The sequence below is a fragment of the Peromyscus eremicus genome, chromosome X (assembly GCF_949786415.1).
Source record: "Peromyscus eremicus chromosome X, PerEre_H2_v1, whole genome shotgun sequence".
Lineage (NCBI taxonomy): Eukaryota > Metazoa > Chordata > Mammalia > Rodentia > Cricetidae > Peromyscus > Peromyscus eremicus.
The window spans coordinates 1,280,203-1,352,291 of record NC_081439.1 but is presented as its reverse complement, the minus strand read 5'-3'; positions in this window follow the sequence as shown (position 1 = coordinate 1,352,291).

Below are 72,089 nucleotides of genomic sequence, written 5' to 3'. Positions count from 1 at the left end.
CCCCTAATCTATCTACTCCTCTGTTTCTGTTCAGAAAGGTGCAGGCCTCCCATGGGTATCAACAAAGCATGGCATATCAAGTTGAGGTAGGACTAAGTTCCTCCCTTTATATTAAGACTGGGCAAGGCAAGCCAGTATGAGGAGTAGGTTCCCAAAAGCCAGTCAAAGTGTTAGGGACAGTCCCTGCTTCCACTGCTAGGAGTCCCACAGGGAGACCAAGCTACACAACTACAACTATCACTCATATGCAGAGGGCCTAGGTTGGTCCCATGCAGGTCCCATGCATGATGCCTTCTAACATTGTCTTTTTTTTTAATTCACCCAGAATAATTTCCTTGAGATTCAGCTAAGCTGTTGCATTTATCAATAATTTTTGTCCAGTTTATTGCTGATTGTATCCTGAGCAGGGGTGCACCACTTCTCATTTCTCACTGAACACTTAGGTAATTCCAGTTGGAGCTATTAGGACTAAAGCTACTAAGGTGGTATAGTGATGGAAGGGTGCAATGTAATGCTAAGTCGTGTGACTAGTACATGCTTGGTTTTGTAAGCTGGTTAATTTGTGTGGAGGATGGGGTCGGAGGACAAGTTGTAGCAGTTGTCTCCCACCCTGGGGGCTGGCAGTCCCACTCGGCGGTTGTCTCAGCAGAAAGCACTTTTATCCACTGAAGCTGCCTCACCGTCCCACATGTTTATTTAGTTTTACAAGGAACTAACACATTGTCTCCCAGCCTGTAGCTTGTCGGTTCACTCTTTCCAGAGAATCTCTCTCTGGGCAAACACTTTACAGTGTTTGTTTTGTTTTGTGCTTGTTTTATAGTACTCAGAACAGAATTCAGGAGAAGATATCTACCACAGAGCTACAGATCAAGCCCACATTTTGTTTGGAAGCCCAGTTTATCACATTTTCCTGAATATTTTCTCCTAGGTTTCCATCCCCTTTGAGTATAAAACAGTTAATTATTGATCTTTTGGAGGAATTTGATACATTAATACCATATTACGAACTAGCCATTGTTCAAGTGCTGCTGAGCTTTATGCACAGGTTCAAAAGAAAGGCTCTTGCTGAGTGTGATGGCACATACCTTTAATCTCAGCACTGGGGAGGCAGAGGCAGGTGGATCTCTGTGAGTTTGAAGCCAGCCTGATCCCTATGAGTTTGAGGCCAACCTGGTCTACATAGTGAGTGAGTTCCAGGATAGCCAGAGCTACATAGTGAAACCCTGTCTTAAAAAAAACTAAAGAGACGGGCGGTGGTGGTGCATGCCTTTAATCCCAGCACTCGGGAGGCAGAGGCAGGCAGATCTCTGTGAGTTCAAGGCCAGCCTGAGCTACCAAGGGAGTTCCAGGAAGGGCGCAAAGTGACACAGAGAAACCCTATCTCAAAAAACCAAAAAAAAAAAAAAAAAACTAAAGAGAATAGAGAGTATCAAAGGGAAGAAATTGCAGAAGTGGGTGGGGTCCTTGGGAAAGTGTGCACATTTCCAGATGTTTACAACAGCAGCTGTCCATGCTGCTAACTTTTTCATTCACAATGTTTATTTAAGATTAGTGGTATCTGTTTTTGCCTTGTTTTTAGCCTTGAAGGATTTTGACTAGGTACATGAAACACATTCCTGGACTTCTGCCCTTTTAACTTGTTCTTGGTCAACATCTTGGATACTGTACAAAGCTGTTCAGGCTCCAGGTGACACCATCTGTATAACTTCCCTTCCCTTTGGGGTGTGTGTGTGCATGTGCCTGTGTGCGTGCGTACGTGTGTGTGTGTGTGTGTGTGTGTGTGTGTGTGCGCGCGCGTGCATGTGTGTGTGTGTGTGTGTGTGTGTGTGTGTGTGTGTGTGTGTGTTGAGGCAGGGTCTAGCTCTGTAGTCCAGGCTGGCTTGGATCTCTTGCTAATCCTACTACATGAGCGCTTCAGGCATGCACTACCATATTTGGCTTTCTTGAAAAGTTTTGAAGTGACTGGGGATGGTAGTACATGCCTGTAATTTCAGCACTCAGGAGGCAAGAGGTGGGGTGAATTTCTGCGAGTCCAAGGTCAGACTTGTCTACATTGGAATTTCCAAATTAGCCAGAGCTACATAGTGAGACCCTGACGCAAAAAGTAAACTAAAATAAAGTGTGTGAAGTGTTAGGACTGGAGGTGTAGTTCAGTGCTTATCTGCCGTAGACAAAGTTCTGGGTGTGATCCCTAGTAGTCTCCCCTTTTTTGGCAGGACAGTTTCCCTATACAGCCCGGACTAGTGTCTAACTCTTAATCCTTTCCCATTTGCGTCCCAAGAGCTGTCAGTGATTAGAGGCTTCTAATCTTCCTCAGGGCAATTGTATACGGAATTGTATTTGAAATTTTGATTGTTTTTATGTAGAAACCCTGTTGATTTTTGTGTGTAATAAAACTTTATTAAAAAAAAAAAGACTACCCCATATTTGGTCCAATTCAGCTTGCTGGATGCTACATTAAAAAAAGCATAAGAACTCAAAGCGGACATATTTGAGGACACCACCTCCTCTTTTTTTTTTTCCTTCTTCCCTCTTCCCCCACCCCCACATCTTCTTCCTTTCCACCAACAAGGTCTTGCTATGTAGGCCAGGCTTCCCTCTAACTTGAGATCCTTCTGCCCCAACCTCCTAAATGCTGTGTGTTTACAGCTATGCCCCACTATGCTAGGTCTTCAAGATTCCTTCTTAAATGCAGATATCCATGATTAGTAAATGACCAAAAATGACAGTTAATCATCTTTGCCTTTTAAAATATTTCAAATTTTTTCAAATGCATGACTGTCACATGGTTACTTTTAGGTCAGAGGTATGCAATGGGCTAATTCTTGTTTTCTTGGATAATCTGTAGCAATTGGGATTTTTTTTGAGATAGTCTCATGTAGGACAGGATGGTTTCAAACTTATTGTGTAGCTAAGAAACTTCTGTTTCTCCTGATGTCAGCTCTCTTGAGTGCTGGGATTACAGGCATGTGTTACCATGCCTGGTGGTATGCAGTGTTGGGCATCAAACCCAGGGCTTCGTGCATGCTAGGTAAGTGCTCTACTGGTTGATGTACAGGGGGTGAGGGAAAAGGAAAAAGTGGGTGGGGGGTGGTGCCTGTCTGGAAGAAACGTGGTAGAAGACACAACTGAATTTTCGACATGAGTTCTTGCTGTGTTGTCTACACTAGTCTTAAACTTCTTGGCTCAATGGTCTTTCAGCCTTAGCCTTCTGAACAGCTGGGCCTATAAGTGTGTGCCACCATGCTAGGATAGAATCTGAGTCCCTTTTAGGTAGCTCCTAATCAAATGAAAATAATCAGATACATTTTCTCCTTAGACAGAAGATTATTCATGGCTAGAAATGTCTGTGGCAAAGCCCCTTTGCCACGTGTTGGTTCTGACCTTCACATGCTTTACTAGGCCAAACCTCATCTGGTCCCCTAGGTAAATGACAAGGTTTTCCTGGTGTTTTTGGCTTCATGTTTGGAGGTTGCTTGCTTCTTCAGCATCTAGGCTTGGCTACATTAGGCAGAAGGAAACACAGGGAGCAAGTTAGCCCATTGGCTTTTCCCCTGCCACACAGGGGTTTCAGCCGAACTGAGTGGGAGAAACAGGCAGGGATATGGCTACTCCATCTTCTCCAGGAACCTCATGGTGAGGTGCTAGAGTTTGTCAGTGCTGGCTTGCTTGACGTGGTTCTTTGCATCAACTGATCTGATCATGTGATTTTTCTTTCTTAACCTGCTGCTGAAACAGATTTTACAAAACTGATGCTGATGTCTCTGTAGATTTATTTGCTGAAAACATTTCAACAAAAAACAAACAAACACACGAATCCTCTTTTCTCTCTCCTTTTCTTTTAATTGAGACTGAGTCTCATGTAGTCTAGGTTGACCCTGAACTTCTACTCCTCAAGTGCTGGAATTTTAATGTACAATGTATGGGGGGGTTAGTTGCTGGGTTTTTGCATTTTAGGTCTTTGTTTTAATATAAGTTTTCATATAGCCCAGGTTGGCCTTGAACTCACTATGTAGCACAGCAATACCTGGAACTTCAGATCTTCCTGCCTTCCCCTACCAATTGCTGTGCTTACACAATGCTCCATTGCACTTGACAACAATTTCAAATTTTCTTTCTTTTCTTTTTTTTCTTTACCTTGCCTTTCTTCCCCACCCCTTTTCATTCTAAAGACAGAGTCTTACTATGTAGCTCTGGCTGTCTTGGAGCTAGCTATGTAGTATAGACCAGGCTGGCCTCGAACTCAGAGATCTGCCTGCCTCTGCTTCCCAAGTGCTAGGATTAAAGGTGTGTGCCACCACTGCCTGGCTTATTTATTTATGTGTGGAGGTCAGAGGACAACTTACAGGAGTTGGTTCTCTCTTTTTACCATGTGGGTCCCAGGATTAAGGTCAAACCCTTGAAGACCCTGCAGAGGACCCAGGCGCAGTTCTGGTACAACTCAGCAGCAGCTGTAATTTCAGGTTCAGGGAATCCAAAGCCCCCTTGTTGCTTCTAAGGACAGTGCATTCACATGGTGCACTTACATACATGTAGGCAAACACTCTTATACACAAAATAAAAAAATAAATCAATCTTAAAACCCCCAAATTAAGTAGGCAGTGTGGCTCACCCTTATAATAGCAGCACTCAGGAGGCTGACAGAGGTCAGCATAGGCTACATAATGACTTCCAGGCCAGCCTGAGCTACAGAGTGAGAATTTGTCTGAAAAACTTCCTGTTTCCTCGGTGAGACTTGATTTCCAATCTGAGAAAATGAGGACTTTTCTGGGACTGAGGGGCTCTTTCTCCTTCTTTCCTTTATATGGACTTGTGTTGATGATTACAGTGCCTTTGATTGTAATGCACTAACCATAGGTTCTATCTCAGGTTTAAGGCCAAATTGTTTGCCTATACCACACACACACACACACACACACACACACACACACACACACACATGCACACACACAGAGGACTCTGATCTGTGCATGCAGGCAAAATACACGTACACATAAAATAAAATAAATAAATCTTTTTTTAAAATAAATCTTTAAAAAAATCCAAGCCAGGCGGTGGTGGCGCACGCCTTTAATCCCAGCACTTGGGAGGCAGAGGCAGGCGGATCTCTGTGAGTTCAAGGCCAGCCTGGGCTACCAAGTGAGTTCCAGGAAAGGCGCAAAGCTACACAGAGAAACCCTGTCTCGAAAAACCAAAAAAAAAAAAAAAATCCAAAACTCACCAGGTGGTAGTGGCATAAGCCTTTAATCCCAGCACTCAGGATGCTGAGTCAGGAGGATCTTTGTGAGTTTGAGGCCAGCCTGGTCTACAGAACGAGCTCCAGGATAGCCAAGGCATGCTGCCATGCTCCCTACCATGATGATAATGGACTAAACCTCTCAAACTGTAAGCCACCCCAATTAAATGTTTTCCTTTATAAGAGTTACCATGAGGGCTAGAGAGATGGCTCAGGGGTTAAGAGCACTGACTACTCTTCCAGAGGTCCTGAGTTCAATTCCCAGCAACCACATGGTGGCTCACAACCATCTATAATGAGATCCAGTTCCCTCTTCTGGTGTTCAGGCAGAACACTGTATACATGATAAATAGATAGATAGATAGATAGATAGATAGATAGATAGATAGATAGATAGATCTTTAAAAAAAGAGTTGCTGTTGTCATGGCGTCTCTTCACAGCAATGGAACACTAGCTAAGACAGAGTGCTGGAGATTGAACTCAGGTCATCAGCCTTGACAGTAAGCACTTCCATCTGCTGAGCCATCTCAGCTCTCAAAGAACTTCTTGGGCCGGGCGGTGGTGGCGCACGCCCTTAGTCCCAGCACTCGGGAGGCAGATCTCTGTGAGTTCGAGGCCATCCTGGTCTCCAAAGCGAGTTCCAGGACAGGCTTCAAAGCTACACAGAGAAACCCTGTCTCAAAAAACCAAAAAAAAAAAAAAAAAAAAAGAACTTCTTAGACCAAAGTGGCTTTTAGCACATGGACACTCAGGAAACTGAGGTAAGAGGAACATGAGTTTGAGACTAGCCTGGGCTACATAGCAAGAGCCTGTGTCAAAACACAAGATGAACAATTTTATACTTCAAAACTTGGCCACAGCGCCAAAGAGACACAGACACAATTTTATTAACAAAGCAGAAAGTGTCCTCAAAGTATCTTCCACAGCATATTCCACAGGTTGGTGGATGAGCACATTCTGTTCTAGCCACTCCCTAGATCCTGAGGGCTATCACTTTGGAAGACTGATGCATGTTTCTTGGTTCCTGTTATCCCTAAAAATGCTGGTTTTGATATTACATTAGCAAAAGTATCCACTTTGAATCGAGCTGGTTTTGGCAAAATGCATATAGACAAATCCTAGTGTAGAAAGCTCCATATGTACTGTTAGACAAGGTATATTTCCAAACAAATAACTAAAAGACTGGATTTCTGTGATATCTTCAAAGAAGTAGTTCCAATAGCTTAACTTCATTTTTAAAATGATAGATCAGTTTTTAGTGTAAGCCTGTAATCTGAGCATTTGGGAGATAGAGGGAAGAAAAATCAGGAGTTCAAGGTCATCTTCAGATACATACCGAGTTTGAGGCCACCACTGGACTATGTGAGACCCTATTTCAAAATTTAAATTTTAAAAAAAGAGGCAACAACATAGTGGGGTGTAGTGGCCCACCTTTAATCCCAGCTCTCGGGAGGCAGGTGAATCTCTGAGTTTGAGGCCAGCCTGGTCTATATAGCAAGTTCCAGGACATCCAAGGCTACACAGAGAAAAGAGGCAACAATATGGCCAGTGTCATTATACAGTGTTATAGGATTTGCAACTGAGGTTTGATAGTTTCTAGATTGGATAAACCCTCTGAGGGACCCTACATTAATATTATTTTATTGGGCTGGCAAGATGGCTCAGTAGGTAGAGGCACTTACTGATGAGGTCGACAACCTGAGTTCAGCTCCACATGGTGGGAGGCAAGAACTGACTTCTGTAAGGTACTCTCTAACCTCTGCACATGTGGCACTCCCACTCACACAAAATAAATAAACCACAATTAAATATAGTTTATTTAATCACTTAGTTTATCAACATTGCTGTTTTTCAAACTATCCCAAAACCAAAAACTAAGCTTTATCAGATTTTGATTCATGATTGTTTTTATTTATTTACTTATTTCTGTGGTACTGCAGATTGAACCCAGGGCCTTGTATGTGCTAGGGAATTGCTCTACCCACTGAACTACATTCTTAGCCTCTTTAGTATTTTTAAAATTTGAGACAGGGCCTTACTAAGTTGTCTGGGCTAGCCAGAACTCCCTATGTAGAACAGGATGGCCTTGAACTTGTGATTCTTCTGCCTCAGTCTACTAGGTAGCTAGGATTATAGGCCTGAACCATGGGGACTAACTTCTTATTTTTGTTTGAGAAATTGCCTGTGCTGGCCTCAAATGTCTAGGCACAAGGGATCCTCTTGTGTTAGCCTACCAGGTTTAAACCTTGTCTTATCTCATCATCTCATCTTCTCTGGTCTGTCTTATCCCCTCTCCTTCCCTCCCCTCCCTCTTCCCTTTTTCTTTCTTTAAAGTGGAACAAGGCCTCAAGTATTCCATGCTGGCCTCAGACTCACTGCATTGCCCATTTTGATTTCAATTTCTGATACAATCTTCCTGCCCCCACCTCTTAAATGCTGGGATTATACGCATGTACCATCACAACCAATCTGTGAGGTGTTGGGGACTTCCAGCATGCAAGACAAGCACTCTACCAACCGAGCTACACCCTTAGCCCAGCTTCCTATCTTTTAAAGCTGTTTGTTCAGTTCATGCTGGTGTGGGGGGGATGCCAGGGTTGTTCCAGTCCTCACGGTTGCACAGCATGTGGATTTTCTCTCCATCATTCAGATTAGTAATTCCTCCCGCCCTATCTTCAAGATCAACTCATTTTATGTCCTATTTATTTTGTCACTGAGCGGCTCACTTGAGATGTTGTTTTGTTTGTTTTTAAGTTTTGTTTTGAAACAAGATCCTACACTGTAGCCCAGGCTGCCCTGGAACTCAGACAGTACTCCTGCCTCAGCCTCTCAAGTGCTGGGGCTGTTTTAAGTTTCACTTACTTTTTTAAAAATTGAGTCATTTCCTTTTGCTTCTGTTTTGTATCTCCTGGTGAGGGTTTCCATTTCTTCATTTATTTGTCATTCTTTATTGAATCGCTTTTGCTATTATACTTTAGAAACTTCCTCACATAGCTCTAGCATCTGATAGGTCTTGGCTTTTTCTTTTTCTTTTTTTTTAAGATTTATTTATTTATTATGTATATAGAAGAGGGTGCCAGATCTCATTGCAGATGGTTGTGAACCACCATGTGGGTGCTGGGAATTGAACTTGGAACCTCTGGAAGGGTATTCAGTGCTCTTAACCTCTGAGCCATCTCTCCATCCCCAACTTTTTCTTTTAATTGCTTAGTGAATCCTGATTTTCTTTCACAGCAATAGAACACTGAACAAGACAGAAACCAATGGCACTTTACCTCGATAATCTCTCTCTCTCTCCAAGACTCAGGTCCACTTCTCTTCAACAATCTCTTTTCTTGTGCTGGGGAATAGAACCCAGGACCTTGAATCCATTAAGCAACTACTACTCTATCAGTGACAACATCCATATTCTATGCACTGACAAGCACCATATACAAACCCCCCAGCAATTTCTTTCTGCCTCCAGACTGCTGCAATAATTAACACTAATGTTTGTGGTTCAGAAGGCCCATGAAAGGTAGGCCTGGTGCCACATGCCTGGAAACACATCACTACAGAGACAAATCAGGAGCATTGCAAGTTCCAGGCTAGCCTTCAACACATGAGAAGAGTCTGTTTCAACAAGCAAACAAAACAAAAACAGAAAAAAGAGAAAATGAAACACTTACAAAGCCTATGTAGATGGTTGGCTTAAAAAAAATTAGTTTGTGTGTGCCCACATTCGAGTGTGTGTGATCCAGGTGTGACAGTGCAGGGGCCCATGTGCCACAGTGCATGTTTGGAAGTCAGAGGATAACTTTCAGGAGTTGGTTCTCCCCTTCCATGGTAGGTTCTGAAAACTGAATTTAGGTTGATGGACATGTGAAGTGAGCTTTTACCTAAGTCATCTTGCCTGCTAGATTTTTTTTAAAAAAATAGAGAGCAGCTCTCATTATATTGCCTAGGCTGTCCTTGAACTTGTAAGCTCAACAAATCCTCCTGCTTCGGCCTCTGGAGTAGCTGGGCCTACAGATGTGCATTCCATTGTGTCCTGATTGCATTAAAACAACAACAAAACAAAACCCCCAAAACACTTCCGAGTTCATGGATATGGCTCAGTGGAGCACTTGGCAAGCTTGATTGAGTGAGGCCCCCGATTCTTTCACTTCCAGTGTTGGATTAATTTTGCTGATATCACATGGCTAGGTTGAGGAATTGGGTGTGCTTACCCCACAACTACCATTTAAGTTGTACTGTTTCTTCCTTAGGAACATTCCTGCAGTTATATGTGCTGAAAATATCCATCCTTACAGTAATTTCAGCAACATCAGTTCAAATCACTTGGATGTGTATCTATCAGATCAATAGGACAGGCTTTGAACGGATAGCAATTGCAGTGAGGCACTGTTGCTAAGGCACTATGGGTCTGATGTAAAGTCAGTCTGGCTATCAGGAGCAAGTCAGGCGCCTCCTGTGGCAGGCGCCATTTTACCACAAAACCAATGGGCCAACTCTTGGCAGTAGTTACAGTTCTGGTGCACTGTAGTGGCTTCTAAACAACATAGGACCCTCTGCTTTGTCAGAGAGCAGATGTGTGTTTTACCTTACTTCCAGAGGAGCTAAGTGGTATAAATCCACTTACATAGATAACAAGAAACTTCCCTTGGCAAGCAGGAGTCTGGACTCTCGGGGTGAACTAGCTACCCCTGCTGGTAGAGTCGCGGTAACACCAGAGCCAGCTCTGCTGAGGCTGAAGCTCGAATTTTTATTTCTGTTTTGCTTTTCCTGTCGTTCCTGGTGTTGGGGATAGAACTCAGGGCCTCCACTATCCCAGACAGTAATTAGGCCACTGGTTCATACCTGTAACCCCCAGACTTTGTAAAACAAATTTTGAGACAGGATGTGTCACTGTGTAGCCCTTAAACTTGTGATCCTATTCTCCAGCAAGCAGGCTTCACCACATACTAGACTTCCTAATTTTTTTCCTAAAGATTAATTTCTTTTTATTGTATATGTATTAGTGTTTTACCTGAATGCAATGTCTGTGCACCGTGTGTGTGTTGCATCTTCTGTAACTGGGTTGTACACCCCCATTCATGTGCGCTGGGAACCAAACCTAGGTCTTCTGCAAGAGCAACAAATGCCCTTAACCGCTAAGCCATCTCTACAGCCTCTAGACTCTCCAATTTCTGACGATTCAAATCATCATTCAAGGAATTATAAAAAGAATCCCAACTGTTTGGGAGACTGATGTAGCACTGCTAGTTCAGGGTTTTCCTAGGCTACAGAGTGAGTTCAAGGTCAGCCTGGGCAACTTAGTGAGAACCTGTCTCAGAATAAAAAGTAGAAAGAGGGCTGACATATCCTAGTGTCAAAGCACTTGCTTAGCCACGTGTGAGTTCTAGCTTCAAGCCCCCTCAAAATCACACTTCTTTATTGACGTTGTCAAGATCCCTAGTTAGAAAATATTCTTTAGCCGGGCGGTGGTGGCACATGCCTCATCCCAGCACTCGGGAGGCAGAGGAAGGCGGATCTCTGAGTTGGAATCCACCCTTTTCTACAGAGTGAATTCCAGAACAGCCAGGGCTACACAGAGAAACCCTGTCTCGAAAATAAAAAATAAAACAACAAAACCAAGGCCAGCTTGGGCTACCGAGTGAGTTCCAGGAAAGGCACAAAGCTACACAGAGAAACCCTGTCTCAAAAAAACCAAAAAAAAAGAAAAAAAAAAAGAAAAAAAAGAAAATATTCTTGGTATGCATAAATTATGAACATGAGTCTTTAGGTTATAAGTGGTTATTAATACAACTTTCTAAATATTTAAAAAATTACAGGGGGCATTTGTTTAGGGGTCAGATGCTCAGATGGGTTTCACTGAACTGACAACTTGCAGCTGGGATCATGGAGTACAAAATTATAAGGCCAAGGTACTAGGTGGATAGATAGATAAATCATCCTGTAGTCCTATTCTCTCTCTCTCTCTCTCTCTCTCTCTCTCTCTCTCTCTCTCTCTCTCTCTCTCTCTCTCTCATGTGCGTCTACATTTTGGAGATAAGGTCGTGATACGTTTGCTCAGGCTGGCCTTGAATTCTCAGGCTCAGCAATCCTACCTCAGCTTCCTGAATAGAATACAGGAGACTACAGAAATGTGTGACCTGATTTTCCATTTTTGACTAGAGATTGTTAAGTGAGTTTATGTTTGCATGTGTCTGTGTTCACCTTAGAACTAGTTATACAGATGGACACTTATGATTTGTACACTTTTCTGATAAGAGCTTCAACAAAAGCTTAAAAATCAACTTAAAGATAGGACATTAGGGAACTAGCGAGATGGCTCAGTGGATAAAGGCGCTTGCCTCCAAGCCTGATGATGTGAGTTTGGTCTCTGAATCTCATAAGCTGTTTTCTGACCTCCACATGCATGCCATGGTATGCATGCCATCCTTCACATACACAAAATAAATAAAACTTTATAGTGAGAGAAGAGAGTGGGACAATTAAAACTAACAATTACAAAAAAAAAAAAAGCCATGAAGAAATCTGATACTAGCCAGGCAGTGGTGGCTCATGCCTTTAATCCCAGCACTCGGGAGGCAGAGGCAGGCAGATCTCTGTGAGTTCAAGGCCAGCTTGGTCTACAGAGCAAGTTCCAGGACAGGCTCCAAAACTACACAGAGAAACTCTGTCTTGAAAAACAAAACAAACAAAAAAGAGTTTGAACCCAGATATCCTGGGAGGGTAGATAAAGCTGCTCCCAGAAACCATAGATTATTAAACAAATGTCCCAGTGCCAGGGGTAGGCTATCTCCCTATGAGTTGCTGGTCAGGAAGGTCCCTGAGGCCCCAACAACATAGGCAATTGCCACTGCTGTTTGTTTTTCAGTAGAACTAGATGATCAGACTAAATTTTGAAGATGTTACTTGCCTTAGTCATAGGATAGAAATCAAGATGGAACTGGCCTGGAAGTTTCCTCCATGCTGTCTAGCCCTCACAGTCCTAGAAGGTGCTATATAGGCTGCTAGGGGTGAATATGATTGAAATACATTATGGACATGAATGAAAATGTTATAATAAAACCCATTATTATGTGTAATTAATGCATATTAATAAAACTTTTTTTTTTTTTGGTTTTTCGAGACAGGGTTTCACTGTAGCTTTGGAGCCTGTCCTGGACTAGCTCTGTAGACCAGGCTAGCCTTGAACTCACAGAGATCCGCCTGGCTCTACCTCCTAAGTGCTGGGATTAAAGGTGTGCGCCACCACTGCCCAGCAATAAAACATTTTTAAAAGACTGAAATAGCTGGGAGTAGTGGTACATGCACTTAATCTTAGCATTTAGAAGGCAGGGGCAGGCAGATCTCCGAGTTTGAGGCCAGCCTGGTCTACAGAGAGAGTTCTAAGACAGCCAGGGCTACAAGATTTCTCTGTGAGGAGTGCGTACATCAGTCCCACACAGGCTCCCTGGTTGGTTGTCGGTTCAGTCTCTGTGAGCGCCTGTGAGTCCAGGTTAGTTGATTCTGTGGGTTTTCTTGTGATGTCCTGGACCTCTCTGGCTCCTACAATCTTTCTTCCCTCTCCTTAACAGGATTCCCAGAGCTCGGCCTATAACGAGAACTATGGGGGTCCAGCCCCTCAATAGTCCCCTCCCAAGGTCCAGGAACAATCTACAACCAGCTGATAATTAATCTTTGGTGATAGGAAATGAATCTATGTACACGAAACTCCTTAGTCCATACACTTTATTCTTCTGCGTCAGTTCTCTCTCTACACAGCTTCTGTTCTGCTCTCACGCCTAGCTCCTTTCTTGCCTGATTTCTCTCTACATTTATCTGCTGACCCCTTGAAGTTCTAACTTAATTCTCTCGTATTAGTTCTGCCCCATCTAGGTTCTCATCTAATTCCTTCCCATCTTAGCTTCTCTCCCATCTCCTTCTTTCTCATCTTGTTCTTCCCCATCTGGCTCTTCCTCATCTTTCATCTTGTTCCTCTAGTATTCTCTTTTAACCCTTCAATCTAGTTCTTCTCATTTAGTCCTTTCCTCTCCAGTTCTTACCCATCTAATTCTTCCATTCTCTTTTTTCCTCTCTTTCTCCTCCTCTCAGTCTCCTTATTCTCTCCGTTCTCTCCAAGTCTCTCAGAAATCCAGTTACAAACCCAAGCAATAGCAATCCTCTGGCCAAGCAAAGTCACCAGACTTGAATTCTTATGGGGTCATAAAGGCAGGTAAGTATTTTTCTCAGGCAGTGACCACCAGGCTTTCTTTTACAACCCAAAATGGGAGTGATAAAAAAGGAAGTCAACTGAGTGCTAATGACCAGTTAGTATATCAAAAGTGGGATCTATGTGCTCAGTCTACATTCCTAGAAGTGGTTAGGTAAGAAGTTAGGGGTCTATTAGTAAGGTTGTATAAGAAAGGAGGGTCTTGGGGCTGGAGAGAGGTTAAAAGAACCGGCTGCTCTTCCAGAGGTAATGAGTTCAATTCCCATCAACCACATGGTGGCTTATAACCATCTATAGTGAGATCTGGTGCCCTCTTCTGGTGTTCAGGTATGCAAGCAAGCAGAACACTATATACATAATAAATAAATAAGTTGTTTTTTTTTTTTTAAAAAAGAAAGGAGGGTCTTACCCTAAATTGCACAAGAAATAAAGCTATCTGCTTGACCTAGGAGACAGGTGTTTCATTTGGCCTTGGATGCTTGATGGACGTTTTAGATAAATACACTGTTAGGAGTTCTTGGAAGCACACAAGAAAATCATTTTAGGAACCAGCTAATACATATTTTATATTATATAGTATATATACGAAAGCTAAAATATCACCAAGACTTCTTAAGCCATGGCTTGACCTTTGGAGAAGTCATTGACTTTCCAAGTAGTAGCTTTTGTGATAGTAGCTGAATTCCATTACGTTCTCCTTCATCTAGCAGCAGACCTAATGTTTGGCTGTGGGTCTCGGCATCTGTTTCTGTCAGTTGCTAGATGAAGGCTTTCTGATGACAATTGGGATAGTCACTAATCTGATCACAGGAGGTGGCCAGTTCAAGCTATGTATCCACTTTTGCTAGGAGTCTTAGCTGGGGTCATCCTTGTAGATTCCTGGGAGTTTCCCTTGTGTCAGGTTTTCTGAGGAGGTAAATGACTTGGGAAAATGTGAATTATTGCAGATAATTTACCAGAACATTCCTGTGGCACTATAATTAGCCCCTCTAGTCCGTCCTAACCCACGTTCCTTTGCTGTAAGACTTTGTTGCAACCACCAGTTTTTCTCACTCCACACATTATTGGTCTCACCCTCTCATGCATGCTGTTGCCATGTCAACGAAGGGTCTCTTCATGTTGTTATTCATTGCCTTACTCTTTGAAGCTCACAATAAGTATTTACCTATGGGAAGTGAATGAGTCTCCTGTCAAGTAGTTCCAGGAAATAATTTTACTTTCAGAAGCTCAGAATGGGTATTAGCATAGTAAAGGCTTTACATGTGTTTAGTAAAAATTTCTCTAACTTCTTTTACCATGGAGTACTGTCTTTCCTCCAGCCTCACTGTCAACATTCACTAATGTCTCGGTGTGAGGCAGGAGAGGAATGTTGGAACATTAGGTATGTATGAGAAGAGACAGAGAAGTTCCTCACCCTGGGATATTTGTTATCTGTGGAGCAGGAATTCCAGCACAAATTGACTGCTTCAGGCCTTTCTCCCTTCCCAGCCACAAGCTTGCAATTTTCTAGGAATTTCGCCCAAAGCTCCACTAACAAGGAAAGGACATGTACAACCTAGTGCTTTTTACTTTATCAGATCATAATTCTACCTGGAGCATCTCTGGAGCCACCTCACACGTACCTCTCTTATCAAACAAGGTGGGGTGTTGGGAGATGGCTCAGTGGATAAAAGTGTTCGCTGTTCAAGCCTAATGACCCAGTTCTCATGCCTGGAATCTCAGAAATTCATGTAAAAATCTAGATAAGACAGAGCACATCTGCAGTTCCAACACCCCTACGGCAAAATGGAAGGTGGAAACAAGAGTATGACCTGGAAGCTCCTGGGCAGGCCATCTAGCATGAAATATGCACACAGTCTAGCAGCAGAAACAAAGCCAGACCTTTAAGGAGTTCAGGATAAAGGTTTTGCATATATTTAGCCAAAATTCATAAGTCACACTGACATCAGATTGGCTGACCTCAAGGTACACAGTGATTATGCTATTCTCACTAGTCCAAAGTAAGGATTACTTTTGTATTTCTTCCCCCCCACCCCCACCCCCGAGACAGGGTTTCTCTGTGTTGTTTTGGTGCCTGTCCTGGATCTTGCTCCGTAGACCAAGCTGGACTTGAACTCAGAGATATGCCTGGCTCTGCCTCTGAGTGCTGGGATTAAAGGCGTGCACCACCACCGCCCGGCCACTTTTGTATTTCTTTAATGAAAAGTTTGAATTCCTTAACAGAGCAATCAGAATGCTTATCAATTGCCCCTGTCCCAGCTCAGATGCCTCCCTTCTCATCCTCCATTTTTTCCACCTAGAATTTCTCTTCTCTTTTGTGTGTGTATGCATATGTGATATGTCTTAATGTGTGTGAAGGGGACATATGTGCATGTGTGGAGGCCAGAGGAAAAAAGTACATCACATGTACTTCTATATCAACTTCTGCCTTTTTTTTTTTTTCCGAGACAGGGTTTCCCTGTGTAGCCCTGGCTGTCCTGAAACTCGCTCTGTAGGCCAGGCTGGCCTTGAACTCAGAGATCTTCCTGGCTCTGCCTCCTCAGTGTTGGGATTAAAGGCCTGCACCACCACTGTCCGGCTCAACTTCTGCCTTATTAAGACAGGGTCTCTCACTCAACCTGGAGCTAGGCTAGTGGCCAGCAAGCCCCACTGATTCTATCTCTGGTGCTCATAACATTGGGGTTGCAGATACATGTTTACATAGATGCCGTGGATTTGAACTCAAGTCCTGGTGCTGGTGCAACAAGAGCCGTCTCCACATTTCCATTCTTTTTTTGTTTACTTGTTTTCTTCTTTGTTTCTTGAGACATGGCCATGCTATTATAGCTTGGGCTGGACTTGAACTCAAAATCCTTCTGCCTTTGCCTCCTAGTACTTGTATTACACACAGGTACCACCATTCTGGGCTCTGCCTAGAATTTTATAACTATCCTTATAGATTAGTAGAGTCAGACTTCAATTTGAATCCCTGCTTAGTATCTGTTCTAGTTTCATTTCTGTTGCTATCATAAAATACCCTGACCAAAGGAAATTTATGGAAGGAAGGAATTGGTTTAGCTTATAATTCCAGGCTACAGTCCATCATTTTGGGGACATCAAGGCAGAAACTCAAGCAGCTAGTCACATCACATTCAGTCAAGAACAGACAGAATAAGGGTGTGGATCCTGGTTGCTTGCTTGTCCCGGTTCCCCTCTTGCCTGAACTTCATGCATGCTAAGCTCTATCACAGAGGCAACACCTCCGCCATGAGTCTTATTTGAATGTTTTATTTTAGTAGTCAGTTACCCAGTTTAGATATAGCATGCAGGTTTTGACCTAGTTTTTGTGCTGTGTTCCATTTTAAATTTCAGAGTCTTTGTGGTATTATTTTTATCTGCTTGGTCTATCTGGTGATTTCTGGGCTCCCACTTGATGCCTACATGAGTGGGAGCGATTTCTATAGCCCAGACAGGTCTCTGGGTATTTCATGGTGAAAGAATATGATAAGATTCTTTCTTCCCAGGGCCTTCAGTCTGCCCAGATGTCTCAACAGAAAAGGAAGTCCCAGGGCCCATGAGATTGTTCAGCAATAAAGATGCTTGCTGTAGAAACCTGAGTTCAAGCCAGGTGGTGGTGGTGGCGGCGGCGGCGGCGGCGGCGGCGGCGGCGGCGGCGGCGGCGGCGGCGGCGGCGGCACACGCCTTTAATCCCAGCACATGGGAGGCAGAGGCAGGTGGATCTTTGTGAGTTCAAGGCCAGCCTGGTCTACAGAGTGAGATCCAGGAAAGGTGCAAAGCTACACAGAGAAACCCTGTCTCAAAAAAACAAAACAAAACCATAAAAAAAGAAACCTGAGTTCAATCCCCAGATCCCATAATAAAGGTGGGCAGAGAAAATGAACTCCATAAACCCTAAAGCTGTCCTTTGAAAACACACACACAGAGTTGTGTGTTATTGTTGTTGTTGTTTTGGGTTTTTGAGATAGGGTCTCTTTATATATTTCTGGCTGTCCTGAAACTCACTATGTAGACCAGGCTGGCCTCAAACTCACAGAGCTCTGCCTATCTCAGTGACAAAAATTTTGTACAAAGAAAAGAGACTCCTAGCCTTCATGTTCAGGAGGCTTTCTGGGTCAGGATGCTTTACTGTCAGTGAGTCCCCCTTGGTTTTGTCTGCCTGTCCATCCATGTACCTCTAGACAAGAGAAGGTTTTCCTGAGCTAGGATTCCTGCTGTGACTGGGTCATTTGTCTCTTTCTTACTCTAACCCTATGCTTCCGAAGGGAAAAGAAAGTCTCAGAAACCTCAGTTCTTCAAGGCAATAGAGATTTCCCAGGCATGGTTTCTTTCCGGAGCAGTGGCCCTTCTGTAGTTTCTACTTTCTTGGAGTCTTTGCTGAGTGAGGGTAATCTTGGGCCCAGTGAAAAGGCAGAACACCTCTCCTTATTATTGGGTTTGGATGTGGGGCTTGCCTCCTTCAGTAGTCATAGGGACTTCCGTTGACCTTGGGGAGGAGCTTGTCTATTTGAGTAGCCCTTTGTTAGTGGGATAGAATCTGAACTTGAATTACTTTTGGTTGAAGCTACCAGTTTGAACACTGAATATTTTTCAGGCTCTGAATAGCTGTGGGGCTCTCAGCAGGGGTTGGGGAAACCAGCTCTACCTCGGTGTAGTGCCAATATGTGGCTGTCAAGCCTTGGAGCAGTCATAGCATTCACCAGCCCCAAGTCCTTGTGTGTGTGTGTGTGTGTGTGTGTGTGTGTGTGTGTGCGCACACGTAGGCCAAACGTCTATGTAAAGTATCTTTCTTTTTTAGTCATGCTTAACTTTATTTGTTGACATACGGTCTCTCACTGAAACTGGACTTCACAATTTGGCTTGGCTAGCTGACCAGCAAGCTCTGGAGATCCTCCTCTTTTTGCCCATGCTGGAACACAAGTTTTACAGATGCATATGACTGTGCCTGGCTTTTGTGAAGCTGCTAGAGAGCCAGACTCAGGCCCTCATTGCTTGCATAGCAAGCACTTTACCCACTGAACCATGTCCCTACCTCCTCCAGATTGTTTATCTGTGCTTCTGACTGGCCAGTTCCTACTCAGGGCTCCCACAATCTCCTCTTTGGGTTCTAATACGCAGCCATTCCAGGTCAGTATGACATATACACTTTCTCAAAAACAAGACAAAATATATAACCTCCCTCAAAACAAAAGAAAAAGAAACAGAAACCATCTTGGGGACAAGAATGAACAGCTTCTTAATGATTAACCTGTTACTCACCAAGAATCTCTGCTCTCTTGTCAACAGTGTGTGGAATGTGCTTGTTCCTCATCCCTTGTCTTTTCACAAAAGAAAAAACCCCACAAAGTAGAGGGTTGACTACATAATGTCTCCGGAGACAAACTGGCCATTGATCTATATCATACATGGTAAAAATCTCCTTAACTACGAGATAAAGATATTTTTCGTGGTCAGTGATTGAACCCAGGCCTTATACATGTGACACAAATGTTCTATCACTGAGCTAGTCCCAGGTTTTCCTTACAAACTTTTTTTTTTTCTTGAGACAGAGTCTCTCTATGTAACCCTGTCTGTCTTGGAATTTTGTATGTAGACCAGGTTGGCCTCAAACTCACAGAGATCCGCCTGCCTCTGCCTCCCAAGTGCTGGGATTCAAGGCATATGCAACCACCCCTCAGCCATTAGAATGGCTTTTTTTTGTTTTGTTTTTTTCGAGACAGGGTTTCTCTGTGTAGCTTTGCGCCTTTCCTGGAACTCGCTTTGGAGACCAGGCTGGCCTTGAACTCAGAGATCTGCCTGCCTCTGCCTCCCAAGTGCTGGGATTAAAGGCGTGTGCCACCACCACCCGGCTAGAATGGCTTTTAAAAGAAAAATTGAGACAGGTTTTTGCTAACTTAGGCTATCCTCGAACTCACCCTGTAGCCTATGAGCTGCAGAATAAGACAAGGCCAAGCCTTGTTCTTGTTTGTACAAGCTGATAAACTGTTATAAAACCCAACCCAGCTTTCATGATGAAGCTTCAAATATTAAAAAATAACAAAATAAGGTCAGGTGTGGTGGCACATGCCTTTGATCCTGACACTCAGGAGGCAGAGGCAGGAGGATCTCTGTGAGTTCAAGTTCAGCCTGATCTACAAAGCAAGTTCCAGGACAGCTAGGACTGTTACACAGAGAAACCTTGTCTCAAAAAACCAAAAACCAACCAAGCAAACAACAACAACAACAAAACAAAAAACAAAAAACAAAAAAACCAAAAAAAAACAAAATGTCTTAACCTACAGATAGGCATGAGCTTAATCATGAGACCTTGAGCAATCTCATAAAGGAGTTAGATATGAGGGCACCAAGAGAGCTGAAGCTGCATTTTGGAAGCTGTATCTCCTGAAGGTCAGAATGCCCTTTTATGGCTTACTGTTCTTTTTTTTTTTTTTTTTTTTTTGATTTTTCGAGACAGGGTTTCTCTGTGTAGCTTTGTGCCTTTCCTGGAACTCACTTGGTAGCCCAGGCTGGCCTTGAACTCACAGAGATCCACCTGCCTCTGCCTCCCGAGCGCTGGGATTAAAGGCGTGCGCCACCACCGCCCGGCCGGCTTACTGTTCTTGAGGCTGCAGATTGCTGGCTCCTGCTGTAACTGTCATGGCAGATATGAAGGTATTCTGTAGAGATGTTTGCGGCTCTCCCCTTTGTCTATCAGACTATTGAAACAACAGATCCCAAGGAATGAAAATTTCCCCAAGAATCTCATGCTGGAAGGGAAAGACTGAAACCCTAGTGCCAGCCTGGGGAGGTCCGTGTCTACTAGGAAGAGGCTTTATATAGTTCTGACAATATATATATTTCCTGGCTTTCTGTCACCTGTCCTATAAAATTATAAGGCTGCTGTAGAACAAGCGGAGAAAAACTAAGAGTCTTTTTCTCCCATGTTTGGCCAAGTTGTAAATAAATCCATTTTTTTTTTATCAGTTTGCTTCCTAATTTCTCCCCAACACACTGTAATAATCTTTTTTTAAAACTTAGTATTAGCTTACAAAATAAAAGATTTACTTATGGCATTTTCATACATAGTTTTAGTTGATTCTCCCCTTCCCTCCACTTCTCTCCTTCGTTGATTCCCCTGCCCCACTATACCCTTCCATTCCCAGTGGTTTTTTTTTTTTTTTTTGGTTTTTTGAGACAGGGTTTCTCTGTGTAGCTTTGTGCCTTTCCTGGATCTCGATCTGTAGACCAGGCTGGCCTCAAACTCACGAGATCCGCCTGGCTCTGCCTCCCAAGTGCTGGGATTAAAGGCATGCGCCACCACTGCCGGGCTATTCCCAGTGTTTAAGAAGCGGTACATCTGTGCATCTAAGTGCCCACCCCAATAACACCACTCTATCAAAAACCATGGTGCCAGGGCATTTCCCCACACATATTTACTAATGAAGGGTCAGTATCCTCAAAAGCCCTTGGTTTCTGGCTGGTGAGATGATGGCTTAGTGGGTAAAGGAATTTGCTATCAATTCTGACAACCTTTGTTTGGTTCCTAGGACCCATATGGAGGAGAGAAAGAACAGTGTTCTCTGGCTTCCACAGATGGACCTTGGTGAGGGAGCACAGTAACATGCACACACACACACACACACACACACACACACACACACACACACACACTCAGTGAATGCTAAAAAAAATGCCTTGGTTTTATTGTAATATTATTGACATTGTAACTTTAACCCCCTCTTGTGGCCTTTTCTAGAAGATCATAGGAAGTAATACCCTTAAAAGGCAATCCAGTCAGCTGTGATTTGGGAGGAGGAAAGGGTCACCTTACCTTCATGAATATGCCACACACATCATAAATATTCATTAGGACACTCTTCTACTCCACAATGAACTGTTCTAGTACCCACTTTGGGACACCCAATTCCCACCTCTGGAGTTCAGACTTTGCTTTTCTAAGTAAAGTTGGGCTTAAACTATCTGTGTCTTTTGATTAAATTCTTTCCTTTGAGAAGACAAGAACTTGGAAATCCCTTAACACAAGCGGGTCTTGAACCGATAATCCTCCTGCTTTAGCCTCATGGGCTTCTAGAACTACAATCCTGTGCTACCAGGCCGTGCTGAGGCTTCTGAGAATTTCTTTTTCCTTTCTTTTGAATTTTTGAGACAGGATCTTTCTATATAGCCCTATCCGGCCTGGTATTTGCTATGTAGCCCAGGTGTTATCAAAAGGGTTCCAGGATAGCCCAGGGTACAATGTCCAGGTTTATTGTATCATAAGAATTGGACAAGATATGGTATAGCAATAGTGAAAGTGTAGGTTAAAAAACATGAAAAAAAACATGAAAAAAACCCCATAGATTTACTATAAGCAAGAGTAAGATGCTGGGCATGGTCACTCACATGAGGCTGAGGCTGGTGTATCACCAGGTGGTCCAAGACTAGCCTAGATTCCTGAGTTTCAGGATTGCCTGGGCTACTTGGAGAGAGAGAGAGAGAGAGAGAGAGAGAGAGAGAGAGAGAGAGAGAGAGAGACTGTTTCAAAACAAAGCAAAATTAAACAACAACAAACAAAAAAACTCATGTAGACTATAATATATGGGAGGAGGCTTTCCGCAAGCACATGGCTTGAGAGCCTTGAGTTCCTTCCCAGCGGAACCTCACGGGTAGAAATAGTGTGGATCCTTAACCTGACTAACAGATGCATGGTTACATAATTTATGGGTGATATATCCTATATTCTAAGCATATGTATGCCCAGTCATGCATATGTGTGAAACGTTTAGCGGGGGTTTTCCTGACAGGTCATTTCAGGAACAGACTGGCCTTCACGGTACTCATGCTAACTTCTGGCTTAAGCTACACTCATCTCTCTCTTTCTTTACCAGGAACTATCTGACCTCAAATTACCCACAGGAAGGAGGTACTGGGTGTGGCCCTAGAATGGAGAAGTGCTTCAGGTTGCTGGGCTGTGCCCAAGCTTGCCTATCCTACAGGCAAGCCTTGATCTAGAGGCAGTCCTTTTGCCTCAACCTCCTGAGTGCTGGATAGGATTACAGGTATGTGCTACCATACACAGCTAGGCTTTCTTTCTTTTCTTTTTTTTGGTTTTTCAAGACAGGGTTTCTTTGTGTAAGTTTTGGTGCCTTTTCTGGATCTCGCTCTGTAGACCAGGCTGGCCTTGTACTCACAGAGATCTGCCTGGCTCTGCCTCCTAAGTGCTGGGATTAAAGGCGTGTGCCACCACCTCCCGGCTAGGTTTTCTTAAAAATATCAACTTCTTCAGAGTTTGAGACCATCTTGGACTACACAGTTAGCTTCAGGCTAGCCTAGGCTACATAGCCAGAACCTGTCTAAAAAAATAATGCTGGTATAGTGGTGTATACCTGTAATTCCACACTTGGAAGGCCAAAGCAGGAGATTGCCACAAATTCAATATCAGTTTCTACATAGTGAGTTCCAGGCTAGCTAAATCTACACAGTGGTGTTGCTGGAGAATTTCTCTCCAGCTCCCGCCAAGTCCCGCCAGTCCCAGAGCCCACTTATAAAATAAACATACAGACTCTTACATTATTTAAACTGCTTGGCCATTAGCTCAGGCCTGTTATTGTCTAGCTCTTACTCTTATATTTAGCCCATTTCTATTAATCTTTACTTTGCCACATGGCTTGTGGCTTACCGGTACTTTACATCTTCCTTGTCCTGATGGCGGCTGGCAGTGTCTCTCTCTCTCACTTTCCACTTCCCAGAATTCTTTTCCTTGTCCCGCCTATACTTCCTGCCTAGCCAATGGCCAATCAGTGATTTATTTACTGACCAATCAGCAACACATTTGACATACAGACCATCCCACAGCACTTCCCCTTTTCTTTTCTTAAAAAGGAAGGTTTTAACTTTAACATAGTAAAATTACATATAACAAAACAATTATCAAGCAAGAATTACAGATACAATATTAAAGAAGAGATCCTATCTATCTTATATTTGTGAGTTTAAGGTTTTATATCTAACTTATCTTTTATTATAACTAAGGAAAATTGTAAGTATCTAGTCTTTAACCACATCAAAGACCTCAGAAGGATATACTACTACCTGAGAAATGGAGAAGGATATAAGCAACTTTTAGGAGTCTTGTAGGGTAGACAGAGACAGCTGGCAGCCTGGACAGTCATTTAAAGTTCTCTTGTAAAGTTGGGGCATCTGTCTTTAGCCCACAGGCCTAGAGTCTCTTATTCACTTTTCTCTGTGTCCTGTAGAGTGTCTGGCAGTTTTCTCTGCAAAGCAGGAACCTGAAGGACCATTTTGTCAAGCAAAGTTCAGTGGTCACCTTTGTATGGGTCCTGCATGTCCAGTTGATCAGGCAGTCCAGGCAAGAACAGTTTCTTGCCCAAATGGCTATTTTTGTCAAGGTGAAGATAAACTCCGTATGGAGTGTCTTTGATGCCCATCCTCCTCTCTGAAGTAAATCGGTGCTGTCAGGAGCAGACATGTCTCACTGTCCAGAAAGTCTAAATTTTTAAAACATTTTAAATGCCATATTCTGTAGGTCTTTGAAGTGTTTGAAGACTACCTGTCTATCTGAAATATAACTATGTATACCTAGAAGACTTAACTAACATGGCTACAAATATGATTATAATAGATGACTAATTATTAATCTATTTTTTAATTATCCATTATAATTTTAAATGAGTTACATAAACATAATACCTCAAATAAGAATAGAAATATATATACAGTATAACAAAATTAAGTTTAAACTTGTATCAATAAACTAAAATCTATAGCGATGTAAAACATTTTAAACAAGTTGTTACTCTTTAAAAGTAGGTTCATTAATCTACCCTTTCATCCTATCATATCTAAACTATCTCCTTTTTTTCTTTAGAAAGAGATTGTATTTATAATCAACCTGCTTTAAATAAAAATATTGGTTTTTCTCTGTCTCACACCAGAGGGCTCTTCTGATTTGGGACACAAGAATCTCTTAACCATTTTTTTTTGAGCAATATGTCTGGGTTTAGAGGGGGAGTGAGCCAATTCCATCTCTAAAGCCAGCTTGGTATATTTGGGAATTTGGGCGTAGCTTCTCTTACTACTTCCTGCTGGAGGGGGGCGCTGTATCTTATGGGGACACAAAGAAAATTTTAGGATCATGGAGTAGTCCATGAGGCTGTATCGTCTGAGCCAGTTGCCTTGAAACCATTCTGGATGTTGAGTCATCTGGGCCATGGTGTCATTGGAGACCTTTCAGGGGGTCTTGGCTGGTCAAACCTGATGTATCTTAATCTGGAACAAATCCATAGTCTCTGGCTTTCTGTGGAAACAAAAGCAGAGACTCTTTTCCAAAGCAACATATCCTTATATCCAAATTTTGAAGTCAAGGTACCTTTAAAATATACATTTTGGCATAACTCAACAGCTTTTACAATCAAATGTTTTTCTGCAGTTACGAATATCAAAGAGAACATAATCCAGATTCTCTGTGTGGTAGTCATCTTTACGTGGCTTATTTTTTTATATTAGCTTGAGCCTATTGCTTTTAAACTGCAGCCTTCTAAGCCTGAAATGGCGCAGTGGCTGCTGGCTCCGCCCACTTCAGCTTCCCAACATGGCGGCAGTCCGCTTTCCGCCAGCTCTGGGAGCCATAACTCTCAGAAATAGTGGGTCTACACTTTTACCAAAGTAGCGTGTAGCCCAGAAACCTCTTTTTTTTGTTTTGTACTAGCAAAGGCTAAATTCACCACACAGTTTAATGTGTTACTTGCAGAGGCCTCATTCCCACCATACTGCAGGTCGAGAGCGCACGCTAGGAACCCGCCAGTAGCTCAAACCGGCAGCTGCCGCTTATTTGAGAGAGACAATTAGGAAGCTGTTTTTAGGTCCGTTTTAGAATCTTTTTTCTAAGTTTTTAGGTGGAAACTCTTGCCACCACGTTGGACGCCATTTGTTGCTGGAGAATTTCTCTCCAGCTCCCGCCAAGTCCCGCCAGTCCCAGAGCCCACTTATAAAATAAACATACAGACTCTTACATTATTTAAACTGCTTGGCCATTAGCTCAGGCCTGTTATTGTCTAGCTCTTACTCTTATATTTAGCCCATTTCTATTAATCTTTACTTTGCCACATGGCTTGTGGCTTACCGGTACTTTACATCTTCCTTGTCCTGATGGCGGCTGGCAGTGTCTCTCTCTCTCACTTTCCACTTCCCAGAATTCTTTTCCTTGTCCCGCCTATACTTCCTGCCTAGCCAATGGCCAATCAGTGATTTATTTACTGACCAATCAGCAACACATTTGACATACAGACCATCCCACAGCACAGTGGGACTTGTCTCAACAAAGCCCCAAACAAAGCAAAGACAAATAGCAAAGTCTGCTGTGGAATATTATTTTAACTGGGCAAAGATGTGTTACATTTGTTTATGCTGCAGAATATCACTTTAACTGTGTAAAACTGTGCTGTATTTGTTTATGCTGCATTTGTTTAATTATGTAAAGATATGTTGCATTTGTTTCATCTTGCCTGCCTAAGGCACCTGATTGATCTAATAAAGATCTGAATGGACAATAGCTAGGCAGAGAAAGGGATAGGCAGGGCCAGCAGGCAGGAAGAATAAATAGGAGGAGAAATCTAGGCTCTAGAGAGAAGAAGGAAAATAGAACGAGAGAGAAAGAGAGGGAGATGCCCAGGGCCAGCAAGCCAGGCAGCTGCCAGCCAGCTAAATGGAGTAGGACATACAGAATGAAAGAAGGTAAAAAGCCCAGAGGCAAAACATAAAGAGAAACATGTTAGGTTATAAGAGCTAGCAAGAAATGAGTATAAGGTCAAGCATTCATAATTAATATTAAGTCTCCTTGTCATGATTTGGGAACTGGTTGGTGGCCCAAAAGAAAAAGCCTGCTACAAAAGTCCTCAAAACAAAATGTCCCAGGCCTTAGAGATAAGGCCTGCTGATTATAATAGTAATCCTCTGCTGAAGCCCTGGTTTTAGGACTTTTTTTTTTGATAAGGTCTTACTATGTAACTATGGCTGTCCTGGAACTCATTATGTAGACCAGGCTGTCCTTGAACTCACAGAGATCCGCCTGACTCTGCCTCCCAAGTGCTGGGATTAAGATGTGTGACACTACACCTAGCTTAGAGAATTTCTTAAAAAATTTTTTTAGATTTATTTATTGGTATGACTGTTTTGCCTGCATGTATATCTGTGCACTGAGTGCCTGCTGGTGCCTGTAGAGGTTAGAATAGGCCATTGGATCTCCTGGACCTGGAGTTACCGGTAGTTATGAGCCATCACCTGGGTGCTGAGAACAGAACCCAGGTCCTCTGAAAGAAGAATTGTACCAAGTCTTTTTCTGTCCCTGGAAGCTAGCTCCCAAATAACTACATGGAGACTTCTTATTAATGATAAATGCTCAGCCTGTAGCTTAGGCTGGTTCCTAACTAGCTCTTACAACTTAAATTAACTTATTAATCCACATTCTACCACATGACTTTTACTTCTATCCCATTCTGTCTGTTCAACTTGTTTCTCATCTGGTTGGCTTCTCTGCCTCTCTTCTTCCCAGAGTCTTCTCTATGTCTGGAAGTCCTGCTTATACCTTCTGCCTAGCTATTGGCCATTTAGCTCTTTATTAAAACAATCAGAAGGTGCCTTGGCAAAGACACATCTTCACAGTGTACAAAAAGATTATTCCACAACAATAATAAATACTCTTAACTGCCTAGCAATCTCTCTATCCCCTTTAGAGGAGATTTTTTTTTTTTTTTTGGTTTTTCGAGACAGGGTTTCTCTGTGTAGCTTTGCGCCTCTCCTGGAACTCACTTGGTAGCCCAGGCTGGCCTCGAACTCACAGAGATCCGCCTGCCTCTGCCTCCCGAGTGCTGGGATTAAAGGCGTGCGCCACCACCACCCGGCAAGAGGAGATTTTTAAAGAAACAGATATGTGCATTTCTCCCTTTTGCTGTCCACTACTATCTTTTATCACTTGCAAAATTAGTGTGTTTAATAGGCATACAGGAGTATAAGTTTGAGGCAGATCTCAAAGAAAAGACACAAAAGGCTTTGCTCTCTCTATAGATGTCATTTACAGGCCTAGGAATGCAGCTCAGTAGTAGAGCACTTGCATAGCATGCACAAGACCCTGGCTGAAAGTCCATTGTAAGCACTGAAAAAAATAAAGTTTTGTGTGATGGTTTATACATATAATTCCAGCACTTGTGATACTGAGGCAGGATAATTGCCACAGATTTGTGGCCAGGGCCAGACTGGGATACATAAGGAGTTCTAGGACAGTCTGGGCTACAGAATGAGACCCTGGTTCAAAGAAAACATGATATTTCCTACAAGGAGACAAGCTCGAAGACCTAATTTTTACTGAGCATAGTGCTGTGTGTGGTGTCGATAAATGTTCCTAGAAAAAAGACAGACCAGTTTGACTGTTCTGCAAAGGATGACAAGAACTTCAGAGATTGTGGAGAGGTTGGAATGTTGTAGGGGGGCCCAGGGCCTACTCACAAGTTATCTTGGGTTATCTTGGCTCCTTGAACAGCTCTTGTCCTCTTTGTGTAACCTAATATCCTGTGGCTAGCACATGAAACCTTTGGGGAATGCATTAACTTAACATACCACTAGCTTCTACCAATCCAAAAACTAGAAATGTCATTAGATGTCACTTGAGGCCTCTAAGCAGAGTTTTCACCAGTTTGCTGTGACCTGTCTACCCGATGGACCCACCAATGTATTTGAAAATGTGATAATTTACTACATCATATTGTGTCTCAAATAACAATTATGGGTAGTGAGATGGTTTAGTAGGTAAAGGCACTTGCCACACAGCCTGAGGACCTGAGTTTGCGCACCTTGACTCATGTAAATTGGAAGGAGAGAATCACCCCCACAAAGTTGTCCTCTTGCCTCAAATGTGCTCCATGGCATGCACATACCACATGTCATACAAACACACACACACCAATAACAAATAAAATGAAATTTAAAAATTTGAAAAAGTGTCTCTGTAACAGAAAAATGAAACAACCTGGGGTCCAGGTCCCCTTTTCAAAGAACCAGGTAACCTATCTCACAGCTAAATTAACACATATCTATTTCCTGGTCTTTGTTTCATCTTTCCTATAAAACTGTAACACTGACAGAGAGAAGACAGAGAAATTAAACATCTTTCTCTCATTTGGCCAAACTGTAAATAAACTTTTTTTTTTAAAAAAAAAAATAGTTTCTGTTTCCAAATTTCTTTAGAACACATGGTAATTGAGGCAGTGAGTTTATGAGCCTCAGTGGTGCCTGGTATGTGCTATAGATGTAAAATGCATGTTCAGATTCACAAAATAAATGCCAGCTGTCTCATTAAATATTTTGAAAGGATAGATGTGATGTCCACTCCACAGGAGAGAATTCACATCTGATACTGGAAAACTTTGCTAGTCAGGTGTGGTGGTGTACCCCCAGGGTAAAGGCAGATAGATCTCTGAGTTCAGGCCCATATCTACTTTCAGGCCAGGTAAAGCTACATAGAGAGACCATGTCTCAATAAAAGCTCCTTGTTTTGAAGGTCTTGGATCCTCTTGCGGAAGTTACTGCTGTTGTTTTGCTAAATGGATATGATGTGCCTGTCAGACTTGCCTTATTAGTAACCATATTTATGCCCATAGAGTAGTGTTGCTGTCTACTCTTGTCAGCCAAGCTTCTTTTTGCAGTGGTCAGCAGTGACTACAGATACTCATGACTGGTCAAAGTACTTGAAATAAATGACTATTGAGTGCTCATCCCTAAATGGGACATCTATATCACACTCTCCAAAGCTCAGGGAACATTATGAAGGGATAGACAAAAAGAATGCAAGAGTAGAAGAAATGAGGCAATGGTGTGGAACATTGACTTCCTGGCAGGACATAGCAGTTGTACTTTTGAACTCACAGCAGCTGTTATTACCTGCACAGGATCCCCACAAGACTGTGCTCATCAACACCCTGTCACAGCAAGAGGAGGGGCTCATGGGGCCCACCCCTCTCTGAAGATCTGTAGGCAGATAACATTTTTTTTCAGTGGTGTAAGCACTGCTAAAGTGTCCTGTGGCAACGCATTACGACAAAAGTACCTCTTACATTCCAAGAGAACTTTGGATGAACCTCACAGCCAGAGTTAATAGTAAACCTTGAGGTTACTTAAGACTTAAGACTGGCCAGATGGTGGTGGCTCATGTCTTTAATTCCAGCACTTGGGAGGCAGAGGCAGAGGCAGAGGCAGAGGCAGAGGCAGAGAGGCAGAGAGGCAGATCTCAGTGAGTTTGAGGCCAGCCTGGTCTACAAAGTGAGTTCCAGGACAGCCAGGACTACTATTGCACAGAGAAAACCCTCTCTTGAAAAACAAAACCAAACCAAACGAAAACAAACAAACAAACAAACAAAACACAAGACTTAAGACTGATCCACTACTGTGTATTCAGCCTGTTTGCTCAACCTACCTTTAAGAGAACAATGTAGTTGGGTGTAGTGGTATACACCTTTGAGTCCAGCACTTGGGAGGCAGGAGCAGGTGGATCTCTGTGAGTTCAAGGCCAGCCTGGTCTACATAGAGACTTTCAAGATAGCCAGGGCTACATAGAGAGACCTTGTCTCAAAAAAAAAAATGATATTTGCATCCAGTGCAAACATCATTCCCTTACTCTAGACTTGTGCCATGATGTCTGTGCCCCTTTAGGCTATGTTCGGCCGCCTGCCTACATTGGACCACAGTGACCTCTGTGATATACACATCAGACAACTTCATATTTGTTAGGGAGTCTAGAATCTGATTCCTACACGGACATTGGTGAGCTACAGCATTTGGTCTGCAGTCTTTCATGTTTTGTTCTCGCTTCCTAGCTTCACATAGTGACAGGGATTAGTTGCTACCTAGTAATAGCTCACTATTACCTATCATAGGCTGAAGAAACTAGAACCAGCCTCTTGCAGGCATTGGCTGTTTGTATCAACTGCCTTTTCACTTTGCATAGCAACAGGAGCTTCTTACTAGCAACAGCCTGCTACTTCCTCTCACGGGCAGCCACAGATCCTACTTCCTCCTCTCGCTCCTCCTCTGTTTTTTCAAGACGGAGTTTCTCGGTGTAGCCAAGGTTGTCCCCTCTGCCTCCCTAGTATTGAGATTAAAGGTGTGTGCCACCATGCCCAGCTCAGATTCCTCTTCCTCTTCCTCCTCCTCCTCCTCCTCCTCCTTCTCCTCCTCCTCTTCTTCTAGTTTTTCGAGACAGAATTTCTCTGTGTAACAACTCTGGCAGTCGTGGATCTAGCTCTATAGACCAGGCTGGCCTCGAACTCTTGAACTCACAGAGATCCTCCTACATCTGCTTCCCAAGTGCTGGGATTAAAGGCATGTGCCACAACTGTCTGGCCAAGATCTCATTTCTTATTTGTAGCTTTTGACCAGCTGACTCATCTGTGAGACAATCTCTTAGGGCTCACTCTCTCTCCTTTTCTTTTTTTGTTTTTTTGAGACAGGGTTTCTCTGTGTAGTTTTGGTGCCTGTCCTGGATCTCGCTCTGTAGACCAGGCTGGCCTCAAACTCACAGAGATCCACCTGGCTCTGCCTCCTGAGTGCTGGGTTTAAAGGCGCGAGCCACCACTGCCTGGCTCTCTTTCTCCTTTTAAGAAAGGATTTCATGTAGCTGGGCAAGGCTGGCCTCATGTAGTCACTATATAATTCTGGCTAACCTTGAACTTCTTTTCATCATACCTTAGCCTCCCAAAAGCTAAGATTACAGATATGATGCAACAGGCTTAGCTAAAATGTTGCTTAAAAAATATTATGGGGCCTGGAGAGATGGCTCAGTGGTTTAGAACATTGGCTGCTCTTCCAGAAGATCTGAGTTAAGATTTCTAGTTCCCACGTAACAGCTCACAACCATTTGAGGTCTGGTCACTGCGGATTTGGCACCCTCTTCTGCCCCCTGAGAGCATTGCATGCATGTGGTGCACTGCTGTGTGCAGGCAAGGCACCCATATACGTAAAATAAAAAGAAAAGAAAAAAAAAAGTTATTGGGGTAACAAGTTCTGGAGAGATGGCTCAGAGGTTAAGAGTGGTTGCTGGTCTCTCAGAGGACCAGAGTTCAGTTCCCAGCACCCATATTAAGGTACTCACAACTGCCTGAAACTCTAGCTCCAGGAGATTTGATTCCCTCTTCTAGCCTCCTCACACACTCACAAGCACAGGCACACACTAACATGAACTCTCTCTCTCTTCCCCCCCCCCCCCTCCCCATCCCGCCCCCCTTCTTGGCCAGTGAGCTGGCTCAAGAGGTAAGGGCACTTGCTACAAATCGTGATGACTTGAATTCGACAGGACCCACATAGTGGAAGAAGAGAATTCCCACAAGTTCTCTGACCATCACACATATGTCATGGCACACACACACACACACACACACACACACACACACAAAATGTAATAAAATATTATTTATCTTATTCCTTAATTACCCGATGAAAGAGGAAAATGAAGCAACATCACCAGTGTTAACTGTGCTTATTTCCATCTTAGAATTACTTTAGATTGTAGTACCAGTATTTGGGAAGTAGAGGTGGGAGTTCAAGGCCAGCCTTAGATGTATAGCAAATTGAAGGATAGCTTTGCTAAGCAAGACCTTCACCTTTTGGAGAGGCCCACAGTGCCAAACACCTTTGCTAATAGCTAGTGAGGAGCTGAGACACCTAAAGCTATGTGCATGAAACAGCTTATTGAGCCAATGAGTTTATTTGGGTTTGTTTACAGAGCATAGGTAATCCCCAAACAACTATATCATCACAAGGTCCTACCTTATCATAGGTGCTACATCATGGAGTTTCCTTTTCAGTTAACTTTTCATTTTCTATACACTTTAGCATCTCCCAAGATCATTTCTAGCTGAAGGGGAAGGAAGGAGTAATAGTTTGAATCCCAGGTGAGGGTCTTGTAAACTTTCCCTCTTCCATCTACTAGAGCAGCAGTAGTGTCGAATGACCCTTTCACAGGGTTCGCCTAAGACCATTGGAAAACACAGATATTTACATTATGATTCATAACAGTAGCAAAATCACAGTTATGAAGAAGTAACAAAAATAATTTTATGGTTGGGGTCACCATGCATGAGAAACTGTATTTAAGGGTTGCAGCATTAGGAAGGCTGAGAACCACTGCACTAGAAGATGTCAGTAGCTCCATTACCATACTGTAGACCTGGCTACCACTATATTGTTTTGCTGATTAGTGAGTGGCCATGGCTAGCTGGCTCAGATATTCTATATTCCAAGATGACGGTGGAGTAAATGTGTATTAGGCTTTTTTTTCCATTGCTGTGACAAGACACCACGACCAAGGCAACTTATAGAAGGAAAGGTTTATTTAGGCTTATGGTCCAGATGGCTAACAGTCCATCACCATCAAGATAGGGAAGTGTGGCAGCAGGTAGGCATATCAGCAGAAACAGCTAGGAATGACAGGAGGCTTTGAAACTCTCAAAGCCCACCTTCAGTGACATACTCCTCCAATAAGGCAACATCTCCTAAGCCTCTGAAAATAGTGCCATCAACTGGGAAGCAAATATTCAAATGCCTGAGACTACAGAGGACATTTCATTCAAAACACTACATAGTAGAGTAATACAACACTCTACCATTACCCTCCAGCTCTTACATCCTTTCACCCCCCTCTTTCTAATGTTCTCTGAGCACTGGGCTGACATGCCACCTCAACAGCCACTCAATTCTCAGTTGTGAGTCTCTTTGGCAACTACTACCTATTTTAAGAAGTTCTCCATAAACAAGGTGGTAGTATTCTATAGGTGTAAGCACAAATGTTTAGAAGGTAATTTTATAGATATACCACGTTTATTATTTTAAAGCAATTGCTTTACCTCTAGGGCCACAAGTTTTTGTCTAGATGTGGTGGTTTGAATGAAAAATGTCCCCCATAGGCTCAGGTATTTGAACACTTGGTCCCCATTTGGTGGGCTGTTTGGCGAGGTTTAAGTTATGCACCCTTGCTGGAAGGAGTCCATCACTGGGATGGGCTCTAAGATTATACAGTCCTATATCAGTTTGCTTTCTCTGCTTCAGCCACCATGCCCACCACTTGCTATCATGCTTACCTGCCCCAATAGACTCATACATCTGGAACCATAAGTCCAAATCAACTGTTTTTTCCATAAGCTGCTTTTGATCATGGTGTTTTATCATAGCAACAGAAAAAGTAACTAATACACCTGGCTTATAGTGCCATACATGAATTCTTTCTTAACAGGTGGGACTTAAACTCAACCAGAAAGTTCCTGGTTGTACCCAAGACAAACACATGTTCTTTTATTCTCATCTTAATTACTAATATTGACTTTCAGGTCGCACATTACACATAGTCCATGCCTTTACTGCATCTGTGGCACATCTTGTCCAGCATTTTGATTGTGTCGCACACAAAGTCTGCAACCCAGTAGGGTTGTTGGGGATAATTCTCTCCCAATAGCCTGTATAGAATTTTCTTGCACAATGAAATCTATCCAGCTAGGAGGGAGTTTTGAGCTAAGTCCTATACTGATTTCTCTTAGTCCTGCAACCAAGCATGCCGCATCTTCAGCAATCAGGTTTTACTTACTATTTAGTTCTGTCTGGTATTGTCATCAGAAACAGATGAACATATTTGTAGCTTTCCAAAACTAAATTCACAAGGTATAGTGGTTTCATTGGCAACATTTTGCCAGCTACTATTGCTTTCCTTGATAGTTTTGTCCAAGATAAACACAGGTTCTTTTATTCTCATATCAGTTGCTAGTACTGACTTTCAGTCATACATTACACATAATAAGTAAGTACATCAATAAATATACATATATGTAAGTTATAGAGTGATTATACAGGTATGAAGAGACAAAGCAGCCTGAGAGTCCAAAGCTGAAAGAAGTGCAATGGAAGGCCGGGTGGGCGGCGGCGGCGGCAGCGGCAGCAGCACATGCCTTTGATCCCAGCACTTGGGAGGCAGAGCCAGGTGGATCTCTGAGTTCGAGGCCAGCCTGGTCTACAGAGCAAGATCCAGGACAGGCACCAAAACAACACAGAGAAACCCTGTCTTGGAAAACCAAAAAAAAAAAAAAAATGCAAAGGAGTCTTTGGGATGAGACAACCAACCAGTTGCAGGTCTCTGGAGAGGCTGCTGCTGCTGCTGCTGCTGCTCTTTCAGGGTCCCAGGTTGTAATGGATCTGCAGAGTTGAGTTCAACTGAAGAGGAAATGGGACAGGAGTAGGAACAGATGAATAAAATGGGTGGATGGATGGATGATAGGTCTAGACAGCAGAACAGGAGCTTTGGAAGATGGCAATTCAAGTATGTCATGTCAACAGCATGGGCCAAGTTGAGCTGAAACCCCTGGGATAATTAACTGGTCTTTGACACACATACTGGGTGGTCAGTAAGGGGCTGTTACCACCACACTGCTGAATGTCCATCTCTTTTTGGAGTCTAGGTGAGTGTAAGGTAACTGACTACACAATCCAAAGCACTTTGGCAATGCAAGTGTACTCCTTTAAGAGTCCCACTGGGACCTTGTGTGATGGTGGCACAGGCCTTTAATCCCAGCACTTGGGAGGCAGAGGCAAGTGGATCTCTGTGAGCTCAAGGCCAGCCTGGTCTATGGAGTTACAGGACAGCCAGGGCTACACAGTGAAACTCTGTCTTGAAAACAAAAACAAAACAAAACAAAACAAACGAACAACAAAATTCAACCAAACGACACAACAAAAGAGTCCCACTGGGTGTTTACTTCTAATATGAGTGGTCCTGTTCTGTATGGTCAGGGCACAGACTCACATTCTTTTTTGTTCATTTATTTCTTTGGGTTTTCAGTTGTCTTTGTACTCAGTTTGTAGCCCAGGCTGGCCTCAAACTTACAGAGATCCTCTGGCCTCTGCCTCCCGAGCGCAGCAATTAAAGCCACCACTGCCTGACTTTCAGGCTCACATATATTCTTATGAGAAATGAAAAAAATGAAACAAAACAAAATAAAATGACAAAAACAAAACCATTACTTAAAGTGATATACTTGATGAGCAAAGTGTAATTTTTAAGAAAAGGATACAATGTTGAACACATTTTTTAAATTAAAGTATAATCACATCACTTCTCCTCTTCCCTTTTCTCCCCTCAACCCCTCCCTCAAATCCCGCCTTGTACCCCCTCATCCCTCTTAGCTTGATGGCCTCTTTTTTTTTTTTGACTTATTTATATGTATATAGTGGCTGTTTGAAAAAAAATGACTCCCTGTGGTGGTATTTTATGTTAATAAATAAAGTTGCCTGGGGTCAGAGCTATTAGAGCCATAGCAAGTGCGTGGCAGTGGTGGTGTATGCCTTTAAGGACCTGGAGGGCGGTACATACAGGCAGTGACGAGGCAGTCACATGATTGGGTTTACAACCAATCAGAAGCCAGAACAGAGAGACTACAGAGACAGACACACAGGAAGGAGGGCTCCTCTTTCGGAGAGCTCTCTTGGCTGAGGAGGATCCCTGAATCAGGAAGGGTGAGGCTCTTGGCTCTGACCTTGGCTTTCTTCTCTGAATCGGCTGTGTTTTCTGTCTGATAAAACCGTTGGCTACATCTACACTGAATTACATCTACAACTCCCAAAAGGAGCAATACTATTAGGTGTGGCCTTATTGGAGGAAGTGTGTTACTGTGGGGGTGGGCTTTGAGGCCTCTTTTACTCAAGCTTCCCTCAGTGTGACTGTCAGTCAACTCCAGCACCATGTCTGCCTGCACGCCATCATGCTCCCCACCATGATGATAATGGACTGAACCTCTGAAACTGTAAATGAGCACCCCAATTAAATGTTTTCTTGATAAGAGTTGCCATGATCATGGTGTCTTTTCACAGAAATAAAAACTCAAACTAAGACACACACACACACACACACACACACACACACACACACACACACACATATATATATATGGACTAAATGGACTAAACTTCTAAAACTGTAAAGCAGTCCCAATTAAATTATTTCCTTTATAAGTGTTATTCTGGCCATGGTGTCTTTTCATAGCAATAGAACACTGACTGAGACAAGTCCAGAATTCACAGTCCCTGGAGCTGACAGTTCCCTGCTGGGAAGAGTAAACCTGAGACAAATGAGATGCAGATGGTTGAGTACTGAAGTCTCTATTTAACATTTTAAAGGTGAAATTCCCCTTGAGAGAAAATATAGCATATTTTGAGACAAGGGTTCATTGTGTAGCCCTGTCTTGGAACTCACTATGTAGATCAGGCTGGCGTTGAACTCAAAGAAATCCACCTGCCTCTGCCTCCTGAGTGCTGAGATTAAAGATGTGCGGCAACTATGCCCGGCCCTCTAATATGATTTCAATAGGCCCATGCAACCCTACAGTCCCCATTCATCAAATAAATTTATAGAGTGACACTGTACTGGCTAGTTTCATGTCAACTTGACACAAGCTGATGTGATTTGAGAGGAGGGAACCTCAATTGTGAAAATGCCCCCATAAGATCAGGCTGTGGGTAAGCCTGTAGAGCTTTTTCTTAATTAGTGATAGATGAGGAAGGACCCAGCCCATTGTGGGTGGTGCCATTCCTGGGCTGGTGGTCCTGGGTTCTATAAGAAAGCAGGCTGAGCAAGCCATGAGGAACAAGCCAGTAACTGTACTCTTCTATGGCCTCTGCATCAGCTCCTGCCTGCAAGTTTCTGCCCTGTTTGAGTTCCTGTCCTGACTTCCTTCAGTGATGGACTATGTGTGGAAGTGTAAGCCAAATAAACCCTTTCCTCCCCAACTGCTTTTGGTCATGGTGTCTCATCATAGCAATAGAAACCCTAAGTAGGACTCTTATTGACATTATACTATTAGAAACAAGTTATGTGCCACATGGGTGGAGATACTAGACAGATAGTGCAATTCATCTATCCATCCAGGTTCACATCAACATTCGTTCTTAAAATAGACTCAAAAACTGCTTGTAAAATGGAGTTTTTCAGGGCAAAGCACAGTTTTCAAAAGTAGTATTTTATACAATATGGAGTAACTTAGGGCAGAGTACAGCCTGATTTCAATAGGTCTAAGCAACAGCAATGACAACAGTCTTCATCATTTTGGAGACCTCAGGAGCTTCCCTAGCCAATTCATAAAGAGATAATTTATCCCTGGGATTTTCATTTAACAACCTATGGCTTCTGAGAGTATCTTTTCCCACCCACATAGGATACCTTCTTTCAAATGCTAACTGCTATTTTTACTGCTTTAAATACTTTCCCAAATCTGTAGACGAATTTCTAAACAGTCTTATTAAATAAGAAACACAGCTGGGCGGTGGTGGCGCACGCCTCTAATCCCATCACTCGGGGGGGGCAGAGCCAGGCGGATCTCTGTGAGTTCAAGACCAGCCTGGTCTACCAAGTGAGTTCCAGGAAAAGGCGCAAAGCTACACAGAGAAACCCTGTCTCGAAAAACCAAAAAAAAAAAAAAAACAAAAAAAAAACAAAAACAAAACACACACACACACACACACACACACACACACACACACAGAGCCAGATACAGAGGTTAATAGCCGAAGAGATCAGAGCAATAGCCACGACTAGCCTTAGCTTACCACCAGCAGTAGCTTCCACAGAGAGAACTTCTTCCTGCGCAACCTATGTTTTTTATTGCCTTCCTGTTCTGCCTTCTCATTGGCTCTAAGCCCAGCCACATGACTTCTTCGTCACTGCCTGTCTATACAGACCTCCAGGTCTCTATGGTTGGTACTGGGATTAAAGGCTCATGTCACCACACTTGGCTGTGTCCTTGACCGCACAGAGACTCTGCCTACCATGTAATCAGATTAAGGGCGTGGGCTACCACTGCCTGACTTCTGTTTATGGCTATTTGACCTCTGATCTCCAGGCAACTTTATTAACATACAAATAAAATATCACATCTCAGCACAAATAAAATATCACCACACAAATCTGCAAGAGACTCATAGGTTAGCGTTAAAACACTTAGGTAATGAAATCTTTTTACAGGAATGAGAAGGACATCTGAGTGCGCAATGGTATCCATTTCAAAAAGTGTCAATTGGTTTCAAGAGTCAGCAGCTAAAGGTATGCTAAGAAAAATGTTAGTAAGGTCTAGTACAGCATGAAAGGATGTCATCACATGTATCTATTGTTTCCTCAAAAGAATAATGTTCAGTATTATGCCATGGATAGCAGGAACTACCATGTCTAGCTCTCTATAAGCAGTTTTGCCACATTATAATATGGCATTGCCAAAGGACAATCATTCGTAGCCTCACCTCTGACAGGTTTAGTGGGGCCAACTCAAGCTGCTCAGCCTGCCTGAGATCCAAAGGGGAATGAGGCCATGCTCATTCAGGTTCTAAGGGTCCACAGACATGGGGCTGGCCATTGCCTTTCCCTCAGCCACTCCTGGCTCCTGTGATAGCCCCTGGCTAGGAAAGCAGTTTCCATCTTCAGCATATTTTTTTTTAAACAGGAAATACATGTACATCATTTACTTTGGGGTCATAATTGCCCATCCTTGGAACAAGCTTAGTTTTTTTTTAGAATTATTTTATCATTCATGCCGTCTATGAATTGTTCTTTAGGCTTTAAAACAGTGAGAAATGTTTTCAAAGATGGTAGCCTGCCAAGAGTAAGGATTCCATAAACCTGCCCCATCTTGTGAAACTCGTGTACATGCCTGTTTTCTCAACACCTAGATGTCAAACATTTCTGTGATTTAACTCTCTCACACATGCTTGCTATGAATTAGCCATTTGGTTAGATTGTGAGGTCAAGCTTCCACCAATAGGGTAAGAAATGGTCACTATCTGTATTCAAATAAGAAAGAAGTGACTGTCTCACCCCAATGTGCTTGTTTCCCCAATTTCTCTGTCTCTCTGTACAACACTGGGAATATTCTTTTACAACAAAATCTTCTAAGAGCTAACTAGCGAATATTACTTTTTTTTTTCCTTTGGTTTTTCGAGACAGGGTTTCTCTGTGTAGCTTTGTGCCTTTCCTGGAACTCACTTGGTAGCCCAGGCTGGCCTCCAACTCACAGACATCCGCCTGGCTCTGCCTCCGGAGTGCTGGGATTAAAGGCATGCACCACCACCGCCCGGCGAATATTCTTTCTTAAGAACTCAACACAAGCCAGGTGGTGGTGGCACATGCCTTTAATCCCAGCACAGGAGGAAGAGGCAGGCACATCTCTGTGGGTTTGAGGCCAGCTTGGTCTTCAAAAGTGAGTTCCAGGATAGCCAGGGCTGTTACACAGAGAAACCCTGTCTTGAAAAACAAAACAAAACAAACACACAAAGAAGGAACTCAACACAAATCTTGCTATATTTGCCTTTGAGAAACCAGATAGAACCCCTTTTCTTTGTTGCCTTTCCTTCATTTCTTCTAGATTCCTTTAGCACTTTACAGAACACATATATATGTCAGAGCCAACATATATGCTGGTCTAGGTCATTCAGATCTACCATGTCTCCTACTTCATAAACATCACCTTCCACCAAGGGACTCAGCAAAGCCACTAAATCCCCACACCGGCCTAGATATCCCTGCTGAAATCAACTTCTTTTTTAGTTCTCTAGTGAACATTGTCCTATTCGACCTGGTGAAGTGAGCATCAAACACCGCCTCTGCTATGGTTAGTGTTGGTTGTCTACTTGACAGGATCTGGAATCATCTAGGAGACAAAGTTTCAAGCACACTTGTGAGAGGTAATCATGCTTAGGCTAACTAAGATTGGGAAGTCAGGCAGGCAGAACAGTGGGCGGCGGCCGAGACGCAGTTGTAATAAAGACCAGAAACTGAGCTATTACCTGCTGAAGAGTTAGTGAAAACAAGCTCTTAATCAAGAGCTTGGAACAGGGACACCTTTAATCCCAACACCCGGGGAAGGAGCCATCTCCGTGGGACGGAACCAGAATGGATCTGAACACTCTGTCTGAGACCAACCAGGGCCCAGCTGCTGATCCTGCGAAACCCAACAACTTTGAGGTTTTGGTGAGACTACCCTGCTCAGCTGAAATCCATCTGGGAGAGGATTCAGAATCCTACAGTCTGCAGTCTGAGGAAACAAGATCAGCAGAGGAGTTGACGAATGAGCAAAAAACGTGACCTGAGAACACAGAAGGCACCGCCCAGCCACCGAACCAGATCACCAGAATTGTAAGTATACACTTCACTGACTAAGAACAGGTAAGCTCCCATCTCCAGACCAACAGAACAGGTCTCTAGCCCCTAGACCCTACCCATCGGAGGCCCAGAGACCTTTCCCTGCTCCCCCACCAAAAAAACCCCCAAAAACCAAAAAACAAACAACAAAAAACTAACCCCTATGAACCTAACAACCACTGAAACCATAAGCACACCCTACACCAACTGTAAACAACTGCTCCCAGAGACAGAACCCACTAACACTGATTTGACTAAGCTGCTCCCGAAGAAACAGAGCCCAACAGCACCAATTTAACCAAGAACTCCTAGTGAACCAAGACTAAAAATTAGAACAAGAGAGGCACCTTCAGACACAGACTCTGCCTGCACCAAGCAGAGGAAGAGATGAGTAGACGCCAGTGCAAAAATACAGGCAACAACATAAAGACCTATATGACAACATCAGAACCTAGTGATTCTACACCTGCAAGACCTGAACATACCAAGGCAGAAGAAACAGAAGAAATCAATCCTAAAAATGACTTTAAGAAGATGATAGAAGCCGGGCGGTGGTGGCGCACGCCTTTAATCCCAGAACTCGGGAGGCAGAGCCAGGTGGATATCTGTGAGTTCGAGGCCAGCCGGGACTACCAAGTGAGTTCCAGGAAAGACGTAAAGCTACACAGAGAAACCCTGTCTCGAAAAACCAAAAAAAAAAAAAAAAAAGAAAAAAAGATGATAGAGGACCTTAAGGAAGAAATAAAAAATTCCCTTAAAGAGGAAATGAAAAACTCCATTAAAGAGGAAATAAAAAATTAAAGAGGAAATGAAAAACTCCCTTAAAGAGGAAATAAAAGATTGTCTTAAAGAAATGGAAGAAAAAAACAAACAAAAAATTGGAAGAAATCAGAGAAAGCCAAGAAAAAGTAATTAAACAGATGAAAGAAACATTCCAAGATCTGAAAAATGAAATTGAGACAAAGAAAACACAAGCTGAGAGAATGCTGGAAATAGAACTCCTGACTAAACAAACAGGAACTACAGAAACAAGCATAACCAACAGAATGCAAGAGATGGAACAGAGAATCTCTGACACTGAAGACACAATAGAGAAAATAGATTTGTCAGTCAAAAAAAAACCACTAAAAACAAAAAAGTCTAACACAAAATGTCCAAGAAATTTGGGACACCATGAAAAGACCAAATCTAAGAATAATAGGAGAAGAATACCAACTCAAAGGCACAGAAAATATATTCAACAAAATCATAGAAGAAAACTTTCCTAACCTAAATAAAGAAATACCTATGAAGATACAAGAAGCTTACAGAACACCAAATAGGCTCGATCCAAAAAAAAAAAAAAGTCCCCTCGCCACATAATAATCAAAACACTAAACACACAGAACAAAGAAAAAATATTAAGAGCCGCAAAGGAAAAAGATCAAGTAACATATAAAGGCAAACCCATCAGAATAACACCAGACTTCTCAATAGAGACTATGAAAGCTAGAAGGTCCTGGACAAATGTTATGCAGACACTAAGAGACCACGGATGCCAACCCAGACTATTATACCCAGCAAAACTTTCAATCACCATTGGTGGAGTAAACAAAATATTCCATGATAAAACCAGATTTAATCAATACCTGTCCACGAACCCAGCCCTACAGAAAGCACTAGAAGGAAAAATCCAACCCAAAGAAGCTAAACACACCCATGAAAACTCAGGCAATAGATAATCCCACACCAACAAACACCAAAGAAAGACAACACAACACAACCACAAAAAAATAACAGGAATTAACAATCACTGGTCATTAATATCCATCAATATCAATGGTCTCAACTCACCTATAAAAAGACACAGACTAACAGAATGGATAAAAAACAGGATCCATCCATCTGCTGCATACAAGAAATACACCTTAACTTCAAAGACAGACACTACCTCAGAGTAAAGGGCTGGGAAAAGGCTTTCCAAGCAAGAAACCTAAGAAACAAGCTGGTGTAGCTATCCTAATATCTAATAAAATAGACTTCAAACTAAAATCAATCAAAAGAGTTAAGGATGGACATTACATATTTATCACAGGAAAAATCCACCAAGATGAAGTCTTGATTCTGAACATTTATGCCCCAAATACAAAGGCACCCACATTCATAAAAGAAACATTACTAAAGCTTAAATCACACATCAAACCCCACACATTCTTAGTGGGAGATTTCAACACACCACTCTCATGAAAAGACAGATCTACCAGACTGAAACTTAACAAAGAAATAAAGGACCTAACAGATGTTATGACTCAAATGGACTTAATAGATATCTACAGAACATTCCATCCTAACACAAAAGAATATACCTTCTTCTCAGCACCCCATAGAACCTTCTGAAAAATTGACCACATGCTTGGTCACAAAACAAATCTCAACAGATACAAAAAAATTGGAATACCATGCCTTAAAGTTAGATTTCAACAACAACAAAAATTATAGAAAGCCTACAATCTCATGGAAACTGAATAATGCCCACCTGAAAGATCAATGGGTCAAGGAAGAAATAAAGAAAGAAATTAAAGATTTTCTAGAATTCAATGAAAATGAAAGTACAACATACCCAAACTTATGGGACACTATGAAAGCAGTGTTCAGAGGAAAATTCATGGCTCTAAATGGACACATAAAGAAGATGGAGCAATCCCATACCAATGAATTAACAGCACAACTGAAAGCTCTAGAACAAAAAGGAACAAACTCACCTAGGAGAAATAGATGCCAGGAAATAATCAAATTGAGGGCTGAAACCAATGAAATAGAAACCAAGAGAACAATACAAAAAAACAATGAAACAAAGAGTTGGTTCTCTGAAAAAATCAACAAGATAGACAAACCCCTAACCAAATTAACCAAAAGGCAAAGAGAGAGCACCCAAATTAACAAAATCAGAAATGAAAAGGGAGACATAACAACAGACAATGAGGAAATCCAGAGAATCATCAGGTCAAAAACGTGTACTCCACAAAAATGGAAAATCTGGAAGAAATGGACAATTTTCTGGATAGATACCACATACCAAAATTAAATCAAGACCAGATAAACCATTTAAATAGACCAAAAGCCCCCAAAGAAATAGAAACAGTCATCAAAAGCCTCCTAACCAAAAAAAGCCCAGGACCAGAAGGTTTCAGTGCAGAATTCTACCAGACTTTCAAAGAAGAACTAATACCAATACTCTTCAAATTATTCCACACAATAGAAACAGAAGGAACACTACCAAACTCTTTTTTTATGAGGCTACAATTACCCTGATACCCAAACCACACAAAGATGTAACAAAGAAAGAGAATTACAGACCAATCTCCCTCATGAACATTGATGCAAAAATACTCAACAAAATATTGGCAAACCGAATCCAAGAATATGTCAAAACAATTATCCATCACAACCAAGTAGGATTCATCCCAGGGATGCAAGGGTGGTTCAACATATGAAAATCTGTCAATGTAATATACCATATAAACAAACTGAAAGAAAAAAACCACATGATCATCTCATTAGATGCTGAAAAAGCCTTTGACAAAATCCAACACCCCTTCATGATAAAGGTCTTAGAGAGATCAGGAATACAAGGAACATTCCTAAACATAATAAAGGCAATTTACAGCAAGCCAACAGCCAACATCAAATTAAATGGAGAGAAACTCAAAGCGATACCACTAAAATCAGGAACAAGACAAGGCTGTCCACTCTCCCCATATTTATTCAATATAGTACTAGAAGTTCTAGCTAGAGCAATAAGACAACAAAAGGAGGTCAAAGGGATACAAATTGGAAAGGAAGAAGTCAAACTTTCACTATCTGCTGATGATATGATAGTATACATAAGCGACCCAAAAATTCTACCAGGGAACTCCTACAGCTGATAAACTCCTTCAGTAAAGTGGCAGGATACAAGATCAACTCAAAAAAATCAGTAGCCCTCCTATACACAAATGATAAAGGGCTGAGAAAGAAGTCAGAGAAACATCACCCTTTACAATAGCCACAAATAATATAAAATACCTTGGTATAACACTAACTAAACAAGTGAAGGACCTTTTTGATAAGAACTTTAAATCTCTAAAGAAAGAAATTGAAGAAGATATCAGAAAATGGAAGGATCTCCCATGCTCATGGATAGGTAGGATTAACATAGTAAAAATGGCAATCTCACCAAAAGCAATCTACAGATTCAGTGCAATCCCCATCAAAATCTCAACACAATTCTTCACAGACTTGGAAAGAAAAATACTCAACTTCATATGGAAAAACAAAAGACCCAGGATAGCTAAAAGAATCCTGTATGATAAAGCAACCTCTGGAGGCATCACCATCCCTGACCTCAAGCTCTACTATAGAGCTATAGTAACAAAAACAGCTTGGTACTGGTATAAAAACCGACATATGGACCGAATTAAAGACCCTGACATTAATCTATGCACATATGAACACCTGATGTTTGACAAGCCAAAACTATACCATGGAAAAAAGAAAGTATCTTCAACAAATGGTGCTGGCATAACTGGATGTCAATATGTAAAAGATTACAAATAGATCCATTTCTGTCACCATGCACAAAACTCAAGTCCAAGTGGATCAAAGACATCAACATAAATCCAGTTACACTAAACTTAATAGAAGAGAAAGTAAGACGTACTCTTGAACGCATTGGCACTGGAGACCACTTCCTAAATATACCACCAACAGCACAGACCCTGAGCACAACAATTAATAAATGGGACCTCCTGAAACTGAGAAGCTTTTGCAGGGCAAAAGACACAGTCAATAAGACAAATACAACAGCCTACAGAATGGGAAAAGATCTTTACCAACCCCACATCTGACAGAGGGCTGATCTCCAAAACATATAAAGAACTGAGGAAACTAGACATCAAAATACTGAACAATCCAAATAAAAAATGGGCTAAAGAGCTAAACAGAGAATTCACAAAACAAGAATCACAAATGACTGAAAGACATTTAAAGAAATGCTCAACATCCTTAATCATCAGAGAAATGCAAATCAAAACAACTCTGAGATACCACCTTACACCTGTCAGAATGGCTATGATCAAAAACACTAATGACAGTCAATGTTGGAGAGGATGTGGAGCAAAGGGAACACTCCTCCACTGTTGGTGGGAGTGCAAGCTTGTATAACCACTGTGGAAATCAGTATGGTAGTTTCTCAGAAAATTAGGAATCAATTGAACTACCTCAAGACCCAGCCATACCACTCTTGGGCATATACCCAAGGAATGCTGATTCATATCACAAAGATACATGCTCAACTATGTTCACAGCAGCACTATTTGTAATAGCCAGAACCTGGAAACAACCTAGATGCCCTTCAACTGAAGAATGGATTAAGAAAATGTGGTACATATACACAATGGAGTACTACTCAGCAGAGAAAAACAATGACAGCATGAAATTTGCAGGCAAATGGATGGAACTAGAAAAAAATCATCCTGAGTGAGGTAACCCAAACCCAGAAGGACAAACATGGTATGTAGTCACTCATAAGTGGATTCTAGATATAAAGTAAAGAACAATCAGACTACAACCCACAGAACCATGGAGGCTATATATGTTGCATCGGAAACCCTAGGATGACTGTGACTTATAATAAGTTTTGGTTTTACTCAATTAATGAGAAAGCCTCAATGAAACATTTCACTATTAAGATAAGAATTTAGGGGTTGGGGATTTAGCTCAGGGGTAGAGCGCTTGCCTAGCAAACACAAGGCCCTGGGTTCGATCCTCAGCTCCAAAAAAAAAAAAAAAAGAATTTATACTGTATCAAGCTGATAATAGAAAAATAAATAAATAAATTAATTAATTAAAAAAATAAAAAATAAAAGAAAAATTTGAACTATTTAAAAAAAACAAACAAACATATTTTACTAAAGTAAAAAAAGGGGGAACTAGGGACTCATCATTCCTCTCCACATTCTATTTTTTCCTTGTTTTATGTATTTTAAATGTTTTATCAGTGGATTCTGCTGGAGTATCTGCTGCAGATAAGCACTGGAGGGCTCCTGTTGCAAATCACCCTCTGGAACAATGGAAGGATCTTTCTACTGGCACTTAGAGGAGACCTGATCTGGTGTTGGTGTGGGCCTAGGGTTCTGTTTATGTCTTTCCTCAGGACAATGAGGTTCCTCTTTGCATTCCTGAGCACTGTGTGCACCCTGTGGCTGCTGCTGAAGCCCAACATGGCAGAGACCTATTGGGCCTTCATGAAAAACTCTCCTCTTCTGATGCCAGTGGGGATTGAGAGCCCAATATGGCCAGCTTTGGCAAGCATTAAAGTAAGCCTAGGAACTGTAGCCATGTGGCTGGATTATTCAGAAAGTAATGTATGGTACCTGCTTTTTCAAGTATGTTTGAGAACGTGTCACCCAGACACCTTGGAGATTAAGTATAACCCTAAAGGTCACTGACCTCCATTTGTTAACAGTAGCATGCCAGCTAAGCCTTTTCATTTTCACAATCCTCTTCAAGCTGGTGTAGTACCTACTTTTCAGGAGTGGCTCTGTGCAACATTTATTGGCCTCCTGAAATTCATTTAGCCCCCCCTTTGAAGATACCTTAAAATTTATGAGCTTGAATGTAGCCATTATAAGACCATTGGTTATGCTCCTTATGAGCTCCCTGTTTTTTCTTTATGGTTCTTAGTTGTTCTTTTGCAGAGCTGCCAGCTTAAGTCCTGCTGGGATCAAGAAAAATGGGCCTTGATGGTTCATGTTCCTAGAGTTGTATCCATGCCAGTGGATGCTCACACGCTCCAGAAGAGAATTTGACATCGCTGCTGCTGTTGTTGCTGTTATAGCAGTGGTGGCCACCGCTGCTACTATTTCTGGGATTACCATTTCATAATTGCTTACTACAGCTAGCATAGTGGAGACCCTGGCAGCAAAAGTAGCTACCACAGTTAATCTTTCACTCTATTGGGCATGATAAATTTAATTCAATAGTTATATTCATTTTGATTGGCTTTGAAAATTATAAATTTATAAACTCAAGTTCCATTTGTTTTTGGGATACAATCTTACATGGACTCCAATTTGCAGTAAGGCTTGTTAAGGAAGGGAATGGCTCAGTTGCCTTTAGCCTACTGGCTATGGGTGGGTTAGGACTTCTGTTGGTCTTTTCTGTGTCGAACACAGAGATTGCAAGCCCAGTGCCACTTTGAGATCTTTGGCAGCAATTAACTCTGCAGCTCACACGATTGAGCCTATATGATAATGAGTATTCAGAGACGGGTAATTCCTGGGGGGGGGCGCTCACCAACCTAAGACAGAGTGCCTGTGTCGCCTGGGCAGGTGTCTCCATGATGGGTAAGGTGACCTGCTGACATCCCACACAACCTAAGTCAGAAGCTCATTTACTAGTAAAAGGGGGACCTGTAGGTCCCTGGCCCCCATTTTGGGTAACTGTTGCCTTGCTTGCTGACCTTGACCTTGATATCCTCCCTATGCTAATTCCCTTCCGAGTTCTACCCTCCTGAATGCTTAAGGGAAGGTCCTTGTCTGTGTATCCTGCATAATGGGCGTGAACAGCTTAGATACAAGATTGTAAAACATCAGGTAGCGAACTTCTGCCCTCTAGGGTTCTCCCATTGTGCTGTAAGCCTGTATTTAAGACCGCCTCCCTCCTTTAATAAACAGCATTCAGCATTAAATAAATTAAAAAAAAAAAGATTAGAAGACCCATCCAGTAGTGGTTTGAATAAGAATAGCTCCCATAGCCGGGCGGTGGTGGCGCACGCCTTTAATCCCAGCACTCGGGAGGCAGAGCCAGGTGGATCTCTGTGAGTTCGAGACCAGCCTGGGCTACCAAGTGAGTTCCAGGAAAGGCGCAAAGCTACACAGAGAAACCCTGTCTCGAAAAACCAAAAAAAAAAAAAAAAAAAAAAAAAAAAAAAAAAAAAAAAAAGAATAGCTCCCATAGATTTAAATGTTAAATCATCATGGAGTGGGACTACTTAAAAAGAATTAGGAGTCCCTGCTTATGCCTTCTGTGGATCCCACAGACCATCCCCCTACCTTCCCTTTGTGACTCATCCTATGTCCCAGATCTCAACCTAGGTGGGCAGATACCCCCTGCTCAACCACAGGCCATATATGCCAGAAGACTAGCTTCCAACACCAGCAAGCATTCCCATGAACACACCAGCCAAGCAGACAAATAAATCAGGCAACATTCAGCAAACACACTCTCTGAAAATCCAGAAAAGAAACAGAAACCAAGGAAGGAAACACCCACCCAAATAAGACAAACCCAGAAATCAGCACCTAGACCTATAATAAACCCCAAACCCAGATGCCCAGATGCCAGCATAAGAACACAATTAGTAACAGCCAGTGCAATATGTTTCCACCAGATCCCAGGGATCCTACCACAGCAGATCCTGAAAGTCCACCAAGATGACACTTCAATTCTTTCTTTTTTTTTTCCCAGGCATGGTTTTCCTTTTATTGAATAGATCTTAAGTAAGTCCAATTAGAGAGCTGTTGGTTACTGCCAAGGTATGTGTGCCACTGCTGCACCCTTAGAGTTATTGTGACACTCTGGTTATTAATGTGGTTCATAAGTGTCACAGTTGGGTAGGACTGTTCATTGCCTCCTTCCTTTGGAAGCTTGCATGGTGGCTTCTGGTACCATGAAATCTAGTCCATGGGGGGTGGGGGTATTCAAGTCTGTTCCAGCTCAGAAGCCTCTGGACTCAGTTTCTGAAGTGCAAGGTGTGTCTTCAGCAATGACACTTCAATTCTTAACATCTATGCCCCAAACACAAGGGCACACCAGTTTGGGAAAGAAACACTACTACAGCTTAAATCACACATTGACCCTCACACACCAACAGTGGAAGACTTCAATACCCCACTCTCATGACTAGATAGATCATCCGGAAAAAACTAAACAGAGAAATGCTGGAGCTAACTGACATTTTAAACCAAATTAACCTAATAGATTTTTACAGAATATTTCACTCAAACACAAAAGTATATACCTTCTTCTCAGTACCTCATTGAACTTTCTCCAAAACTGACCACATAGTCAGACACAAAGCAAGTCTCAACAGATACAAGAAAATTGAAATAACTCCCTACACCCTATCAGACTACCATGAATTAAAGCTGGATATCATCAACAACAGAAACAACAGAAACTTTACACACTCATGGAAACTGAACAACTCTTTCCTGAATGAAAAGTGGGTCAAGACAGAAATAAGAAAGACTTCCTAGAATTGAATGAAAATGAATGCACAACATACCCAAACTTATGGGACACAATGAAAGTCATGCTAAGAGGAAAGTTCATAGCACTAAGTGCCTACATACCATATTGGGAAGCGTAGTCATGTTGGGACTGTCCTACCCTTGGATGGTTCAGCTTTAGTTGCATGCTTTGTTATCTAAAGCCAGGGTCATGTAATCACTTCTCTTAAACTTATCTTTGATTCTGTCATACCCCACTATGCTACACTTATGTTTCCTTGAGTGAATGAACAAATCTCTCTTCACTTCAGAGAGGGCAAGAAAGACAGACCGAAATATGGTTCCATCAAAGTCCAATTTGACGAACCAATGAATTTATTGGGCTTATTTACAGGGCACAGACAAATAATTCCGGTTACTTTCCAGAGTACATGTGACTTTAAAACAGTTGTATCACTAGAGAGCCCCACCCTATCATGGGTGATGATCTCATAGAGGCCATAGAGGCTTTTCTTTTCTTCAGATAACCTTTCATTTCCTACATACTCTAGTATCTCTCAAGATTGCATGTAGCTGAGAATAGGGGTGTTGTGCCCAGATCGAGAGGACCCCCCAAAGACCGCCATGGAGACTGAATCCCATATGTAAAAGCAAAGAGCCTTTAATTTCAAGCTCGGAGCTTGGACTCTGTCCCACACAGCAGTGAGAGCAGAGAGCCCAGAGCCTAGGCAGGGTGGGGCTTTTATCATAGAAGAGGTTAGGGTGAGGGGATTTCCAGGGTTCAGGACCCTGATTGCTGACATTTGTCTAAGGGTATAGGGAATATTTGAAATGTCAGGTATTCCCTCTTAGATGCAAGCCTCACTGGGCATGGTCAGCTTATGATTTTTCCTGGGTCCAAGTGTTGCCTGCTAGAAGCTGTGTCTGGGCCTCTAAGCCTGTCATGGCAGCTGTGTAGTCAAGCTATTTTGGGAACCCCCACAGAGGAGGGACATGAAGGGGTAATATCTGGAATTGCAGGTGAGGGTTTTATGAGCAAACCACAAACTGTAAGGAAGTTCACAGGTAAAATCAGGGCTTTAGGCTGCAGATATAGAGACACAGTTCAGTTGTAGAGTATTTCCATAAAACCAGGGTTCTATAGATGGAAGATAGCTTTGCAATTTGGGAAGGTTTGTTTTCCATGATTTATTATGTTATGGATCAAATCAGAAGCAAAGAAGATCCTTAAATACCATTATTAACAGTGCCCTAACAGGAACCATTCTAGGAAAAGAAATGGGCTAGTGGCTCTGGCTGGGTCAGCCATTTTGGGTGGTATTCTAGCTTTAATTGAAGAAGCTCATATCTTTTGACAAGATTTACCTTTGCATACTTCCCCAGTGGCCCTCAGTTTACTGAAGACCAATCCCAATTGCCTTGTCAGTTACCATCCTCACTTTTGGAAAATATGGACAATGTCATCAGAGCTTGTTTCCCAGCATTTCTTTACCTGAACAAGCTGTAGTTCAAGAAGAATTTAAAAAGATCAGGCTACAGTCTGGTGTTTTCTTGTGGTGGAGGCTTCGTTTGGGTTTCTGTATTTTTTTGTTTTTGTTTTGAGACAAGGTGTCTGTCATTCTGTAGCCCATGTTGGACAAAGACTCACTATGTGTTCAGGGTAGCCTTAAACTCATAACCATCCTCCATCTCAGCCTCCAGAGCAATCAAGTATGAGCCACCACATCCAGTTTACAGTCTGCATTTAAAAACATATGTGGGAGCTGGGAATGTAGTTCAGTGGTCAAACACTTGCTTAGCATGCTGCCAAACGAGCACTGCCCAAATCAATGTAAAGCAAAAAACCAAAACCATAGGAAGGATAGTTGTAACCAAATAGGCCATGAAGAGATGGTTAGTATTTTTTCTATTTTTAAAACATTTATTATATTTTAATTATGTATATGTATGTATATGCACAAATGTGGGTGCCCATGAAATCCAGAGGAGTCAGATGCCCTGGGGCTGAGTTACAGCCTGATGTGGGTGCAGAGAATTGAACTCAGGTCCTCTAGAAAGGCAATACTCACTATTAGCCACTGAGTCATCTTTTAAGCCCCCACTTTTTTTTTATAGGAACATGGAGGAGAGACAAAAGATACTGCATTCTTTGCATCCACACTTGAATCAATTTATGATCAAAATAAATATCTAATATCATTTAAAGAAAAATATATGTATCCAACATTGTTGTTGCTTTTTTAAAAATGATAAGTGGCGCTGGTTACCGTACAGAAAGGTCATGAGACATGAGCCACGACAAAACCCAGTATCGGAGCTTTATTAGGGGACAGGGGACAAAAGAACCAGGCCTGGAGAAGAAGCACATGCAGAGGGCAGAGAGAGGGAAAGAGAGATAGTGGGGGAAGAGAGAACAGAATAGAGATGAGGGGGAGTCTGTGTTGGGCTCTTTAAGGATTCCCGTGCACATGCGCAGGTAGGCTTACGGAGCTACGCCACACATGCACTGATTGTGTGAACACACCGCGGGCACACAGCACTAATCACCAGTGTGCACTGACGACATAAGATGCAAGACCCCTTGCTTAGCTCCTGAACTGTTCTTGTGTGGTCATGCAGCTGGAGCAGGGGCAGAATCCTAACAATTGGGACTCCACATGTATTTGTTTGTTTACTTATTATTATATGTATATACATATTATGAGGGGGCACATACTCCACAGTATTGTATATGGAGAACAGAGAATAACTTTGTGGTGTTGGTTCTCCCATTCCATTAAAAATATTTGTTCTAGTTGGGTGGTGGTGGTGCACGCCTTTAATCCCAGAACTCGGGAGGTAGAGCCAGGCAGATCTCTGAGTTTGAGGCCAGCCTGGTCTACAGAGCGAGATCCAGGACAAGCAACAAAAAACTACATGGAGAAACCCTGTCTTGAAAAGCCAAAAAATTGCTTTATTTTATTTGTAAATGTGAGTGAGTGCATGTATGTATGTGTACCACTTGCATTGCTGGTACCCACAATGATCGGAGGTGGGTGTCAAATCCCCTGGATCTGAAGTTACAAATGGTTGGGAGCCACCAAGTAGGTCCTGGGAACCAAACCCATGTCCTTTGCATGAACAACCAGTACTTTTAAACACTGAGCCATCTCTCCAGCCTCCTTTCACTCCTTAAAAAAAATTTTTTTTTATTCATTTTACATAACAACCACAGGTCTCCCTCTCATCCCTCCTCCCACTCCCCCCACCTCCCCTGTTTCACTCCTTCTTTTATTAAAGTCAGAATACCGGGCTTGCATAGCAAGCACTTTTACTCATTGAACCATCTTGCTGGCCTGGGGTACTCCATTTCATAAAATAAGCAATAATGAATATAGAAGGTCAAATAGGTATAATAACATAATAACAATGTTATTAATAACAAATAGGTATAATGACATAATAACAATGGGTGATTTTAGTCTCCAACTCTCATCTGTAGATAAGTCATCGAAACTAAAAATCACCGAAGACAGCAGGGGCGGTGATGGTGCACATCTTTAATCCCAGTGCTCAGGAGGCAAAGGCAGGTGGATCTCTGTGAGTTTGAGGCCAGCCTAATCTATAGAATGAGTTCCAGGACAGCCAGGGCTACACAGAGAAACCCTGTGTCAGAAAAAAAAAATCACCAAAGACTCCTTAGATTGAGATACATGCAGCACATACATTTTTCTCAGCAGCTGTGGAACCTCAAAAATAGATCATAGGCTGTGTTGCAGTCAACAGAGCTGAAAGGAGTTGGAGATCTGAAGACATCAGACATGAAGATGCAGAGTTTGGAGTTTGCCCAGTTGGTTTTCAGTCTTGTAATACAAACATGCACTCACTCACACTTACATATAAAATAAAGCTTTTTTTTTTTTTTTGCTTTTTCAAGACAGGCTTTCTCCATGTAGTTTTATGGTGCTTGTCCTGGATCTCCAGTATTTTCTCATTGTGCTCCCTTTCCTCCATTTTGGAACAGTAATGTATATCTTGTGCCATTATATGTTGGAAGTATGTGATCTGTTCTTTGATTTTGATTTTATAGGGTATTACAGTTAAGAGATTGCATGAATATCAGAAGAGACTTTGAACTTTGGACTTTTAAATATGTTGAGACTGTGATAGACTTTGGGGACTTTTGAAGTTGGACTGAGTGCATTTTTGCATTATGATATGGCTACAAGCCTACGGGGGCCAGGGAGTGGAATGTGGTGGGTGAATGATCCCCACGGGCTCATAGATTTGAATGCTTAGTAACCAGGGAGTGGCACTATTTGAGAAGGATTAGAAAGATTAAGAGATGTGGCCTTGGAGTAAGTATGACTTTTTGGAGGAAGTGTGTCACTAGGGGTTGGGCTTGGAGGTTTCAAAAGGTTCACACCACGCTCAGCATTTGTCTCTGCCCTACTTCTTGTGGATCAGGATGTAAAGCCCTCAACTCCAGGGCTGTGCTTGATAGCATGACCATGCTCCCCTCTATGATGACAATGGATTGACCCTCTGAAACTGTAAGCAAACCCCAATGAAATGCTTTCTTTTGTGAAAGTTGCTGTGGTCATGATGTCTCTTCACAGCAATAGAACAGCAATTAAGAGGCTGCATACCAAGTCTTACTAAATATGAAAGAACAGAAATAGCCTCTTCTATCTTATCATATCATAGTACAATAAAAATTGAAATCAATAGCAAGAGAAAACACAAAAACAACATAAATACATGGAGACTAAGAAATACACTCTTCATTAACAAATTGGTCATTGAAGAAATCAGTGAGGAAAATTTCAAATTTCTATAAAGAAATGAAAATGAAAGCACAACTTACCAAAACTTTTGAGATGCAGGAAAAACAGTTTTAAAGAGGAAAGGCTAAAGTGTATATTTACATAAAAACCCAGAAATATCTGAAATATTCTAATGATGTTTCTCAAGCTCCTAGAAAAGAACAATTCAAAACCAAAGCAATAGGTAGATGTCTTGAAGTAACGAAAATTAGTGCAGAAATTAATGAAAATGAGACTAATGGGACAATATACAGAATCAGTCAAAGACTTGATTTCTTGAATAAATAAAACAGATTGACAAACCCCTAGGCAAACTAACTGTATTAGGTACTTGTTTCTGTGACAAAATACCTAACAAGAAGCAGCCCACGGGAAGAAGAGTTTATTTGAGTTTGCAGTTTGTAAGGATAAAGTTCATTACAGTGAAGAAGTCATGGTGAACATGAGTGTGAGGTGGCTGGTCACATCATGCCCACAGTCAGGAAGAGGAGAGTAGTAAGTGCTGATATTAGCTCCTTTAAAATTTTTTAAAACATTATTTTGTGTGTACCTATGTTTTGCCTGGACATATGTCTGTGCACCATGTGTGTGCACTGCCACCGGAGGCCAGAAGAAGGTTTTGGATCTCTTGGGACTGGAGTTACAGACGGTTGTGAGCCACATGTGGGTCCTGAGGACGGAACCTGGGTCCTCTGGAGGAGCACACAGTGCATCAGTTCAATCCTCCTTTTTCTTTTTTATTGAGTTCATGACCCTGGCTTTGGAATAGTGCTGCCCAAAGTTAAGGTGGGTCTTTCTACCTCAATTAAAATAATTTAGATAATCCCTCATTGCCATGCCCAGAGGCTTGGTTCCTGGGTGATTCTAAATCCTGTCAAGTTGAGAATCAATATTAAACATCATAGCTCCATCCCTTGTTCACTTGACACACAAATACATCATTTAATTTTTAGATGTATTTTATCTTATGTTTATGAATATTTTGCCTGTATGTATGTATATGCAGTATGTGTGTGTATTGTGTTCATGGAGGTCAAGAGTGGGCATTAGATACTCTGGAACTGAAGTTACTGATGGTTGTGAGCTACTGTGTAGGTTCTGGGAATCAAACCTGGACCCTCTACAAGAGCAACACATGCTAACCACTGACCCATCTCTTCAGGCTCCAGAAACACATCACTTTTATATTTGGGGTTGTGTGCTTAGCCTTTAATGGCTGAACCATCTCTCCAGCCCAAACATATCACTTTTTCTCTTCTTGTCCCTATAGGATCATGACCATTTCATAATGCAAAATGTATTAAATCCAAGTTCAAAAGTCATCATAGTCTTTAATACTTCCAACATGTTAACATGCCAAAATCTCTTCTGAGATTCAAGGCAGTCTGTTAACTGTGTCCTATAACACCAAAAACAAGTTACATGGTTCCCATATACAAAGGCAGGAAGTAAACATTCATGTTCTAAAAGGGAAGATGTTGCAGAATATTTGTATACTCTATGAAGTTGTGTTGCTGTAACTGATGTAATAAAGAGTTGAGTGGCCAATAACTAGGCAGGAGGTATAAGTGGGACTTCCAAGGACAGAGAGGACTCTGGGAAGAAGAAAGGTAGAGATGCTAGGAGATGAAGAGTAAGCAGGATGTACAGGAGGAGAGGTAACAGCCACAAACCACATGGCAGAATGTAGTTTAATATAAATGGGTAATTTAAGTTATAAGATCAAGTTAGAAACAAGCCTGAGCTATAGACTGAACTTTCATAATTCATAAGAAGTCTCTGTGTCATTTAGGAGCTGGTGGGACAGAGAAAGACTTTTTACAGGAAGAATTAGTGTGTAACAAGGGATTGCAGGACAAAACAAAGAATAAAACACAGCAGACAAACATTAAACACCGTAGATCCATAATTGGAATTATGGTAGAATCATCTGGACTCCAAAGAGCTTTAGTAGCTCTACCTCTCAAGTTTTGATGTCTGAAGCATTCATAGCCTCTCTTGTGGGCCAGTACCACTCAATGGGTGTCCTGGAACAGGAGTTACAAATGTTTGTGAGCCACTGTTTGGGTGCTGGGAACGGAACGAACATCAGTTATCTGTGAAAGCAACACGTGCTCTTGATGGCTGAACCATCTCTTCAGCTCTGCCTTCTAATATATTTTAAAGGTTAACTTATAGCTATTACATTAACATATAAATCTGGGACTCAGTGGGCAAAGGCACATACTCCAGAGCCTGGCAACCTAAGCTTGAGCTCTTGGATCCACATGGTAAAAGGAGAGAACTGATTACTAAAAGTTGTCCCCTGACCTTGACACACATGCCATGGCATGCACACATCCACACAAAATAAATAAGTAAAAGTGTACAAATTTTTCTTGAAGATATAACACTATTGCTTATGCCCTCCTCCTCCAAAAGCAAGGTTATCAAGGTTTTTATCTTGTCCAATTTAAACTGAGAAAATAAAGGCCATCTAACAACTAAATTGTTGCTATCTACTCAGCCTGCTTAAAAACCTTATAATATTCAGGTTAGGGCTGTGCCTTTGAGATCTAAAATCTCTACTTATAGTCACAGTCATGTCTTTAAAAGTGTAGATTGTAGATGAAAAACTTCTTAAAGCTAAGAAAAGGCAGATAAACAGTCTAAAAGTGACAAGTAATACATCTAAGTAAAAAAAATAACATCTTTAGAGTTTCTTTAATCTGTTTTTTAGGGGATGGTGAAAGGGCTCAGTGGTTAACAACATTTGCTACTCTTGCAGAAGAGCTGAGTTAGGAGTTCAGAGTTCAGGCTCACAACTACATGTTACTTCAGCCACAGGAGATATGAGGCCCTTTTCTGATCTCTTCAGGTACCCATGCGCGCACGCACACACACACACACACACACACAATACATCTTTTTTTTTTTTTTCGAGACAAGGTTTCTCTGTGAAACAATCCTGGCTAGCCTGGAACTTACTCTGTAGACCAGGCTGGCCTCGAACTCACAGAGATTCACCTGCCTCTGCCTCCTGAGTGCTGGGATTAAAGGCATGAGCCACCACTGCCCGGCACATCTTTTTTTTTTTTTTTTTTTTTAGGTTTTTATTTATTATGTATACAGTGTTCTGCTTGCATGTATGCCTGCAGGCCGGAAGAGGGCACCAGATCTCATTACAGATGGTTGTGAGCCACCATGTGGTTGCTGGGAATTGAACTCAGGACCTCTGGAAGAGCAGCTGATGCTCTTAACCATTGAGCCATCTCTCCAGCCCCCATAAAATACATCTTTAGAAATCTATTTTAAACTTTATTTTATTGTTGTGGTATGTATATGTAAATAATGTGTATGTATGTGTATGTGTGGGGTTGCATGTACCATAGTGTGCATGTGGAAGACAGAGAACGACTTTAAGGAATTGATTCTATCCTTGCACCTTCATGTGGCTTCCAGGGATTGTGTCGAGCCTGTTAACAGTCAGCTGGGTGAGGGCGTGCGATTGTAGAGACAATAAAGAAGACAGAAAAGAGTCCAGAGGACTGCTGGTCAATGCCTAACAGCCCCGAGTCTATTTCTTTCTTTCTTTCTTTCTTTCTTTTTTTTTTTTTTTTTTTTTTTGGTTTTTTGAGACAAGGTTTCTCTGTGTAGCTTTGCGCCTTTCCTGGAACTCACTTGGTAGCCCAGGCTGGCCTCGAACTCATAGAGATCCGCCTCTGCCTCCCGAGTGCTGGGATGAAAGGCGTGCGCCACCACCGCCCAGCTCCGAGTCTATTTCACAGCCAGCTTATATACAGTCTTGAAGGACAGAGGTAGAACAATGCACAGCACAGGCATTCAACCACTATCTATCCCGTCCTTGAGTCAAGGAGCAGAGAGTTTCATTTTCTATCTCAATGTACCTCCAGCTGGTATCAGCAGCCTATGTCTAGCTAGATAGTGTGTTCATTCCCTTGGGCTAATCAGGACTTTCTCACAGCCCTTCAAGGAGACTCTGCGGGCTAATCAGGAACTTTCTCACAGCCCTGGAGTAAGCAAGCTTGAACTCTATTGACTCAGAATAGACTTCAGATTCAAACTGGGAAACTGGGTCAGTTGTGGGCTCCCACAGGATTGAACTCAGGTCATTACATTTTTGAAGCAAATGCCTTTACCTGGTGATCTATCTCATTGGCCCTTAAATCTGTCTTTGTATGTGGGTATATGTATATATTGTTACTTGTGCTAATGTTTTTATATTGTTTACATAGCATCAAACTGGCTTATAAGTAAATGGTCATATACATTTAAAAAATTAAGTTAGTCCACATGCCTTTTAGTTCATAGCATAAGCAAAATTTTAAAACAGAAAGTATAAATAAATGAATAAATAAATTCTCAGTCAAGACGTTATTTGGTTAGTTATTGCCTTAACTCTGATCCCACAAGTGGTCTAAAATAGTCCCTATTGCCTAGATAAACAAACTAGCTCCTAGGACATGCTAGGTCTCTATAAGTTCTGGAATCCAAAGATAAGGACAATTACTTAGCCCCATGCTTTCAGTTTTATTTAATCCATATGCTTCAAAAAAGATTTATGTTTTATCAAGATAATTGCTTAGTTTCTACTAAGTGTGTCAGGCCTCTAATTAAAAAACATGAGTGTTGAGAGAGTCAAGATTTATTTAAAGTTCTGTCTCTGTCAAGCTTTATGTAAGTGTCATATGGCAATTAAATCTTTATTAATTAATTAATTAATTTGTTTATTTGTTTGTTTTTGTTTTTACATCCTGACTGAAGTTTCCATTCCCTCCTCTCTTCCTAGTCCCTCAACAGAGCCCCCCTTCCCCCATCTGCTGTGGGATGGTCTGTATGTCAAGTGTGTTGCTGATTGGTCAGTAAATAAATCACTGATTGGCCATTGGCTAGGCAGGAAGTATAGGCGGGACAAGGAAAAGAATTCTGGGAAGTGGAAGGCGGAGAGAGAGACACTGCCAGCCGCCATCAGGACAAGGAAGATGTAAGGTACCAGTAAGCCATGAGCCATGTGGCAAAGTAAAGATTAATAGAAATGGGCTAAATATAAGAGTAAGAGCTAGACAATGACAGGCCTGAGCTAATGGCCAAGCAGTTTAAATAATGTAAGAGTCTGTGTGTTTATTTTATAAGTGGGCTCTGGGACTGGCGGGACTTGGTGGCGGGAGCTGGAGAGAAATTCTCCAGCAACACCCATCCATTCATTTCTTTTCTGTTTCTCTTCAGAGAGGGGCAGGCCTCCCATGGATATCAACCAACCATGACATATCAAGTTGCAGTGAGACTAGGTACCTCCTCTCCTACTAAGGAATTAAATTTATTTTTATTATTTAAAAATTTTTTTTTTTTGTGTGTGTGTGTGTATTGGTGTGGGAGGGTGCCTGCAGGGGCCATAAGGGTTGGATTCCCATAGATCTGGAGTAACAGGCAGTTGTGAGCTACTTGGCATGGGCACTGGGAACTAAATTCAGGTCCTCTTTAAAAGCAGTAAGCACTTTTAACTACCAAGTCACCTCTCCAGTCCATCTAAAATTTAAAATACAATCAATTCTTCAATACTGGTGAAACTGCTGATTTTCTGGGTGCTCAATCAGCATACTTGGAGGTCAATAGCAATGAAGATATAGGGACTAAAAAAACCAGTCAATATTTTGGTCAGTTATATGCCAGGGAATGATAGAGCATCTCTAAAAGTGCTCTGGCAAGTCATCCGTCCTCTTGATCAAAAAATCCATGGGGCCCCAGAAATTGCACTTTACAAGTGTACATTCTACATCCTAATGTATTCTGTAAACCATGTTTTTCAACCTATGCTGAACTTGTGACCCCATGATGTATATCCACCCCTTTGCCTTGCTAAACTCCTGAACCTGTAATATATGATTGCTCTTTTGCCTAAGAAAAATGTGTCTTCCCAGATACCTTGGTAACTGCCCTTCCACATGATGTATTCTTGCACTTATCTACCCCACAGACAGCCTTGAGCCCTGAGTCCCTTACTCTTCTGTCCAGGTGCTAACAGCCAATTATCTCGACAGCTGTTTTCTATCAACCCTGACCCTTCCCCATAAAAAGGGACCTCAAAAGCCAGTAAAGGGCTGCTCTCGGAAATTCTCTGAAGAAGCAGACTGGCCAGTCTAAATACAGCTTGATTAATCAGACAGCTATGGAAATGGTTTCTTCTCAGGTATAACGCTATCTACACAAGGAAGGAAGCAATCCTGAAGACACAGTGGAGTGCTCCCCCTCCCCCACTTCTGGCCAGGAATGGAGAGAACACCACTCAGAACGTGAGCTTTGCTTTCCTCTCAAGCCATGGTGACTTCTCTAACTTTTACCAAGACTATTTTGAAACTGCCTTATTCTGCAGCCACTCCTCTTGAGGTTCATTGTATTCTTTGCCCTCAATTTTCTTGACAGTGAGGGTAGATTCCCTTTCCTCTTTCTTTATGCTGATATTTGGGTCCTTGTAGTTGTAGAATGTGGTACTGAGGACGGATAGAAAGGCTAGTGACAAGGGAAGAGAAGGATAGGAGACAGAAGAACTTATGCTCCCAGGATTTGTTTTGCCTCTTCTGCTGAAAAAAAAACAGGAAACTTCAACTCATGAGGCAGAGGCAAGCTAATCTGAGTTCAATGCCAGCCTGGTCTACAGAGTGAGTTCCAGGACATCCAAGGCTGTTACACACCTGTCTCAAAAAACCAAACCAAACCAAACCAAACCAAAACGAAAAATACAAAAAAAAAAAAAAAAAAAGGAAACTTCATATGTCACCGATAAAGCTCAAATTGCCCATGGAGATAATAGATGTTTTCCAAAAGACAGCTTGTCAAAGACAGTAAATAAACTGTTCTTACTTAGGACAAAACGATGTATGATTTTGAATTTCTAGTATTCTCCTCTCTTTTCTAAATCTAAACAATATCCTGCCCCCATTCAACTTACAACTTTGTTTACAGAAAGATAATCTAAAGCGTTTGTGTCTGTGCAGGAGGGTAAGAATGCCAAGGCTAACTGTGTGGAATTGGTTCTCTCCTTTCACGTTGACATGGGTGCTGGAGATTGAATTTGGGTCATCAGGCTTTTGTAGCCTTTCCCCAGTGAGCCATCTCACAGATGAATCCACAAGTTCTACTTTAAAATATCTCCTCTCAAACAGGGCATGGTGGTGCAGGCCTTTAATTCCAGCACTTGGGATGCATAGGAAGCCAGATCTATGAGTTCAAGGCCAGCCTGGTCTACAGAGCTAACGTTCCAGGACAGCCAGGGCTCCACAGAGAAACCCTGTCTCAAAAAATCTTAAAAATTAATTTAAAAATCTCCTCTCTTGACAGATACCATGCCTAGTTTATTTTCATAATAAAAAAATATTTTTGCTGGGGCTGGAGAGATGGCTCAGCAGTTAAGAACACTGGCTGCTGCGGGGTGCTCACCAACCTAAGACAGAGCACCTGTGTGGCCTGGGCAGGTGTGTCCATGATGGGTAAGGTGACCTGCTGACGTCCCATGCAACCTAAGTCAGAAGCTCATTTATTAGTAAAAGGAGGACCTGTAGGGTCCTGGCCCCCATTTTGGATAACTGTTGCCTTGCTTGCTGACCTTGACCTTGATATCCTCCCTATGCTAATTCCCTCCCGGGTTTCACCCTCCTGAATACTTAAGGGAAGTTCCTTGTCTAAGTATCCTGCACAATGGGCGTTAACAGCTTAGATGCAAGATTGTAAAACATCTATAGCGAACTTCTGCCCTTTGGGGTTCTCCCATTGTGCTGTAAGCCTGTATTCAAGACTTCCTCCCTCCTTCAATAAAGGCATTCGGCATTAAAAAAAATAGCTGAGGAGCCCCCTTGAAACTGGACCAGGCCCTCTGGATAAGTGAGACAGTTGATTAGCTTGAACTGTTTAGGAAGCCCCCAAAACAGTGGGACCAGGACCTGTCCTTGGTGCATGAGCTGGCTTTTTGGAACCTAGGGCCTATGCTGAGACACTTTGCACAGCTTTGGTGTAGGGAGGAGGGGACTGGACCTACCTCAACTGAATCTATCAGGCTGGGCTGACTTCCCAGGGGAGACCTTGCCTTGGAGGAAGTGGGAGTGGGGGGCAGATTGGGGGGGAAGGCTGGGGGTGGGAGGAGGAAGGACGGGAAATCTGTGGCTGATATGTAAAATTAAATTAATTATAAAATAAAAAAAAATTTAAAAAAAAGAACACTGGCTGTTCTTCCAGAGGACCTGGATTCAATTCCCAGCACCCTCATGGCAGCTCACAACCATCTGTAATTCCAGTTCCAAGGGATCTGACTCCCTCTTCTGGCTTCCATAAGCACCAGTCACACACACGATACATAGGCATATATGCATTGGGAAAAAAACCCTCATACATATAACAAGATAATAAAAAGAAATTAAAATGTTTTATTTTCTTTCTCTTTCTTTCTTTCTTTCTTTCTTTCTTTCTTTCTTTCTTTCTTTCTTTTTTTTGAGACAGGGTTTCTCTGTGTAATAGCCGTGGTTGTTTTTTGGAACTTGCTCTGTAGACCAGGCTGGTCTCAAACTCAGAGATCCACCTTCGTCTGCCTCCCAAGTGCTGGGATTAAAGACATGTATCACCACTACACCATTACCAAGCTTAAAACATATATATATATATATATATATATATATATATATATATATATATATATTTGGCCAGGTGGTGGTGGTGTACACCTTTAATCCCAGCACTCAGGCGGCAGAAGCAGATGGATCTCAGTGAGTTTAAGGCCAGCCTCGTCTACAAAGCAAGTTACAGGACAGCCAGGACTGTTATACAGAGAAACCCTGTCTTGAAAAGCCAAAAATTTTTTTTTCTGTTTTTTTATTTGTATGGGTGTGTTGCCTGCATGTATGTATGTCTGTGCACCGTGTGCATGTAGTGTCTGCAGAGGCTGGACGAAGGTATCAGATCTCTTGGGACTATAGTTGTAGAGGACTGTGAACTGCCATGTGGGTACTGGGATTCAAACCTGAGTCCTTTGCAAGAGCAGCCAATACTGCTGAGCCATCTCTCCAGCCTCATTTCTTGTAATTTTTTAAAAATTTATTTTATGTATGTTGGTGTGAAGGTGTCAGATCCCTGGAGTTGCAGACAGTTGTGAGCTGTCATGTGGGTGCTGGGAATAGAACCCAGGTCCTCTGGAAGAGCAGCCAGTGCTCTTAACCACTGAGCCATTTCTCCAGCGCCCCATTTCTTGTAATTTTTGAGATTGGGTCTTACTAAGTTGTTCAGCCTGGTCTTTAATTTACTCTGTATCCCAGGCTGATCTCAAAGTTACAATACTCTTCCCTCAGCCTCCTGAGTAGCTGGAATTACTGACATGTGCAATTCGGCCCAGCCTTTTTTATATAGGAAAAGAAAATGGCAACAAAAAAATTTAGAGACATTCTCCTGAGTGACACCCTCATGTGTAGAATAATTGTACGGTAATAAATTCACCTAATAATAATAATAATAATAATAATAATAATAATAATCCATTTTGTGGGGATTCAACATAACAATGAGACATGTCACACATGATAGGAGAGTGAGTGCAGGCTCAGATGAACTCTACATCTACATGTGATGGTTCCAAGAACTAGGTCCTTTCTACTTGGGAAAAACTGTAAAATCTTTGTTTCTTTTTCTCTCATTTGAGACAGCCCTGAGACATTCTTCTTGATATGCTTTCTGCCTTGAACTGGATCATAAGAATAAAAGGCCTTGTTCCTGTGAACTGTGCCTTTGTCGGATTCTTCTGATAAGAGAGCATAAGAACCCTGAGATGCGATTTGAACTTGAAACCCTGACATCTGCCAAAAGAGGCCTGTGAATATCTAATTAAAAGACTAGCTATGGCCGGGCGGTGATGGCGCAGGCCTTTAATACCAGCACTTGGGAGGCAGAGCCAGGCAGATCTCTGTGAGTTTGAGGCCAGCCTGGTCTACAGAGTGAGTTCCAAGACAGGCACCAAAGCTACACAGAGAAACCCTGTCTCGGGGGTGGGGTGGGGGGTGGGGGAAGACTAGCATGATGGCCAATATCTACAATCCCAGCATCAAAGAAAGATGTGAGGATCAGAAGATCAAGGCAGGATCAGGTAGCTGTCTTAAAAACCAAAAGAAGAAATTTAAGAAAGAAAGTAGGAAGGAAAGAAAGAAAGCATGGTTTGCTGCTCATTTTCATCAAAGTATGTTTATAACTCTTTTTTTTTTTCCATCAGCAGTGTGCTGGAAAACACAAGTTATTTGTACCAGAGGCTGTTAGCGGTTTATCACTTTTGACTATTACCTTTTATGGTGGTTGTGGAGATTGAGGGAGATTCAAATCTCTTTCCTAGCAGTTCTGGCCCAATTAGAGGGTACTTGATCATCTTGACTGCTTCCTCCCATCTTCTCCAATGGTATCGTCCACACGGATGCCTGACTTTACCCCCTCATCCCAGTGGTACCTTTCAAGGAGGGGATTGTACCATCTTGACTCCTACCGGCTCTTGCTCAATTTGTCTCTATATTAGATTAGGATACAACTCGGTGCTCACGGATAAGGGGATTCCTTTTGCTTAGCTAAACTCTGCACATGCACAGACCTACAGAGTGCAGTTCCTAAGACGATCTTCTTCGGGCAGCTTGCCTTCGAGAGGGACGTGAACGCCACCGCACCCCCCCCCCCCCCCCCCCGCGCCCCCTTCCCCGCCTCGCCCCGCCTTGCCTTCTGTGAACCGCCAGCTGTACGGAATAGGTGTCAAGATGGCGGCCCTCACAGAGAACTGTCTTGGCGCGGCCATGCTTGTCTCCTGATAACGTCACCCACAGCCAAAGTCTCTGCAGATCCCTAAATGCTCCTTGTTCAATGTGAGTAGACTGCAACCATTCAGCCCTTATGATTGTGTGCAAAAATCAAAGGCTCTAGAAGGCGCAATAACCGGGCAAGGACAGGAAACGGAAATGCGGTTTAAGTCTCTTGGCGCGCAGCGCTAAAATGAGTGCTAGAGGGTTTTTGGCATGAAAGTCACTCAGCTGATTTTCAAATGATGTCTTTGTTGCATTTGTATGTGTGTGTGTTGGGAGGTGAGAAACTGCCAATTTTTTATGACATTGGTGGGGAATGAAACCGAATGGAAGTCTGTGTGGATAATAAGGACCTCTGGGGTGTTCAGGTTAGCTTCAAACATCGATTTTTCTTCATCAATCTCTACAGAAGCATGCTAATTTGTTGATCCTCTTTGATGTGCTTTTGTTTTCCCTCCCTCCCTCCCTCCCTCCCTCCCTCCCTCCCTTCCTTCCTTCCTTTTTGAGACTGATTCTCAGTGCTACCATGTCTGGCAAGCCTCTATTTTCTGTTTCCCTAAATTTTGACTCTTAGCTGTACTATTTTAATCTTTTGCTAACTTATAAATTGAGTGTCAATTATTAATGTTCAGCCTTTATTTTTTTTGGTTTTTGTTTTTTTTTGAGACATGGTTTCTCTGTGTAGCTTTGCACCTTTCATGGATCTCACTCTGTAGACCAGGCTGGCCTCGAACTCACAAAGATCGACCTCTGCCTCCCGAGTGCTGGGATTAAAGGCGTGCGCCACTACCGCCCAGCTAGCCTTTATTTTAAAAACAGTAACAACACATACTTCTGCTTGAATCTTTTCTAGCCTACAATACCAGCAATGGGAGGCTGAGACAGGAGGATTGCTGCAAGTTTGAGGCCAACCTAAGGCTACACAGTGAGATAAAACAAAATCAATCTAGCAGTATTTTGTATACATCATCTTATCATTGAGCTTTATGGTCAATCCTATTGACTGATTCTTTTTAAAAATTTTATTATTTCTATAGACAGGGGAGCTCCTGCCAAAGGGCAGATGAGGAGGTCAGAAGGCAATGTGGAGGTCAGAGGACAACTTTGTTGAATTGGTTCTCTGTTGAATTGGTTCTCTCCTTCCACCTTTACACGGGTTTCAAGATTGACTCAGGTCATCAGTCTTTTGTCACACCTCACCTACCCTCGTTGATTTTTTGATGTACTTTTGGGAGGGTTGACTATTATTATTGTTGGCATGGAGTTTTGCTAGCCTATTGGTTCAAGTAATACTCCTGTGTCTCAGCCTTCCATGTAGGTAGGACTCCAGACATATGCCTTGCTAAGGTCTGACATTTTTTACAGATCGACTTATGCTGTGTCTATGTGACTATTTTGCATTTGTCAATTTTGGTCTTTTTAAATTTTTTTTTAAAAATAATTTATTTATTTTTATTTCATGTTCATTCATGTTTGCCTGCATGTATGTAAGTATGAAGGTATCAGATCCCCTGAAACTGGAAATTACAGTTGTGAGCTGTCATGTGGGTGCTGGAAATTGAACTCAGGTCCTCTGGAAGAGCAGCTAGTGCTCTTAACTGCTAAACCATCTCTTCCACCCTTGTTTTTTTTTTTTTTTCCAAGACAGAATTTCTCTGGGTAGCCTTGGCTGTCCTGGAACTCAATCTGTAGATCAGTCTGACCTGGAACTCACAGAGATCTGCCTGCCTCTGCCTGCCAAGTGCTGGGATTGAAGGCATGAGCTACCACTGCCAGCCTTGTTTTTTCCCAGTATCAGAGCTTTTTAGGAGGATGCGGGGAAGGAGGCATTGGGGGGAATGGGGGCATGGGACAGAAGAAAGTGTGGCCAGGCCTGGGAAGAGACACATGAGAAGGAGAGAGAGGGGGAGGAGGAGAGAGCAGAAGGGGCCTTGTTTGTTTTTAATTTAATTTAATAATAGAAAGGGCCTTTCTGTGTACCCCGTTTTGTAGTGCTGGGATACAGCTGTTTTGTAGTGCTGGGATACAGATGTGCACATATGCACTACTATGGTTGTTCTTTCTAGCTTTTTATATGTATGAATGTTTTGCCTGAATGTATGTCTGTTGATCACGTGCACCTTTGGTGCCTCAAGAGTCCAGAAGAGGGTGTCAGATCCCCTGGGACTGGAGTTACAGGCAGTTGGGAGCCCCCTGTGTGTGCTCCCTGTGGAAGAGCAGCCAGTGCTCTTACCTGCTGAGCCAACTCTCCTGCCCCCAGCTCATTTTTGTTTTTAAAGAATAGACTTCTGTAATTGCATAGGTCCAGCTCCTGTAGCAAGTTTATTCTTTTTTAAGGTCTAGAAAAAGATTTATTTTACTTTTAATTCTGTATATTTGTCTGTGTACGTGTATGCCATATGTCTGCAGGTGCTCTCAGAGACCAGCTGGATTTACAGGCAGTTGTGAGCTAGGAACTGATTTTTGGGTTATCTAGATGAGCACTGAGTACTCTTAACAGCCATTTTAAGAGCAAGTGCTCTTAACTGCTGAGCCATTTCTCCAGCCCTGCAAATTTATTGCTATTTTATTATTTACATTAATATTATAATATTTAAGCATTGTTTATTATATGTATTGCTATTTTATGAATGGATTTTAAAAATCATTTACATTTTCCCGTAACTATTATTGAGAAAAAAAATACTCTTCTAGCCAGGCGATGGTGGTGTACACCTTTAATCCCAGCACTTAGGAGGCAGAGGCAGGAGGATTTCTGTGAGTTTGAAGCCAGCCTGATCTACAGAGGGAGTTCTAGGACAGCCAGGGCTACATTGAGAAACCCTGTTTGGAAAAACAAAAAAACAAAATAACAACAACAAAACATGCTGTTCTAATATTATCTTGTATCAGTTCTTTATCAGTATAAATTAGGAGTCCTAGTAGCCTTTCAGCAGAGCCTGCTAGATAATCCCAGCACTAAAAAGGCAAATGCAGGAGGATCACCACAAGTTCTAGGCCTGCTTGGTTTACATTAGTGAGTTCTAGGCCAGCCAGGGATATGTATTAAAGACCCTGTCCAAAAGGAAAAAGAAAAAAATCATGGAGCTAGAGAGGTTCAGCCATTAAAAGCACTTGATGCTCATGCTGAGGACCTGGGTTTGGTTCCCAGCATCTACATGCAGCTCACAGGAGTTCTGATGCCCTGTTCTAGCCTCTGTGGGCACTGTACACATATGTACATGCATACATGCAAATAAATACTCATACACATAAACTAAAAAGAAATTAAAGATCATATCACTGTCAAAGAAAGCTGCAATTATAATTTCTTCTCAATATTTACTCTGATCATATCATATAGAATTTACAAAACAATGTTGAGTTCTAGTGGACATTTCTTTTTTTTTGTAGGTGGGTTTTCTCTGTCCCACCAGTCAGTTCTGTCCTGCCAGTTGGCTCCCCAAATAACCACACAGAGACTTATTATTAATTATAAATACTTGGCCAATAGCTTAGGCTTGTTACTAACTAGGTCTTTCAACTTAAATTAACCCACATTTTCTACCACATGGCAGTACCTTTTTTTAGTACAGCATGTTCATCTCCTGCTTTCTCTGCATCTGACTGGTGACCCACATTTCTTCTTCCCAGTGTTCTCCCAGTTTGGCTTTCCTGACTAATCTCTATCTGCCTAGCTATTGGCCAGTTAGCCCTTTATTAAACCAGCGAGAGCAATACACATTCAGAGTGTACAAAAGGATTATTCCACAGCATTTTTTATTTGTTGTTTTTTGAGACATGGTCTCATTATACAGACCTGATTCACCTAGAATTTGCTATGTGGATCAGTTGGTCTCAAACACATGGAAATCTGCCTGTTTCTGCCTCCTGAGAGCTGGGATTAAAGACATGTGTCACCAGCTGGGCAGTTTGAGTTTGAGGCCAGCCTGGTCTACAGAGCGAGATCCAGGACAGGCACCAAAACTACACAGAGAAACCCTGTCTTGAAAAACAAAAACAAAACAAAAAAACAAAAACAAAAACAAAAGATATGTGCCACCATTCCTGGCCTGGTCATTAATTTGTCAACTAACTGGTTAATGAATTGCAGTGCTGGGGATAAAACCCAGGGCCTTATGTATAATAAAATAATGCTGTACTATATTGAACTACATTGCAGCTCATTAAAAAAACAAAATAAAAACTTCTTTAATTGTGTAAGCCCATCCACTTTAGAAGTTTATTCTTTTTTTTTTAAGTGTGTGTGTGTGTGTGTGTGTGTGTGTATTGTTAGGAATTGAATCCAGGGCCTCATGCTGACTGACCTATACCTTCAACCCTATTTACTAATTTTACTAACAGCAGCTTCATCATTCTGCTTTTTGGGCAATGTTTCATAAGTGATTTTTGCTTCATATGAGTTACTTAGTTCTTACCTGATTTTAGTTGAAAATTTTAAAGATTTATTTACTTATTATGTATACAGTGTTTTGCTTGCACACCAGAAGAGAGCGCCAGGTCTCATTATAGATGGTTGTGAGCCACCATGTGATTGCAAGGAATTGAACTTAGGACCTCTTAACTAATGAGCCATCTCTCCAGCCCTTTGTTTTTTTTTTTGTTTGTTTGTTTTTCGAGACAGGGTTTCTCTGTGTAGCTTTGCACCTTTCCTGGGACTCACTTGGTAGCCCAGGCTGGCCTGGAACTCACAGAGATCCGCCTGGCTCTGCCTCCCGAGTGCTGGGATTAAAGGCGTGTGCCACCACCGCCCGGCTGTTTGTTTTTTTAAGACAGTGTTTCACTATGTAGCTCTGGCTGCTCTGAACTCACTATGTAGATCAATCTGGCCTTGAATTCACAGAGATCTATCTGCCTGCCTCTCCCACCCTAGTGCTACCATGGCACTACCATGCCCGGCTTAGTTTGAACTTTTATTAGTAGTAATAGTTGCTGAATTGTATAAGATGTTTTATTTTTATTTATGTTTTTTTTGAGACATGGTTTCTCTGTGTAGTTTTGGCGCCTGTCCTGGAACTCACTCTGTAGACCAGGCTGGCCTCGAACTCACAGAGATCCACCTGGCTCTGCCTCCCAAATGCTGGGACTTAAGGCGTGCGCCACCACCGCCTGGCTTCTTGCTAGATCTTATAACTTAATTTAACCTGTTTCTCTTCACCCGTATTTTGTCTCAGGGCTTTTTACCTTTCTTTCATTCTGTATGCCCTACTCTGTGTCTGTCTGTCTGGCAGCTGCTTGGCTGGCCGGCCCCGACATCTCTCTCTCTCTTTCTCTCTCATTCTCTCTCCTTTCACTTCTCTTCTTCCTCCTACTTATTTTCTCTGCTGCCAGCCCCACTTATCCCTCTACTGCCTAGCTATTGACCAATCAGCTTTTTATTAGACCAATCAGGTGCCTTAGGCAGGCAGAGTAAAACAGCAACGCATCTTTACATAATTAAACAAATGCAGCATAAACAAAAGTAACACACCTTTACATAATGAAAGTAATATTCCACAACATAAACAAATGTAACACATCTTTACATAGTTAAAGTAATATTCCACATTTCCTCCTTTTTTTGTCTAAATAAAAGGGAAGGGTTTTAACTTCAACATAGTAAAACTATATACAATGAGAACAATTATCAAGTAAGAATTATACTTACAATATCTAGTTCATTTGCATTTGGCAAATTCAGAGAAAATACTCTGTTATCTGTCCTATCTTGGTGAGTCCTAAGTTTTGTACCTAATTTATCTTCTATTGTAACTAAGGAAAACTGTAGCTATAACTATCTAGTCTTCAACTCCATCAAAAACTCCAGAAGGATATAATATTACCTGAGTAAACAGAAAACACAGATCAAGCAACTTCCAAAACCATAGAAATGACAGAGAAATCTGGCTGCCTGGACATTCTAAGTTTCCTCTGCAACACTGAGGCACCCATCTTCAACCTACATGCCTAGAATATCTTGTAGACTTTTCTATGAAGAAGGAATTTTGAAGGACTGTCCCTGCCTTGTCTTGGCAAACTTTGGCAGTCTTTTTCCTTTGTGTCCTGCAGAATATCTGACAGACTTCTCTATGAAGCAGGAATTTTGAAGGGCTGTCCTGCCTTGTCTTGGCAGAGTTTGGCAGCCACTTTTCTTTGTGTCCTGCATGTCCAGTTTGGACGGTATACCATTGTAATTTTTTTGTTTACTCTTTGATCTTTGGGGTCTGCCATCCAGCTCCCAAATAAATCCATGGAGACTTATTCTTTCTTATGAAGAATAAGAAAAATACCCTCTTAGTCAAGAGTAGTTTGCCTTATCTAGGCCCTTCAATTGGAATGATGGTCTCTTCTTTTTGGGACCCCCTGTCTCAGGAAAAAAAATACTGGGTTCACATGAGTAAAGTCTCTGAAAAGACACCTGAGTTGCTTCTAGCTGCAGCTGACAGCCTGGCTGGGTCAGGGCAGGGGCAGCTCCTAATGGATGCACCAGAGAATAATGGGCTCAGCTCATTCTGTTGAGTTGAATATTGTAATCCACCCACAGTAAATCTCAGTTGGTGGTGTTTAGCTCTGTGAGGTCAGTGTGTGAAATGACATGGTGTGGTGG